Below are 72,089 nucleotides of genomic sequence, written 5' to 3'. Positions count from 1 at the left end.
GAATACAGATCAGATCTCAATCAAATTTAAATGGCACAACATGACAAGCCCAGCTCTCGATTAAAAACACGAGAGAAGAAAGAAGAACATCAAAATCTGTACATCCAGTAAAAATTTATCAGGTTTAATACAAGGTAGGTCAAGGAAAAGTCAATGAATATTTATATGCATGATTAGATATGTCTATCCGTAATTATACATATTTACTTGACTATTATTGAATTGAATCAAAAAGTATTTGTCAGATCTCAATTAAATTTGAACAAAACCACATGACTAGCGCCTCTTTTCAATTAAAAAAAAAACATAAAAATCTGTGCACCCAATAACAGGTTCTGAGGTAACACTCATAAAAAAAATAAAGTCGACTTGATAACCTCCTCCTGTTTGAAGTTGGTTAAATATGAAATATGTCTTAGACAATTAAAACAAAATAAATAGACTATATTTAACACACAGCATTTCAATATTATTTTGTTTATTTTTAGTAATAATAATTTTTCTTATCAAGTTGGTAAGAAATAAATCAAGCGACTAATTTTTGTTTAGTATAAATAGATACCGACGACCGATATACCGACGAACGCGTTGGGGTAACGGTTGCAGCACTGGTTTGTGGCTGTTGTGCTGACGGTTGCGGGTACGACCCCGCACATGACAAACATTTGTGTTGGCCACACAGATGCTTGCCGTGGTCTGGGTGTTTGTGCAGTCATTGTGGGTCTCCCTAAGTGTCTCGGAGAGCACGTTAAGCCATCGGGCCCGGTTTTTATCATGTACACCTAATAGCAATCGTTACCCATAGTAGGAAATATATCCGCCAACTCATATTGGAGCAGCGTGGTCAAAGTCAAGGTCTGGTACTTCTCCTACATGGAAATAAAGTTTAGATTTTATTCTATACACTTTATTTTTGTGTATATTTATAATATTGGGTTCTAACTTCATAGTTTTTTTGTAGGTTCATGTAATTCGCATGGCACTAAATTTTTTGTTCTAAATTAAATAGGGAAGAAAGGGTAACTTATGTTTTTCTGTTGTTAAAAAAGATAAAACTCTTTACTAAGGCTGAAATATTATTTGTTCCCTAAACGCCAAAATTAATTAGTAATGGAACACGTAACTAATACCGTGTTATGGTTGCCGGCAAATAACCCAAAGTTTGCTCCATAAATAATCCCCTTCATCATTATTCAGACTCGATACACAAGTTTCCCTTGAGCAATGACGAAAACACATGTGAAAATTATAAATTAGTTCTTTATATATAATACAGTAAAGTTTTCTATGAAGAAGAAACTCAATTTAGATTATCTACCCTATATACGACAATATATAGAGAATAATACAATGTTACTTATACTGTTACGAATCACTTAAAATAAATGTAAAGAATATATTTAAATGAATGTAATGCTCACAACTTATAAGCAAAAACAAATACTACCATATAGTATACATATAGTATAAAAGATGCTCCTTCTCAATTAATTTTAAAACATTTTTTTTTGTGTGTGACATTATATGTGTATGAAAGAGTAGATAACGTGAACCGACTGGTATGAACTTAACGCAAGTTAATGTCAGTTCAAGAGTAATAAAATCTGAACATCGTACTATCCTCATGTGATTAATTTCCTCGGCGATCCGCTTGGACACTTGATGGACGTCGCTTGCTTTACGATAGAATTTTCCGCTCACATACTACACATATAATGGTATTATAATTGTTTATTTTTAAGGTTAATTTTTTATGATAAAATTAAGAAAGAATTTTTTGAAGTAAAACTCCTTTACGCACGCTTGACTTGGGGAATAAGCTGGTGAATGCGTGACGAGAGCGTTACGAAAAGTGTGGTCGGGCAAGGTGAACGAAGCAAGAGAGAGAGGTGCGAGCACACATTTTCTTACTCTTTTTCTTTCATCATAGCCAGTTAGGTTTCGTAAATCTAAGACACAGTAAAGTGAAGGCCTATTGCTAAAGTAGTTTTACTTAAGTCGTGTGGTGTAAAGTACACTCGTTTTTTTCCCTTAACGCTACATATTTTTATACATTTATATATATAATATGTATACAATATGAAAATATGTATTTTTGCTCATATAATAACAATAACAAATGAAAAAAAGAGTAATGATAATACAATAAAATTAATGTTAACATAAATGCTTTATTATATGTGTCGTTAGCAAATCGTAAGATTGATTATTTCATGGGGCATTTTACTAAATGGTAGAATAGAATAGAATAGAAGAAACAGAAACATTTCAGATTCAGAAAGATCAAAACAGATTACTTTTGTTACTATCATTATTATAAACTACAGCATTATTCCACTATGAAAATTATCAACTAACAGTCTTTTTTTTTAATACATGGGTATCGGTAAGAAGAGAAATCGCCACCTGCTAAGTGGTATTAGTACACCGTCCTCTTATATACAAATTATATACCGTATTACCTACTTCAAATAGAAAATAACATAGTAATGAAGTAAGTATTGAAAGTAGTGTTCTGAACGCATGAGTCTTAAGCATAACCAATGATGTAACTCAGAGCATAATCAAGTACTAACGCCTCAGAATTAACTCACCAACCCACATGTTTGCATAGATTCCAAGTTACTCACTATGTAACATTATACCTACAAATACCTATTGATCTTCAACTACCTATACACATATACCAACAATTATAGTACATAAAATAATTTTTAACAAAAAAAAAACCGACTTCAAACAGGAATCTTAAAAGTAAAAAATAAATTTACTTAGTACAAAGTAATTCGTATTTTGATTTAGTTAATCAGAAATGATTAAATAAATATTTTATAATTTTGAAGTCGGCGCCAAGTAAATACTACAACAACCTAACAACAATAACAAATACAAACAACACACACACAACAAACAAGTACAAAAAATATTATTAGATACGTCAAAATGTGATATGTGTTTTCTTGACACCGGCTCAGTTTGATTCGTGAGCGATTATTAAATGAATCCGAAGAAGCCAGTGCTCATCGGCTCAGTTTGGTTTGTGAGCGATTATTAAATGAATCCGAAGAAGCCCGTGCTCATCGACTCAATTTAATTCATGATCGATTATCAAATGAATCCGAAGAAGCCCGTGCTCATCGGCTCAGTTTGATTCGTGGGCGATTATCAAATGAATCCGAAGAAGCCCGTGCTCATCGGCTCAGTTTGATTCGTGAGCGATTATCAAATGAATCCGAAGAAGCCCGTGCTCATCGGCTCAGTTTGATTCGTGAGCGATTATCAAATAAATCCGAAGCAGCCCGTGCTCATCGGCTCAGTTTGATTTATGAGCGACTGTCAAATGAATCTGCTATACAGCAATCTCAACGGTTAAGTTACTTACGTGATCGTTCCACACAGAGGGTACTTAATGAAACTTCAGAAGAAAGGGCCAGTCGATTGACCGTTCTAAGACAAGTATCACGTCGCTTAAGAAATACTCGTATATTGGGAGTTGAACAATTTCGAGTAGCGGTTAATATTTTTGCAGATATACCATATGCTGTATGTAATAAACTGCTTTATCCACAAGAGCGTATTAATTTACAGACGGCAGTATACAGTTCTATCTTACCTGTAGAATTAATAACAGGTGATAGGATAAATACGCGTTCTCGATGCTCGACGAATGCTATAAAAAAACTAAAAATCCCATCTCAAGCCTATTGGAATAATATGGTTGTTACTAATGTGCCACATGAATTAGCTGATTTAACCGAAAGTGAAAAAAGATTTCTTTGCAGAGTGGTGCCATTTATTAAAATAATGAAACTACAGAACCGATTTAGCCAAAATTGGTGTAAAGGTCAAGTAGTCTTATTTGCCAAAGATATCGTAGAGTTAGCCGAACAACTACCACTTCACCCAAAACAGGCTGGACTAATACTTATTGTAGAAAGTCTAGAAAACGTTCAACGTTCCAAAGAATTTGTGGTTGATATTGATAAATTAAAAATTGCAGTAAATTGGTTAATGTCTAATAATGTTCTTTATAGGGACGTTCGACCTTATTTTAGTGATGCAATTCATATGTCGGAATTAATACAGGTAGAAGGTGACCTACCCGATCATGAAGAAGGAACTGAGGTAATAAAGAGAATAATTGGATCTATTGAACGTTTTAAGCTTTTAAATTTTCATGACACGAGCATTTTGCACGGTTCATATCATCAAGGTAATGCAAGATTCAGTTTCGAATCTAAAGGCAGACAATGTACTGCTATTGCAACAGTTTCTTGTATGGCTTTTCATTTAATTGATCCCAATACATTGTGTCAGCTACAGAATTTTTCCATCTGTAACTTATAATAGACAACAGGTAAACATTAGCGGTGATAAGCAACCTATTTATAACGGTCATTTAATAAATGGCGATAGTGTGAATTCTTTCCCTAATTTAAAGAATGCTCTTGATAGATTTTTTACTGAATATTCGTATGTTTTGATAACCGCTAACCTCACAACAGTAGCCGTGCATTGCAAACGCCAATTATAATATGTTACTTTTTTTTGTTTGATTCTCATGCACGTAGCGCAAAAGGTTTTAAGGCACCATTGCACGGAGCAGCTTTTTGTATGAGATTCAAAAATATTGATGATTTATATAACGTTTTGCGAAGGAATTTGACAGTCAAAAAGACTTCTAATCAATACACACTGAATCATTGACATCACTTATAATAACATCAGTGCCATTTAATGATAATCAACATCACACTAATACAGATAATAACGTACCCATATCAAGCTCTGAAATCAAGATCAATGAACATGCATTACAACGAGCACGTGAATCTACAGTGATAATAGAGACTACCAGTATGCTTTGCAGTGTTGAGGAAATAGTGCCCGCGTTAGAAAATGTTGTTGATTTAAATAACGCAGATTCAGTAACCGAATTGAAATTAGCGGAAATTAAAAGGAAAACGCCGCTGAATTTGGAACGAGAGCGTCGACTCGAAGAGCTGGCCTAGTATTTTCTTTTTCCAGATGGTAAAAATGGACTTAATGAGAAAAGAGATATACCTATTACCCTATTAGATTATTTTCAGAGCCGAATAATGACTAATGACAGACGATTCCATAGAAACGATTATTTATTTAATGCTTTATCTGTTGTTGAGAATTATCGAGCAAAGGCTAGCATTTCTGTCTCATGTAGAATGCGCCAAACTCAGGGAGAATAAACTCCACAAAACCTTGTTGATAATATTAACCTGACAATAAAAAACATATGAGGTTCAGCATCATACTGGAGACAATGTTATTCGGAACTTATAGCGATGGTAAGAACTTTAGGGCCTCCTTCGTGGTTTTTAACGTTCTCATGCAATGATTTACATTGGCCCGATATGATTAAAGTGTTACTCATTGCAGATAATCAAGACATTAATGGAATTGACGAACTTACATTTGAAATGAAACTAAATTTAGTTCAAAAATATCCAATAGCCAGACAATTTTCAGTACGCATAAACGCGCTGATGAAGTACATCAGAGAGTTGCTTGGGAGGCAAAGTTGTGTATTACTGGAACAGAATTGAATTTCAATCGAGTCACTCGGTCGTTCAACCAAATCGAGTTAGTCCACATCTCCTCATATTGGTATGGTGTGAGGGCCTTCCTGACTTTTCCACTTCAGAAGGCCCTGCGGTTATTGATAGAGTAATTTCTTGTTCCTTAAATCCTGAGTCTTACATTGAAAGCATTGGTAGATAACGTACAAATTCATAAGCACACTAGCACTTGTTATAAGAATTGCAATAACCAATCCTGTCGATTTGGTTTTCCTAGGGCACCAAGTGATAATACTGTTTGTTTAGGACCCGATGAAGCGCTAGCCAATAATGAGCGATTTTGAACCATAGACGAACGGTGGAAGAAGGTATGGTTAATAATTAAAATGCAGGTTTGTTGGAACTATGGGAAGGTTGCACACCTTGTGGCAATGTTACTGCAGTTTCTTATTACGTCGCTAAATACGTTAGCAAATGTGAACCACACGGTAGTGGCGATCTAATACGTGAAAGTAATACCAGAGCAAAGAGGTAAGGGGGCACAGTATGGCATCAATTATCCACAGTGGCTATGGCAATTTTGTCACAACGCCTGGTTAGCGCCCCTGAATGTGCTTATAGGTTATGCCATTTACCTCTTAAGATGAGTTCCAGAAGACTGTGTTTGTTAACAGTTGCAAACCAAATGAAAGATTTAGGCTTTTACGAGTTGAAGGCAATGAGTCATCAATTTATAACAACATTTTTGACCGCTACGTACAGTGACCCGATGATCTCGAAAACCTGAGCCTGGCTGAATTTGCTGTACGTTTTGAAACAGTTTCACATCCAGCAAGTTGAGAGAAACGCATAATGAGCCCCTACGTTTTATTAAATTAAGAGACAATACTCGAATGCGCATACGGAATAAGAACGAAGTTCTTCGCACTAGATATTACACTTAACCTAAATAGTGATAAAGAAAGTTATTACTATAGCTTACTTGTATGTCATCTACCGTTTCGAGAGGAATCTAGCCTCTTACTGGATAATGAAACTGCAGAGTCTTGCTTTTTGAGACGGCAGACTGAATTACGACCTTTGCAAGCTAATGTTAATCCTGAAGAATTTGCTCACGCCGAGCAAATAATACAACAAGCATTAGCTCAAGCAACTGCATTAAATGTTGCCAGACAAACGCTTGCCACTGATAATGAAGGGCTACTTGTGCAGATGAAGAAGTTATTATTAACGTAAATGACAATTGCGATGATAATGGTAAAAGACTAATGATGCCTAATGATTTATTCATCAATACTATACGTGGATTTAATATTCAACAACAAAATTTGTTCCAAAAGGTTTCTGATGCAGTCGAAGCCGATTTAAATGGCCCCAAAGATCAATTGCTGCTTTTTATAATGGGAGGTCCCGGCAGCGGCAAGTCATACTTGTTAAAATTACTTGTAGAACACATCGCACGTTGTTACGGCCTAACGGTTGACGCTCTGCTTAAACCCAAATTTGTGGAAGTAGCATCTTTAACAGGGGTCGCTGCCCGACAAATATTTGGTAAGACTCTGCATTCCGTATTTTTACTACCTATTGAGAAAGACAACACCATGTCCTATAAACGTTTTACTGGAAATAAAATCGAGCAAGAAAGACGTAGATGGCGTCATATCAATTGGCTCATAATTGATGAAATTTCAATGGTGTCGTATGAAAACTTGCGCATCATACATTTGCGTTTACAGGAATACAAAAACAATAATATATTATTTGGCGGAGTCAACTTACTATTGTTTGGCGATATAATTCAACTGTCCCCGGTCAAGGGAAACTAGTGCTTTTTGCAGCCATCGTGGTTTGCAGCCGAAATTAATTTGTGGCATCAGTTTGCGTATTGCGAACTAACAATAAACATGCGCCAACAAAATGATTCCGAATTCATCGACTTGCTAAATAGCTTGCGAGTCGGTGAATTGACTACGAGTCAACTTGAATTGCTATGTGAACGACGCAGAATACCTTTGACAGGGGACGTTGCTGACGGAGTTGCTGTGCGAATCTCCCCAACCGTTAAACAAGTTGACGACTATAATGATTAATTGACAGAAAAAAATTCAAAAATACATAAAGTTTATACCATAATTACTTTAGACGAGTCTCGTGAGGTCGCCACTTATGGAAAGACGCCACCGCCGAACGTAATACCGAGCGATGTAAATAACTTTAGAGGTTTATTATCAATGCTAAAGTTAGCTGAAGAATCTCGCGTTATGCTAAGACTAAATATATCGGTTTCAGATGGCCTTGTAAACGGAGCAATGGGTATAGTTAAAAAATTCAAATGGCCTGCTCTTCGGAGAGAACAAATTGAAAAAAGGGAATTACCGGAATGTATCTTAGTTAAATTTGATGATGATACGATTTGTAGTAGAATTAAAGATGAAAATGGCTGGGTATCGATTACTCGTACTGTTGCAACATTTCAGGCAACAAAAGGATACGGAGATGTCGAGCGCCGAATGTTACTTTTGATTTTGTGTATGTTGTTCTGAGTCGTGTTAAAACCTTGAAAGGAATAGCTTTATCTGACTTAGATTCAAACAAATTATTGAGTAGGACACACGATGAAAGAGCATTGCTAGAGATGACGCGATTACGTAACTTAAATTCAGTGTTAAATTGACGCATCAGCATGTCTAGTAGGTAGTAAGTATTCCCATGTAAAACTTCAATCTTTTTTTGATTAGGTATTATTTTTGTACGAACAGAACATTTCGGCATATTGAACAATATGAAGTAAGCCCAATAAAATGTAACGCTTCAGCCTGCAATATCCTACTTCTGGGGATAGGCCTCTTTTTCGATGTAAGAGAAGGATTAGAGCTTAATCCACCCTACTGCTCTACTGTGGTTTGGCGGATATATTCCAGACTATAATAAATAATTTTTGCTTCACACTCAACGGCCCCAAGTAGAATTTTCACCTGTGTCGGGGGTCCGGAAACATACACAATACACAAGCACAAATATCCAGATCATGACAAACATCTATATGGTCAATACAAATTTCTGTCGTGCGCGGGGATTGAACCCGCGACCACCAGCGCAACAGCCAGTGCTGTGACCGCTGCGCTAATGCGTCGTCATACTATGAGTAAAGTTCGCTATCAGGTGTACGTAACAACAACCGGGACTGACAGCCTAGCGTGTTCTTCGAGGCTAGGTGGGGAGAACCACAAGGATTAACAACTAGACTGAAAATAAATATTTGTATAAACATAAATATCCACTCCGAGCGGGAATTGAACCCGCGACCGTCGGTGTTTACGCGCCACCGGCACATGCACCATTATATCAAAGCGGTCGTCTAACAACAAAAGGTAACTGCTGTAAATTGTTGAGAAATTCCCTCGAGTGCTTATGGGCTCCATCATCAAACCTGGTCCTGCGACACAGATGACCTAACAGCAGGTAATTTCTTTAAATCGTTGAAGAGTTCCCTCGACTATCTTTCGTCTCCATCATCAGACTGTAATGGCACTTATAACTCATACAGCTGCAAAGTTCTCATCAATAGAAACGAATTAAGTTCAAAAAGCAGGTAATTGCTATAAATTGTTGAAGAATTCCCTCGATTTTCCACGATCTTTCTTCTCCATCATCAGATCGACTCCAGCCGGCCTAGCATGCATACAACGAGATATCTCTTGACGAGAGAGAGAGATAATATCTACATCGAGTATTTTCTCGATTACCCTAACATGCGCACTACGAGACACAAAATTCTCTTCCGAAGACTTCGCCTTGTCGAGTAGAGAAACATTATCAACCATAATCACAACTGAATATCATTCTTATTTCTTATGTCGTAAAGTTGAATTTACAAGGTTATTGACCAATCGTGCCAAACCGGGATGAGCCAAAGTTTGTATAATTTCAAACGAGTGACACATGTTTTATTTAACAATGTTCTCGGCCTTTTGGCTTTTTTTAAATTTTTTAAATTTTTTTGAATTTTTAAATTTTTTTGAATTTTTGAATTTTTTTTTTTTTGATTATTGATTTTACTTTTATTCTATTTAATTTTATTTTTAGTTATTGATTTTTTAATATAATTTTGTTTTGTTTTTTATTCTGAATGTTGTCTTGTCTTGTTGTACTAACCCAATATGGACTTATACTTTGGTCTGAAATAAAGTATTATTATTATTTAGAATAAGAAGCAACAGGGCGCAAATACGTTTTTTGTGTCATTATATGGCACACTTCACTCGACTTTTCGCATTTCCCGCTCTTCATATACCGAAATTATATAATTATAATAGGGAAACGCCATGGTATACAAAAAATAGGCACCCGGTTTTATTTATTTTTTATTTATCGTCTTTCTCGTCGATAATATTGAAGACGAGAAGTTTCTCTTCCTAAAACGACAAAATTCGACAAAATTACGATGTCATGTTAGCTTCCGTAGAGATAAATATCACAGATCACTAAAATTTAATGATTATCTCTTCTTGACGTAACGAGAAGAGTATCGCGTGCACGCATGTTAGCTACTGTAGACATACGAGATAATACGAGAAAAGGGGTAGACAAAATTTTGTCGTGGCGCGCATGCTAGGCCTGCAGACCTTTATTAAATAGTAGTACTTTGTAAAACTTAATGAAAACATGATTAAATTTACTAGTCACTTCTACGATTTTTGAAGGTTTCCCTCGATTTTCGTGAGATCCCATCATCAGATCCTAGTTTATTTATCATGGTACCACCCTAGGAATATACGCTTTCCAACAAAAAAAGAATCATCGAAATCGGTTCATAAACGAGGAAGTTATCCCCGAACATACATAAAAATATATATACGGTCAAATTGAGTAACCTCCTCCTTTTTTGAAGTCGGTTAAAAATCATTTTAAAATACTGTAATTTATAAGAAAGTTAGCAACACGAATATAGGTATACATCCCGCTAGTGGTATAATGCCTGTATGATATTCAGCGCTGCATATTTTTTACGATCGAACTAAAATGCTCAAAAGCCTTTTTCCCATATATTTCTCCCTTACTGTTCAACTTCTTATTTCAGTGATTTTCCATTATATGTCAAGTAAGTACACACTACGGTTATAAAGATAAACCATCTCTGAACATATATCACAGGTATCGTCATTCTAAGCATGCCTTATTTTGAAAACGTTTTTAAAGGCACATCTATTACTTAATCTATATTTTAAAAAATTTGATATCAAAAATAGCTTAGATTTAAAAATAAGATTTTTAGTATATATAACGATATTTTAAGCGATGATAGCAAACAAGTACCTCAATAGTCCTAATCCATGTTATTTTTTTCAGGGTTTATTAGGCTGAGTCAGGCACGTTCAGCTTTTCCCGCCCTTTTTTGGTAAGGTAAAATTGTAAAGATTGGGGTCACATAATCACAGGATTTCACCTAATTATATTGCGAATACTATTGCGTTACCTATGCAACATATCACAATTTAAATGATATATTAAATACTGTTTACTGCAAAGTAAATATTCAAAATTATATTTAAATATCTTCGTTAACAAAAAATGTTCATACACTAATTGCATTTAAGTTACAACTTGTTAAATATGTAATCGATAACCAGTCTCATTTTTTCTAAATGAATATTTTGAGTTGATGATCCTAAAATTCGTTGTTTGTAATTGCTTTATTATTAATAATTCTTATAACTAGTGCTATACAGACTGACTTATTGTATTTTTCGAAAATGTAGTATTGTTCTAAAGTAAGTGACTTTGTATTGTCTTATTTAGAATTGTCTCATCTATCTATACTTGGGGTGTGATCTACAATCGATACCGAAGCCAAAAATATAGTTTTTAGAATTTCTGTCTGTTTGTCTGTATGTATGTCCGGGATAAACTCAAAAATTACTGCACGGATTTACTTCAAATTTGGCCCGAATATTATTAAGAAGTCGGGTCAACATATAGGCAACATATTATCACGCTATCACCTACGGGGAACGAGCAGTGAACCTTTATTTCTTCAACGAATTCTGTAACAACGTGTAATCTAACGACGCATATTTGAATGTTGTTGTTATTATGTTAATAACCATGTCATAAGCTAGCTTCTCACTATAAATAAAGACATTCTGTAGTATATTTAGTATCAGCGTTGCACCCGTGCGAAGCCTGGGCGGGTCGCTAGTTTAGAATAATTTTCTTTAAATTTACATATTGTTTGAACCTAGTGCTTTGTGTTGGACCTAGTGCTAGTGAATAAAGTCTCCAAGAGAGTCAGCAGCAGGGCTATTCTCTAAATAACAATTTCGATATCGAGCTTCACCTGAGTGACAACGCTCACTTCGAAAGCGAACTCACCTCACCTTGGTTTGGAATTCTGTAAACATTCCGTACGCACAAGCGATGTGAAGTGAGTGTCGAATCGAAGAGCGGCAATTTAGAGCTGTGTTTATTTTATCGATATTCTTTTCTTATGACGCTATTTTGGAATATGTGCATGAAGTCAAGTGTCGAATCAAGTCTCGAATTGTGATGTGTGAAGCGATAAATCGCCCTACAGAATACCGAATTCATACTATTAAATGTCAACGTTCTCACGCAACAGGGTTCGACTCGTCGCCGCACTCACAAGTGTGACGCTACGGGACTGTCGAGTTTTAATGAATACGAATTTGATATCTCACCGCGGATTCCGCTGTCGAGACACGAAAATGTTCTTACAGAATAGCACTACAGGTCTTTCTCTCCAAACCCTTCGAACCCTAACACGTAACAATAACAATACAATGTTTACAATTGATTAAATATTATTATGTTATATTGACCACAGTACACTAATAAAGCATAATAACAGACAGAATAGCAATATTTAAATTCGTTTGATATGTAAATTTGCGCAGAAACACACAAAACTTTAATATTATATTGAAGTTGAGGAATAAAAATAAAAATGTTTATTTTCTAAATTAAATAACACAAAGAGTAAATGTAATAATTTAAAGTATTCATATTTAAAATATTTATCCATATAATCATAAATAAAATAGTAGTAGAAGCAGGAATGCATGTAAAACCTATTGTCGAAAAACTAGAATTATAAAATTTATGTGTATAAAAAAATATTAATTTCGTATTTATATCTGTACAAAAAAATATTAATTTCGTATTTATAGTCAATATATACTAAAGATTAAAATAGTACTGTACTACTTCAAATATTACTACAGTAGAAAACTCCAAGTAAAAATAATTACGGCAAATAAAACTGCGAGAAAATACTAGATATAAAAATATTTGACTACTACTAAATCCAACTTTTACATTTTCGAAGTACTTTGTAATGATACAAAGTTCTTGCTATCATTTTCAAAGCCTAGTTTATGGCTTTTCATCTACGTATGAAATGAAAGTGTGGGGAGGATTTAAGTATTGTAATACCGTAAACATGGGAGCACTGAAATTGAAAACTGAATCGGAACTGGAGCCTACTATATATAGGTATATATATATATATATATATATATATATATATATATATATATATATATATATATGAAAACAGAAACGCGAAAACAAATCTTTATATATATATTTCTTGTGTGCGTGTGTATGTCATTGAACTCCTCCTAGACGGCTGGACCGATTTCGATGAAATTTTTTGTGTGAGTTCAAGGGGATTCGAGGATGGTTTAGATTCACAATTTGGTCCACTGGAAAATGTTTATTTAACTAATTTTAGTAGTTGTTAATTTTGGAATGGATGTTACATTGGATCCTGTGGACTGCGCTACCATCGCTGCATCAAATATTAAATATTATTATATTTTAATTTCAGTTTGTCCCGACAGTTAGTGCTGCGATCAAATTGAGAAAAATATTTGAAATTTTGTGTTATGGCAAAACAACGTTTGCGGGGTCAGCTAGTTAATTTATAAAAGACTAAGAAATGCGATTATTTCATTTTTTATTTAAGTTATATTGGTTACCTTTATTGCAGTCATAGCAACATAATTAATACAGATAATAAATAAACTCGAAAATTAATATGTAAATGCTCACATGGATTCGACGTTCCCCACTCTCCAGTAAAAATTGCTTCAAAGTCAGCCGTTCTCAGTCATCTTAAGTATTGTATTGCTGAATTTTTCACGTGCTTCTAATAGTCACCGTAAGTAGTCATTTTTTCTTTAACTCGTCGAAATGTTAATATGACATCACCACAATTTTTTTTAGGATATTCTATAGGAGTTCTATGCCTATCAAGAGGAGATTTCAAATAATATCCGCAAATAAAGTCTGTTGTTAATAGTTCATACTATTGACAAGAATGGCTTAAAACAAGTCTGGTTCTAAAAAAAGTGACCAAAATTGAACTCTTTTAGGTGATGAAAATATTAACTAACGACTAAGTTGATTTAGATAATGCTTAGATCTTAGTCTGCTTGACAAAAGTTGTTAATAAATGTTAAATAAATTAAGGATTATCATTGTGCCCTTCATCACTAAGCCACACAATAGTTTCTAAAATGTAGAGACGGCGGCTTTGTACCGCGCTCGTGTTGCGGGGAATCAGGTTTTCCAACTATTTAAGTTATTTAGGGTTTGCTGAGTTGTAAATCTTAATCGTCGGAAAGTTGGAGCAATGACTCGTGAAGAGGATTCGGGGACCGCTCGTAAATCTTGGTTACTAAAACTACATAAATAGTATTATAGAAAAGTTTACATTAATTACAAACATGGGCGCCTAAAATTTTGATAATTATTACTATAAGTAATTACGTAGTTTCAATTTTTTGTAAAATATTTTGAAAGATATATTATTAATACGAATTAATACTTCGTCTTACGATAACTAACATGTAACCATTACTCTTTCGAAATTAAAAAAACGTGCCAAAGCTTAGGTTAAAAATATTACTTCAACGAAGTTTTGTTTATCGTTTCTTTTAAAATATGTATATAGATGAAATATTTTATAATACTGACTGCTTTAACAAACCTTTGTAACTTTTTATTTGTCTTATCAAGTAACCGAAAACATAAATATATTAATTCAATCTATTCGAAAGCGCAAAGTTACAAATTTTGGCCTAAAATTGTTTACTCTCAACAACTGTGTAATATAAACCGTAAAAGTTGACAAATTTAATTACAGCCTTCGCAGTAACGGAGAAGTCACTCGAAAGTTTGCCGTTTTAATTAGTTAAGCCTACAAATACTAGGATGACACACCTAGTTGCGTCTGCGGCAGCAGAGTCAACGAAGTAGCTAATTAAATTTAGGTACCCTTTTACTTAAATTAACAAATATAACGCTGCCACTGTAGATTTTATTTAGAAAAATGTTACAAATGTATATATAATTTTAGCTTTTTTTTTGACGGTAGAAAAAAAGTGTATGTGTACATATGTACGCACGTAAGAAATTATACTTCATTGGCTAGCTTACTTCACGTTGCTAACTTCGTCGTTCACTAGCTAACTTCAGGATATAGGATTTTTCGGGACGATGTGCGAGCGCATCGTAAACATTTACTCTCATAATGTTTCCCTAACGCATCAAAAGAGGTATAACTTCAAAAATCTTATTATGAATCTAAATAAATTTCTATTTACAGATAAACAGGCATTGTATACGTATTTTGTTCAGACTCAACCGCTTCTACTAAAATTTGTATCCTGTGTCGAGGTACCAAAAACGCATACAGCACACAAACCAGATCACGAGAAATACCTGTAGCGCATCAGCTAACTGCTTAGACCAACACGTCTTAAAAGTAAAAAAATAAATCAAAATATAGAAGCTAAATAACTTAATCATCTCCTATCAAGTGAAAGTTTGAAATTTCGTACAGAGAAGCTCCTAATACACTTACAATCAGCCATAACGCCCCTCGTATATTCTAGCTCCGTCCTCATACATTGTAGTCTTGTATAAAAAATGTCGAAACAGCACTGTCGGGAACTAAGTTAAGCAGTTCACGTGCTGCAAACAAACTGAGCGGTAGCGGCAGATCAAATAAACGCTGGTCTCACGAATCCATGAGCGTATAGAATAGCAATGAATTAACATGGTTTATTTGGATACAGCTGTGTAAACGGTACAAATCTGTTAATCAATAGTTTTATTTACTGTAAGAAAACAGACACCTGATTGTGGTCACATTTGCTGAGATACATTGACTTCGTATAGCCCTAGTCTTCAATTGCTTATTAGCTACTAGACGTAAAACGAAGTTGTGAGACTCCACATTTTTGTTGTTAATAAGTATTAGTACATTGGTAACTAGCGACCCGCCCCGGCTTGCATAATGTCTTTATTTATAGTGTCAAGCTAGCTTATGACATGCTTATTAACATAATAACAACAACATTTAAATATGCGTCGTTAGATTACACGTTCTTACAGAATGCGTTGAAGAAATAAAGGTTCACTGCTCGTTCCCCGTAGGTGATAGTGTGATAATATGTAGCCTATATGTTGACCTGACTTCTTAATAATATTCGTGCCAAATTTGAAGTAAATCCATGAGGTACTTTTTGAGTTTATCCCTGACATACACACAGATAAACAGACAAACAGACAAAAATTCTAAAAACTATATTTTTGGCTTCGGTATCGATTGTAAATCACACCCCAAGTATTCTTTAAAAAAAATATTCAATGTACAGTTTTGACTTTCCTACCATTTTATTATATATATTATAGAATATTATAGATAAGCTATTTGTATAGATCGTCAATTGGTTCATAAACATATAACTAATTTTTACCTCCAATACAATTTTTACCTTTACTACCATACTGCATGATTCACATTGAATTGCAGTGCGTGCTGCACTGACTAAACCACTGCAAATCGAAACTTTTCATAAATAATCATCATAATCATTTCAGCCTAATACAGTCCACTGTTGGCCATAGGCCTTCACAAGTTCGCGCCAAAAATGGAGTGAACTCATGTGTTTTGCCCATAGTCACCACGCAGGGCGGGCGCGTTGGTGACCGCAGGATTGCCTTTGTCGCACCGAAGACGCTGCTGCCCGTCTTCGGCCTGTGTATTTCAAACCCAACAGTTAGATGGTTATTCCGCCATCGGTCGGCTTTTTAAGTTCAAAGGTGATAGTGGAACTGTGTTATCCCTTAGTCGCCTCTTACGACACCCACAGGAAGAGAGGGGGTGGCTATATTCTTAATTCCGTAACCACACAGCATAAATAATATTAAACATAAAATAAATTAGTGCATATTTTCATTAGGCGTATTTCTCATTTTCTTCATACGAAGCCGATTTAGGTACTTAGTCTTAAAATTGAACTTAAATTTTATTAAATGAAATATTCACGAATGAATGAATGATTTTAATGCTTTGTGATATTCAAATCAACCGTATTCAAGACTAGATTAATTAACAATAATATAATTCTAAACATAAATAAAGCAACCTTAGTATTGAACAAGCAACTACAACAGGAGAAAACTTCAACACACCGCACCACACACTGCCTACAAAATCCAAGTAACAAATCATAAGATAGGTTGCGTGCCAGCTCTATTAACAATGAATCAATAGCGCGATAAAAGAAAGCTGTGCAGGTGCCAAGGGTCGCGCGATATTGAGACATAACTCTCTCAAGCCGCATGATCAGCTACCTACAACATTAGTTTGCCAGTGCGTGGATTTATATTTATAACTAGCTGACCAGGCAAATGTTTTGACAAACACTCGTACATTATTTCTAGTGAATATTTTGGTTGTTAACAGTTTTTGCACCTAGCAGTATATAATAGACCTTACGACTTATTTTCATACATAATATTTCATAAAAATCCATCGACCCGTTTTGGGAAAATGCGACCACAAACACTGAGGCTCGAGGTTTTCATATATTAGATTTATTGAATAGATGCTGTTATTTATTAACTTAGGAAAACACGAACTCGCCAATCAAGTCCGAAATTGTGTTCCTTCAAAACTTAGATAAACTATATATATCTTATTTCTATTCAGCATTAAATCTTTGTAGCGTAGAATATTAATAAATTTAAGGAATACATTGTTTGGAAAGGAAACAATTTGTAGAGCAAATTTATTTTAATTGACTAATATTGTTTTAAGAAACTCGCGAACTTCATATTCCTTGTTTTGTTCATTTTAGATAAAAATAAAAATTTCAGTTTTATAAGAACTTCGTATATTTTTTTTTTCTTGCTTTAAATTTTATGACATTTTTTTTTTGTAAATGTTACAAATGTGTAAAAAAATCTGAGCATTCTTTAGTGATCGCTTACTAACGAAGAGCAATTCGCTTTTATTTATACGGACGACGTACATGAACTAGTTATTAAAATTCTTGCGTACGTTGTTATTTGCATTTAGTCTGATTATTTCAAAGATGTTCTTGTAGATTCATTATCAATGTTGGCTTTCATAGAAACTTAAGTATTTCATTTTGTATTCATTGCATATAACAGATTAAAACAGTCATCTGCCGTGAAATTTTTTTTAAAATGAAAATATGTTAACATGCTATGTTAAAATCCTATTTTATTTTTGTGACTTTTATCCAAACAGATAAATTCTAAGAAAAAATTTAAAAAGCATAAAATGCTTGTTCTATAAATATATTAAACATAAAATAACTATATATGCAAGCGCATTTAATTTTGTTTTATGATTTAAATATATTTTTTTAAACTGATCTCAAACATACGTTTACCACTTTTAAGTCCTCGTTAAAATATTGAAACTATTGCGTTTAAAGTTAACATTTGTATAAAGAGATGCGGCAGCGAGCAAATATTTCTTTTCAAATATGACCTCATAACACGTTTTTCGTATAAAACCGTACCTACTATTTTACATAGGCACTATTCACTATTACGGCAAGCTTTGAACCACATCTTATTTCGATGGTCGTATGATTTATGATCTCAATTACAGAGGATCCCGCTGAGAAACTCTCGTTTTACAAGGAATTTTCTTATAAGGCGCGAAGAATTCTGAAGTAGAATCTTAATATCAACTGAATAAGTGAATAACAAAGCCTATGGTATAACAGTTCCTTCATTTTTCTATTGTAAGCGCTTCAGAAATAAGAAGTTTTTAATACAAGAAGAAGAATAACGTGTTTAATTTATTTTTTGTTATGTTTTATGTCCACGATTTATGAGTCGATTTTTAAGGTTATTTTAAGTAAATTATGTATTTCTAGAATATAATAGAAATATCTTTATTGTGGAATTAGGTTTTTTCTTTACAGATATTTGGCACAAAATATAAAATTAGCAGTAATAGTCAAATTCCATTGTACTGCATTATATATCCTATACAATTCCATCTAAGTATATTCCTTAAATTGTCATCTGAATTATTTGCCAAATTGTATTAAGCTTGGCAACTGGTTCACTGCCTGCGATGACTGATCCCTGAAAGCCGCGGTCAGAACTCATGAATCGATACCGACGACGGTGGATTCAAATCCGGGCTTGGACTACATACCGAGTTGAAGAGTTTTGAACAGAATTCAACAATTCGATTGGGATTAATTCAGCCATAGTTTGTACTTAACAGTTGAAAAGATTGTACTAGTTGAGTGTTACTAGTTTGAATATAATATTTAGTCGTCATTATTTAATTCATTATTGAGTTTCATTGTTTTTAATTAGTTAGTTGGTGGCCAGTAGGGCTCAGTCGATTATGAGACTGTCACATAAAATTCAGAAGATATGAAGGAGAATAACATAAATGTTCAGTATTAGAAGATTAACTATTGGCTCATAAATACACGTCTCATACAAACACAACACCAACAACAACGCACAGATTACGACAATCATCTCTACGGCATATACCTACAAACACTAATCAAGAACGGGAATGAGTCAGATACCGCTAGGGCTACAGCGAGTTGCTGTGGTCCTGATAATAGCTGACTGAAATCAATAGGAAAGGTACGCACTTAGCTGAAAAAATAGCCGGATCGATCCAACCATTTTTCGAGCTTAGCGATTAACAACACATTCCCGACAAATTTTTAGTTATATTATATGTTAAAGATTATATTTGTTATACTTAAAATATATAATTTAATGAAATAAAGTAATTCTAACATAAGGTGCCATATTTGAAAAGAACATTTGCTAGTACCTGAAAATTTTAAGTTAGACTAAATCTCAAACAGCAAGTAGTCCTTTGAGAATCTAAACTTTGTAAAACGTTTGCCTTAGTTTACTAAGTCGACTCAATAAAACTTGGACTGAGAAAAGAAAATCTAGGATTTGCGAATATACTGTTTATTCTTATTGCACAAACACTAAAAAGGTTTTGATATATATTATACGTAAAAATAAATTAGCAGTTACTTTATCATGACTGATGATGTATATGAGACTTATCATAAAATTGTAAATAAATAAGCGTGAATAATAAAGCGTTCATAAACAAATACAATATAAATTCCATAACATTTTTATTAGGATTTCGTAAAATCAACAAAAGACAATTAAAATTTTTAAAATCGTTATTATTGAGTACATTCCTTGTAAAATTGACTGCAATTTCTTGATGAACCACTTTTAACGCATAAACAAAATTTCATTTCAAGTTTCACAAAAGCTTATTAAGAAAAAGTCATAGTTTACTTAAAAAGACGCAAAATAATTAACACAGTGCGGCGAGACTGCATTAAAACGATTTCGAGTACATAAATCAGTAAGTTCATTTTCCATGAAAACAAGGCACCATTACGTAGGGTGTCATACTCAACGTCTAACTTCGAATATCTTTTAAGTAATATTAAAGTCCATATTTCAATGCTTTCAGAACTTACGTGAACGAGACCAAAGTTAAATTGCTTCATTATGCACGACGTAATGTATGGTTGACTTACGTAAACGTGTGTTACATAAAAGCGATTGTCAATGTAAACAAAACAGCCGCCAACGGTGATGGAAAATTTTACAAAATATCTTTGAAGTGGAAAAAGAAATAAACGTCGTTTACGAAATTTCGTTTAAGCCTTTTTCATAAAGGGAAATGTTATAGAAGCAGTTTGCATAACTTTTTTAATCGCGCTTCCACTGAAGTATCGCAGACTCAACACACCACAATAAGTACCTATAACGCGAACGGGGGACCGTTTCTATTCACCCGATGTTTTAGGAGCCAAAAGGCAAAGCGAAAAGTTTCTATTGTTATACTAAAGATCTCTTATTGTGCCGCAGTATTTTACGCTCGTAAGAAAGCGAAAATTCGTACATATTTACCAACTTCTCACCCCTTTGACGGCGTATTTTCAGTCCAATTGAAATTTAGTCGCCGTAATGAAAAGGTAAAGGACCAATAAGTAGCTCAATGAAATTGCATTATCGCTTAGAAGCACTCCCAAGGAGAGGGTAGACGCAATAAATTGAATTACGGGTCCCACAACCTCCGTCAGTCTATAAAAAAATCGCCTTTGAGTCATCCCGCGGACATTACTTTGGAGAGATAATCGAAATTCCTCGTCTGAGAATTTTCACAAGAATAGAATTTTTTAAATCCGGTCGTATGTTATAAACAGCTTTCTTCCATTTCATCTTTGTGTTCTAAAATACAAATTAATTGGTTGTGATTAAAAATGAGCTTTTGAAAACGGTGTCAAACAATTTAAGTTTATCAATCATAAAATATTATTTTAACTATTTAATTTCTTTTACGTATTATGACAATTGACCGCAGCTATGATAATCCTATTATTAAATCACTGATTTTGATTTGTCTTGACGAACTCAGCTTGCCCCCTGCAACAACGCTCTATTTATTCTTAAGCTGTGTATCTATTGGACATGGTTGTAGGCTTATTCTTATAACATGTGATGTATGCATACTACTCTTCGTTGATGATTCAATAAAAAAAGCGTGTGTGTGCAATTCACACACGGCAGAAGTGAAACTTCTGAAAAGTCGTAGGAAAGTAGGTCGTTGCGATTTGTTCTATCGACGATGATCACATCGAGGAAAACGTCGTAAGCGTCATGCAAAACGCGTCAGTTACCCGTTTTGAGCAGTAATATATTCTCTCTTATACATTTATGTTTGTTTCTTTATCGTGACTTATTTTCGTTTCATCGAACTTCAAATCAAAACGACTCTTGAGAGCTTCCCATTTATATGTGCGCATTTTCTTTTCATCGAGTTTCAAATCACAACGATTCTCAAGAAGTTTCACTTCAAAAACTTCATTTCATAATTACAACCCAGACAAATCGTTATATGCTTAATTGATAATTAATTACTACAATATGCTTATCAGGCTGCGGTCGGGAGAACCGCACCGCCCGTGCAATCACCGACTATTGTTACTGCGAGAATCTACTTGGTAATGGGTATCTATCCGTATTCATTACAGCTGTGTCTAAAGTATAAATATAGCCACTGTTTCCGTTACTTAGGTATATTATTATCTAAAGAAGAAATTTGTTTTCTATTTTTTATTAATACACTGAAACTGTTGAATCTATATATAATTGAATGCTTTTGTTTTACTTACACATTTTCGTGCTGTGTTGTAACAGCAGCAAAGAATATAACCACCCTCTCTCTTCCCGTGGGTGTCGAAAGAGGTGACTAAGGGATAACACAGTTCTACTAACACCTGCCTTTCATCTCCGCCTTCTCACGACGAAGACTGGTTTGAAAATATCAAGCAAAAAAAACTGTGCTATGCCTCAACTTCTCTTCCAACGGATTCGCGATTTGAGTGCAATCGATGTGGCAAGAAATGCCGGGCCGCAATAGGGCTCTATAGCCATCAACGACGATGTGGGATCCTACCAACACACTAGCGCTGCAACAATCATCTGCAACAGATGCTGTGGCCAATATACCTATATACTAACACCTGCTGGCTTTGAAATACTCAAGCCTGCCTAGCGTTGTGACTATGGGCAACACACATAAGGTCACGCCATTTTTGGCGCGACCTTCTGGAGGCCTGCATCCAGCAGTGGACGACGGTATGTTTAAGTGATAATGATGATGATGATGATGATTTTTGTTCAAATACGAACAATTCCTTTTTTTTTAATTTTACGTATATATAGGTACTTATACATATAATGTAATAATTTTTTTCATTTTATTTTCACTATTTACGTAATCTGCTTATACACGAGCAACGTGTCAAACTAATTAGAAATATATTTACACATTTACTTACGTATTTATTTAAAACTATTACGTTTTTAATACTTTCTTATATTTGTATATCTCAAAGGTTTCCAACCAAATTTGTCTACGAAAATTTCATTATATGCAAAATCGGAGCTGCATTTTCTTTACAAAGGCACATGCAGGTCTTGTACGTATAGCTAGAAATATTTTAGTTGTATGAATATTTTAAATTTACTTGATAAAATAGAAGGTAAAATTTGAGGAATTTTTTTTTGTCACATTTTGAATAATATTGCATTATAAAAAACCTCGTATAAGTATATGTACCTAAATGCTTGACAAGAGATTCTAAGTTTCTTGTATTCATTTTATATTTTATCCTTCTATTTTTAACCAACTTTAAAAAAAGAGAAAGTTATCAATTCAAGTATATTTTTCGTGTGTTTTGTGCTTACTGATTTTGATGATTCTTTTTTTTTAAATCAAAGCGAATATTACTCATGCGTTCTAAAAGCAGACAAACTCAAATAATGGTATTTGTTCGCAAACGAAAAAAGACCGAATTCAATTTATATGGACCAGTAAATTAATAAAACACACATTGTTTGGGATAACTCCAAAAATACCTGCTTTTCCGATCTTGATCAAATTTAAATGGGATCACAAAGTACTAGATTTCGATTTTAAAAAAATTCATCTAAATCTGTGCATCAAGTCATCAAAGTCATGAGGTAAAATACATAAAAATACCACAATCGAATTAGTAACATCCTTTTTTTATGTTACAAAATGCATTGTAAACCCAAAATCCTCCTCTAATGTATTTACATGATATGTGTGCGTACCAAAATTATGTATTTTGCAACTTATTATAAACTATTAAAATATAAGCATATCTACTTAAACGCTCTTTTTACGTGATTTATGTTTAAGCATTGAAAATTTTAGACAGCGAGCGGACACGATAAGAAAAAGTAAAATTAATTAAAAATTTCACCGTTGTCGGAATAAAATATACGTTCAAAGGTTCTTTTCAGTTTCATGAATCATTTAAAATCTCCCTTAGTATTTATCTTCACGCCCCATTAAACTATGGTTGAGCTGTCTAATTAAATCCCCTTAGGGCTTAGCGACGCGTTGTCGACGATTTTTGTACAAAATATTATTAGGGAAAACGTACAGTGGGTTTTTTTAATTGTTTTTATGTTTATTTTTTCTCTTGTAACTATTCCACCACTATAACTCGAATATGTTTAAAAGCATCATTTAGAACTAAATAAATCAAAATCCTTAGCATACAAACACGATTTTCTGTTCCTAAGGGAAGCAGATTAATGCTCGTGTTATAGGTACCAGGCGACTGATATAGCTACATCTTTGTTTTGATAAATATTGGTATAAATAATGCATACATAAATACATATATTGCACCCAGACTCGGGGTGGGAATCGGCAACCCCCCGAGCAGAAAGCAAGGTCACTACAAACGATGCCAAATTAATAAGTATATCTTGTAAATAATGTATAAATAACAGCGACTAATTGTCGACCAAACCGTAACCCTAAATAGTATTAATTCTGATGTTCGAAGCCCGATTACTCGATATAATGAAACGAATCGTTCAAAATCCATTGTTCCACACGCACATTCTGAGTGAGGCTGCTTTTAATTGAAACAAGGTTGTTTCGCCAGTGGGTCCATTAATGAAAACACGATGAACCTTTATCACATATCACTGAACGAGGTAATACGATAAAAATAAATATATAATTCCAAAATATTAACTCTTGGAATCAATTAAAAATACAAAACATGAAAAAATATGTATTGTTAATATAATTAATTGAACAGAAAAAGATTTATATCATTAATTGTGTTATTGGCAACATTCGAAGTCACAGTTATACCAACTGATAAACAAAAAAAATCTAAATTTGTATTTTTTTTTAAATTCTGTGAACGGCAAGCTTTATCTAAGGCATACGCTAAGACAAAAAAATTATCGGAGTGGGAGCGCGCAGATGCATCTGAACGCCTTCTGAATAATTACCGCGCCTCGAGGCTGCCTCCAAGCGAATAAAGCATGGTGCACGAGATTTTCATGCTTAATAGAAATACGAGAATCACGCCTCGGGTATGAGAAAATAAATAAAATATTATTAGTTTTATAAGACATAATTAAGTTTTACTTCATTTTGAAAGTATATCAAGAGTCATATTTCAATAAATTTAACTTTGTATCGCAATAAAAATTGTAATATTTTAATTTTAAATTTTAAACAAACCACTAAATTTCAATGCCCTATTCTCTGTAATCGGTTAGAGAAGAATAATTAAACATTCATTCGTCAGTCAGAATATATAATTATTTAGTTGACATAAAACAGTATTAATTGTTAACGAAAAATAAATAATAGGTATTACTAAACTTTATGTCTTAAAACAACCAAAGTAGTATTTATTCCTTATGATATGTGATGAGTACAAAATATAGGTTAATGTCTGTTCTTTGACGTTATTTTCGTTTTATGTATAAGCATTTCAACAAATTTTAACATGATGTTCATAGCGGTTTTTTTTTTTATAAGGTCATATTAAATCAGTACTTAGTACGTACAGCCTTATATTATTCGAAACATACATGAAATTTTTCTTCCAACAATAGAGAACGCATTCTTAACATTTCCATTAAAGCAAATGAAATTCTACGTACATTTTTTATGATTGTTTCATATTATTGTCTTGTTACCTAATGTTCATATATTTTATTACAGCAGTACACACCAGTATTATACTAAGTAATACTACAGTAAATATTAATCGATATTTAAACAGACCTATATATAGTAATACTTCTTGTTAATAGGCGTCAGGTTCGCAAAACTTCAGTATAACTAGTCTGGCCATAAATACTATTACATAAAAACTTTTCTTTTTTCAACTTTTTAATTATTTTGAAATTGAAACACGTATATTATTTTAAAAACTTATTTCGATTTTGCGCCATTTCACATATATTTTTTCGAGTTCATGATCAAATTACTTGTACTGACTTTATAAGAGTTGAAGACTGGCGCTCATCTAGCTCCGACCTGAACCCTTTATAGACTTCAAATTATGATCAGTTTTAGAGGACATGGCCTGCTCTAAACGACACGGTAACATTGAGTCTCTTAAAAAATCTTTGGAGCAAGCAGTGGCGAAATTTCCCTTGGAAACAGTACGTAAATCCATAGATTCGTGGCCAACCAGATTAAAGACCTGTATAAAATCTAAAGGTGGCCATTTCGAATAGAATGTTTTTTTATTTTTTGCTGAGACGTTAATAAATTTGTGGGTATGAATTTTAATAATATTACATTACTTTATTTTTAAAAAATGCATTTTCATTTGTAACAGAACTTATGGCTAGACTAATTATAAGACAGTAAAAATCTCGTCACAAAAACAAACTTAATTCAAAATCAAATTTAAGTTGAAGTAAATTGATTAAAATCTTGCTAAGACAATGTGACAGAATGACAATTATATTTAAATTATCGCAAGTAAAATTTGACAGCTAAAATTTCAGTTAACGGAACAATGCCGGCAACTGCATTGACCTTAGACTTTAATGCTACAGATTTTCAACGATCCAATAAAGGTATCATAATTTTAAATACAAAGTATATAATTACTATTAGAAAATCTACATTCTTCCATCAGAAATTTAATTGTACAAAAATTTAATAAGTATAATCTGTATATGTAGAAGAATTCGTTTGCTTATGGAGAATAGTTGAATTCAAAAGGTACGTCCTTCTCTACATAAAAAAAAGAAAAGAAATATAGAGATTTTTTTTCCTTATAAAAGAGTTAAAAGCAAAAAAATATGCTACGACCTACGGAGCAGAACAACAAACGCGCCTAAAACCACGCAGACTTTTTTGTGTAATATCTGTGCTGCTAGAATTGTAATTTAATTTCCTTAAACAAATGTTTATATTCTTCCAAAGTTTACTTTTCGAAAGAAAAATGAAAATTCGGAGATATACGTACGTACGTACTTATATCGATAACTTAATACATAAATTATATGTAATACAATGTAATATAATGTTTATACCACACAAACAATTCAAAGCCTTCTTGTTCTTAACAAGAATGAATTAACCAACTCCTAAAAGTCTGGAAGGGTAGAACGGAACTCACGACATGTCCAAGTTAGGGAATAGTAAAATAAGTTAGGCTCATGTCAAACAGGGATATGCACTTAGCCGGGGGGCTCGCTCAACTGCAACTAATCTAATGCAAAATCTGTCTGTATTGACTTTACAATTGTTCAGGCATGTAAAAACTATCCAATCTTGCTAAAGTATGATTAAACAACAGAAAACAAAATAAATTATAATAATAATATTCGACAAACTAACAAAATTTTAGTAATTGTTTTTAAAATGTTGTTCTTTGTCTGATACATTAATATTATTACTAGCTCTCCGTCTGCGGCTTTGTCCGCTATGACTTTCGTTTTTGCTATACAGTTTTCTTATTAAAATACAGTTATATCAGTCAGTAATAATGTAGTTTTATATTAATAAAATATTTTTTTAAATATTGCTCTAACTTTTAAGTTTATCACTTACAAAGAAATAAAAAATATAATGTTTCCTTTTTGTACTATTAGTGTAAATGTAGACTAGTTAGTACCTTATGCTAAGCTTAAACAAATAATAATTTTATGTATTTTAGTATAGCTTAGATAAAAATATAAATGTAAATGTTAAACAAATAACAAAATAGTTATAAATACAAGGATACATAATATCCATTAGTACATGTCGCAGCCGAAGGCGTTGCGGTCAACGACAAGCTTCACGCATCAAGCTGTAAACGCGATTAACGACCACCTACATTAACCATCCATCTATATTGCTCTGTAAATATGTTTTACGTGTATCCATTTTAGCTGACTATCCAAAAAGAGACAAGTAATGCAATATAACCCTGATATTATATATGTATATTTTTCTGACTATTGATGTTAATAAATACAGAAATCATCTAAAAAGCTAAATAGCAACAATAGTTTGAAATATATTGACAGCCATAATAGTTTTTATAAAAAAAAAAACAAGCCTCTCTCTTTCGCTTAAGATTCAGGTTGTCCATCTACCGAGTTATCTTATCTAAATAACAGTTAATATATTTTTTTTTTTTTTTTTTTTACTTGCAAATTAACTCAAAATGCCCATGCCTTTTATTAAACATGCATGCATTACATACCACAGGCGATTTTTCAGTACAACTACAAATCGACAGTCCTGTGACTAGTAAAACTAGGCCGTGGGCCGACGCTGATGGTTTTTTTCCCCTTACAAATACTCTTTGATCACTCATCATTCATTCATTCATAGCTTCTGAACATTTTATTATTATTCTTATCTATGTCTATATTTACACTATTTGCTAGTTATCATATATGTACACTTATGTTCTACTTACAATACGAGTATACACTTAACCTATGTTAATTAGTAAGGGATGTTTTAAATATATTTATTTATATATAGTTATTATTAATATTGATCTATTTATTATTTATTTGTTTCTGTTTTTTACTTACATTCCACTACATTAAATACACCTATATAATTATATATCTATGTAGGATGTGTAACTTTAAAGACGAATGTGTGAAAGGGAATGTAAGAGTGAGTATGCATGATGTAAAGAATGATTGACATTGACAGACGAACGTGTGACAGAGAGTGTGGGTGTGGCGCTAAGAGAGTAAAGACGGCAAGACGTGTGTAATTCCATTTCTCTGTGTATTCGATTAAACCAGTATTTTAACGACTGTGGATTTTTTGATTTTATCCCACAAATTTTGGGGGCTCGTCCGGGATTTGAACCCGGGACCTCTCGCACCCCAAGCGAAAATCATACCCCTAGACCAAGAGGCCAAAAAAGAAAATGATTGAGCTAATTGACAAAGATTATTATATCAAAAATTTAGCACAAAAAATAGAATACTTTATTGTTACGTGTGTTCCGTGTCTGTTGGCCAGCAGGAAAGAAGGGAAGGCAGAAGGATTTCTGAATCCTATTGAGAAGGAAGAAACAGCCTTACATACCTTGCATTTAGATCATATCGGCCCAATGACAACGACTAAGAAGCAGTACAATTATATCCTAATAGTAGTTGATGCGTTCACTAAATTTACTTGGCTTTTCCCTTGTAAGAGCACAACAAGCAAAGAGACTTTAAAAAAGCTACAAATACATCAGCAGTGCTTTGGAAATCCAACACGAATTATAACTGATAGAGGAACAGCATTCACGAGTTTGGAGTTTGAGAACTATTGTACGGAGGACAAAATAAAACACATTCTAATAACAACTGGTATCCCGAGGAGTAATGGACAGGTTGAGAGAGTAAACCGTGTTGTAATGTCCGTTCTTACTAAACTATGTATAGACGACCCTACCCAGTGGTATAGACATGTGAGCAAAGTTCAGCGGGCACTGAATAGCACATTTCAAAGGAGTATTAACACAAGTCCTTTTGAGTTATTAATTGGAACGAAAATGCGGCAGAGAGAGGACATTGAAATTCATAAGTTGCTGGAGCAAGAACATAGAAATATTTTTGTTGACAGTAGAGATGAACTGAGAATGCAAGCTAAAAAACAAATACTCAAAGTCCAGGAAGAAAATCGGCAATATTTTAATAATAAGCGAAAGGAAAGTCGGAAATATAGAGAAGGCGATATGGTGGCTATAAAGAGAACACAATTTGGTGTAGGTATGAAGCTTAAACCCAGGTATCTAGGACCCTATAGAGTGGATAAAGTCAAGGGTAAAGATAGGTATGATGTTGTGAAGTATAATGGCAATAGTGAAGGACCCATAAAGACATCTAGCGCTGCAGACTGTATGAAACCATGGCCAGATGACCTCGGAGAGGACTATGATACTACTGACCAGGAAAGTTTGTAGTCAAGTCAGTACTGTTTTTTATTTTTTATCTTGTTCCCATTTTATTTTACGATCATGTTGCGGGTTAGTGGTGAGGGAAAACTGCTGCTACGCTAGGTTATTTTCTTTGTATTGTTTTTAACCTATATTGTTATAATTTATTGTATTGTTATGTTAGTTTTAAGTTATTATGTAGAATGTGTGCAGCCTGAGGCCAGTCTCACAGTCAGGAATGGCCGATTGTAGGATGTGTAACTTTAAAGACGAATGCGTGAAAGGGAATGTAAGAGTGAGTATGCATGATGTAAAGAATGATTGACATTGACAGACGAACGTGTGACAGAGAGTGTGGGTGTAACGCTAAGAGAGTAAAGACGGCAAGACGTGTGTAATTCCATTTCTCTGTGTATTCGATTAAACCAGTATTTTTTGATTTTATCCCACATCTATATCTGCTTTATTTTTATATCAAACGCCGCACTGTGTCACTAATTCATAGACCTGCCCCCAGCATCTTGAGCAGAGCCCTTGCCAGCGACATATCACACTTGAAGATGGTTCTTTTTAGATTGTGCTCCAAGATGGTTTTCGTCGAGGCACCCAGCGCTCGGCTAACGAACCTGCCGATTGCGTCATCATCGTCGTCAGTGTAGTAGACAACAGGTGTTAGTGTCTTGTCAACGCTACTACCGCATGAGGCACATTGTCGTGGATTTGTAGCCTCTTGGTCTTTGTCTGGACGATGATGACCTCGCCGAAGCTTTGCCCTTGTGCTTCATGAATGGTTATGACGCGTGATCCCTCTCCAGTGCCGTATCCCTGGTCTATCAGGATTTTTTTCTCTTCCTGCGTATAGACCAAGTATAGGATGTCCTTTTGGTTTTGCTATTGCCGCGCCAGTAAATCCATTCATTCTGAGGGAGTAGATGATGGGATTTCATGAGTACATATTTACTATACCTCACAGATGGCATATACATACAACGTCAATGGGACTCCGGTGCAGGACAATTCACGTGAGATGTTGATTGTCAGATAAGGTCTACAGTACCTCATTTCGAACAGATTTTCTCTGTCTATATAAGGCAACTGGTTAACACCTCCGATGAGAATAACTTCGTTTGCCCCCGACAGCGGTTCCACAATTACTATAGCTCCAAAATGGTTCATAAGAGCTTCGTCCACCGCTAAACGGTTACGTTTCGTACCCTCTTTAAATCCATTTGTTAAAATGGAAGCCATAGTACGTACCCTAGACCTGATTTTGTCGCCAAAGAGGTGGGCTAGTTTCTCTTTAAGATCTTTGGTAGCTTCGACCGTCGTGGTAACTACTATTCCTATATTCTCATCGAAGTTTCTGACTATGTGTGTCGTTTTTTCGCACCAAGGTACCCTATTTATCCACTCCAACTTCGGCAATTGCTAGCCCACGAGGCCCGCGTCGACATCAAGATCCTCTGAACTGGATTTTGCCATCTCAAGCATCCTGTCATCCAGCATTACTCTTGCACTTGGCAATCACTAAAACCAGGTCCCTCACAGGTGTTAAAATTTTTGGTGACGTGTTTTCTCGCACCAAAGCCTCAACCGTGCCCACAAACCGCCTGTGCCGCTATATACTGCCATATATTTTCCTGACATGTGTCCTTTGATAATCTGGGACATGCCGTTATTATATATGGCTTTCTCTGCCTCATCGAGCAGCACCATAAGTAGATATAGTTTTATATATATAGTAGTTTTCGCTGCCTCACTGGTAGACCTGCGAGACCTTTTTGCATGTGGCCTAGTTGACTTCTCGATTAGCTTTTACTATGGCTAGGATTTCAACCAATGTGTTAACAGCATGATCTAGCGGGCTCGATGCCGGTCTCAGCATGGGTGGAATCACTTGTCCCTTATCGGACCTAGTTCGAAGAGTTTTTGGCTTAAACGGTTTTCCTGGGTGGTCAACCCTTAGAAACACCCTTACAGCCATAGCCTGCCGGTCCGTCGATGTTGAAGGTCGAGGCACACGGCGAGACGAATTAAACGTCATCTTTATTGGAGAGATCAACCTGTGGATGGTATTTTTCAGTGCCACCAAGCGGGTATCGAGAGTTTGCTTATTGCTATTGGTCATGGATGTGGAGGTGTGTGATCTCTGTGCCGCTAATTTCAGTTGTAGGCGCTCGGATTCACTCAGTGGCGGCTCACTGAGAACCGGCCTTATAACTGAGGACGATGGCTTGATCTCTGCTTTTAGGAAGCTCAGATCTTCCCCCCTGTCTTCGTATACGATAATCTCGTACCGTCCCCTTTAAAGAAAGCCGGTCCTCATAGCATGTATATCATCCATAGTATCACTCATGAAAAGGGCTACACCCCGCGTTCTTCGCGATTCGCCACGTTCTCCTCTTTCTCTAATTAGCTCTTCAAACGTGGCGTACAGGAAGGTGTGTTGAGACATTGTCGGTGTTTTTGCCCTCTCAAGAGGTCTCCGCAGCATTTTAGGGACAGTTCGCAGTGACCTCGCAATTGGAGTTTAGGGAATGCTGGATTGTGCAGCTGCTGCATATCAATACACTATTAAACTATAACAAAATAGTATGTATGCCTTTTAAACAAGACTAGAATTAACAAGACCACTAGTAACACAAAGTTACGCTAAAGGTGGAACGTAGAAGCTGGTTCAAGTTTCAGTATTTTATTACTACATAAGATGAGACATTAGCATAAAATATCGAAGTATATGCTGCACTCAGTAAATTGAAACCGAAGTTTTGTTGGTCATAAGATCTTCTAAGTTATGGGAATAAGTGCTCCGTGGAACTGAATTATTAATAAGTATTGATCACAAGGTATGCCTTAAAGTCTACTCATTCGATGTTATTATCTCCGTCATTTTAGGCAAAATTCCTCATTTTTTTATTTATGAAATTTAAAAATTCAGCCTTATTTTTAAATTATATTTAAATTTCAGTCATCAGTTAAAATATATAGCTTAAATTACTTCCTCAACTATTATTATTAGTAGTAGTGGAATCTTTATTTATAAATTTGATATGTAGGGAATTTAATTGCTTGTTGCATATATATATCACTATATTGCTTCGCAAATAAATAAATACTTATAAAAACTATGTTCTTTGAAGTCAACAAAAGTTTTCATAAATATTTCTATATGAAAATTATAAAGAAATTATGTACCTGCTTTTAAATTTTCTTAGATGATTAAAATCTCAATCAGATTTTCTTACTCTAATGACATTTATATATACACTAGCTGTGCCCGCGACTTCGTCCGCGTTGAATTTAACAAAATAGTTATTTTTCAGTTCGCAGAGTTATAAAATATAAAAATATTCTAAAATAAAATTAGCCTAAGTTACTCCTTATTACATTAGCTATCCGCCAGTGAAAGTCCCGTCAAGATCGGTCCAGCTTTTTGAGAGATTAACTGTAACAAATAGACAAACAGACAGACAGATAAAGATTGTAAAAAATATTATTTAGGTATATGTACCGTGTATACATACATATGCATTTAGTAAGAGCGTATATTTTAATATTACAAACAGACATCATCACTTCAGCCTATGGCAGTCCACTGCTGGACATAGGCCTCCCCAAGTTCGCGCCAGACATCCCAGTTTAGGTAGGTTTTTCTACAAACAGACACTCCAATTTTATTTATTTGTATAGATAGCTTTTGTAGCTATGGTATTAGCCCAGTATGGGTTTTTTACTTTTTTAATCGTGATATTTTTTCCAGCCTTTTAACTTACAGATTGTTTCGCACTGACGAGTTTCATTCATTATTGTGTTTGCTTGCAAACGAAAAAAACCGACTTCAATTACCCGGACTAGTAATACAACGTAGGGAGACAAAACAATAGTCAAATAAATGCGCATTTTTAGAGAGAACTCAGAAAGCACTGGTTAGATCTCGATTAAATTTTTAACAACATGACGAGGTGCTTATTTTTTTACCTTTTGATTAAAAAAAGAATCATCAAAATCGGTCTACCCATCGAGAAGTTATGAGGTAACACACAAATAATTGTGTTTGCTTGCAAACGAAAAAAAAACCGACTTCAATTACATCGACAAGTAATACAACGTAGATCGACGAAAAAATAGTCAAGCAACTACGCGTTATCAAAGATTACTCAAAAAGTAGTTATCAGATCTCGATAAAATTTATATATGACCACATGATAAACATCAGCTTTCGATTAAATTAAAAATTATCAAAATCGGTGCACCCAGTAAAAAGTTATTACGGATTTTCGAGAGTTTCCCTCGATTTCTCTGTGATCCCATCATCAGATAAAAAAATACAGTCGAATAGATTACCTCCTCCTTTTTTAACCGACTTCCAAAAAAGGAGGAAGTTCTCAATTCGACTGTATTTTTTTTTTTTATGTATGTTACATCAGAACTTTTGACCAGGTAGACCGATTTCGACAAATTTTGTTTTAATCGAAAGGTGGTGTGTGCCGATTGGTCCCATTTAAATTTATTTGGGATCTAACAACTACTTTTCGAATTATATCTAATAATGCGTTTTTACTTGACGCTTTTTTCGTCGACCTACGTTGTATTATACCACATAACTTTCTACTGGGTCTACCGATTTTAATAATTCTTTTTTTGTTGGAAAGGAGATATCCCTAGTTTAGTACCATGATAAGGAAACCAGGATCTGATGATGGGATCCCAGAGAAATCGAGGGAAACTCTTGAAAATCCGCAATAACTTTTTACTGGGTGTATCGATTTTGATAATTTTTACTTTAATCGAAAGCTGATGTTTATCATGTGGTCACATATAAATTTTATCGAGATTTGATAACTACTTTTTGATTAATCTTTGATAACGCGTATTTATTTGACATTATTTTCGTCACCTTGCGTTGTATTATACCTCATAACTTTTTACTGGGTGCACCGATTTTGACGTTTCTTATATAAATTAAAAGCTACTATTCGTCACGTGGTCTCATTCAAATTTAATTGAGATTTGATTAGTAATTTGTGAGTTATATCTAATATTGCGTATTTACTTGACGGTTTTTTCGTCACCCTACGTTGTATTATACGTTATATCTTTTTACTGGGTACACTGATTTTGATCTTTTTTGTATAAATCAAAAGCTAATACTTGTCATGTCGTCCGTTTTAAATATGATTGAGATATAATGAGCAATTTTTGAGTAATCTTTGATGACACGTATTTACATGACGATGTTAAGACGACTGTGGTCATGTTCAATACTTTGCCACAACGCCATCTATCAAAATGTATTGAAATTACTTCGTTCACTATCGATCAAATTACAATATTCCACTAGAGTAGAGAGTAGCAGTTTATTCGTTATAAATATATTTGAGCTTTTAATTTTTGAGTTATCGCTAATACTGGGTATTTACTTGGCTATTTTACGTCGACCAACGTTATATTAACCTCATTACTATTTTACTGGGTGGACCGATATCGATGATTCTTTTTTTAATCGATAGGTGGTGCTTGTCATGTGGTCCCATTTAAATATAATTGAGATTTGACTCGAACTTTTTGAGCTATATCTGATATGGCGTATTTACTTGACTGTTTTTGGAGTTTTCTCCTTAAGAATCGAATTTCATTTAAGGCCCCGGAATGAAAAAATTGAACAGTAAAATCTACTGAACGAATGACCTTGTTAGAGATGGCGTTCAGACGTTTTCTAATAACGCAATTAGGTTCCGATAGATGGCGTTATTGGATTCATTTATATATTTCTTAGACTAGTAAGCCTTTTTGTGCCTATTTAGACAGTTGATCTGAAGGGGTAAAATCCAGTCGTGCATCGGAGCTGTGTGAAAACATGAACATTACATATTTTTAATAAAAAAGACATAAACCATAATTCAATATAAATCCGCTTCAACTAAAAAACCCGCCGTAATAAGCGATGTCAGCGCTTCGCGCGAATCGACGACGGGCCTTTTATGAAATTTCTGCCTACAATCGCTAACAAAATGTTAGAAATAACAGTAGAACATTATATAATTCTACAATTTTATAATGTCGCGTTATATGGAATACGAACAAAGTATTACTATTTTTTCGTCGATCTACGTTGTATTACTCTGCGATGTAATTGAAGTCGGTTTTTTTTTCGTTTGCGAGCAAACACAATTATTGAAGGTTAACATAACCGTAACAAACCGTACTAAATAATAAAAAAAATAGTTTATTGCAATCTGTCATTAAAGATACTCTCAAGTACTAGTAGTTACTACATAGTAATTCTTAGAAAAACTTTTTGTTATCTATTTTTACACCTAATATTTTGACCACTTGATGGATTTGAAACCAAAAATTTGTAGAAATCGCTTGCTATTGGAACTTAGACTGCATTTCAATTAGGCGTAAATGTCTAACACATTTTTATAATAGAATAATTCAAGGAATTTGGAAAAAAAATTAAAGCTACACTATACGCTGTCAAGTTTGGACATTTCGAACATTTACCACAATACAATATGCATCTAACTTCATAATTTTGTTTGGAAATTGGTTAATATTTTCAGAAGTTAAAGCGAAATGTGATTTTTCATAAGTCCTAAAGTGCTTTATAGATTTCTATGGGGTACAAGTATTCCAATTTGTACATACAGAAAAATATAAAGATTTCGGACTTAAAAAAGTTCGATGAAAAATTCAATATTTTTTTTCCTATTACTTAAAATGCATGTATAGAATGTACTATTTTAATGTTAACAATTTCAATACATTAATCACGTCAACATTTTTAATTATTTTACAGCCCGAAGCCGTAACTTTAAATAAAGACTTTACTTAGAATAACTTTTATAAAGCCTCATAAACAATTTTTAGACGCATCTGTTCTTACAAAATGAAGGGAAACAAACACCATACTTCATAAAGAGGGTTCTTTTTGAGTACGGATTACGTTGGAATTTACTCTAAGTATAATATACCCCTGAATTTTCTGCATGGAAATGTTGCGTTCAAGTTTACAAAAAAGCAACAAGAATGAAAGTGTTTTATTTATTACTTTTACAGGATTTTGGTATAGAACTTGTCAAAAACTTTTATTTTATTTCATTTTTCAATAATTTTTTTTAGCCGTCTATCCTCGCTAATGGTGAATACCCGCAATAGAACCCAATGCTTACAAAATCATTTATATAATAATTGAATCAATTTTTAGTATGTTACAAAATGTTTTTAAATATAAAGTCGATTATAAATCTATAGAAATAAATAAAATTGGAGTGTCTGTTTATAATATTAAAATAACCACTTTTTGCTATATACACGGTACATATACCAAAATAGCATTTTTACAATTTTTGTCTGTCTGTCTGTTTTTTTCGGCTAATCTCTGAAACGGCTGGACCAATTTTGACGAGACTTTCACTGGCAAATAGCGGCGACTAGGAGATAATATAATAATCAAAAATTGTCAATTGCATCAAAACATATATTAAGCACGTCGTTCTTCCAATACTTTTAACCGAAATATGTATAACATGCAATGTAATAAAAATAAACGCCTTAAGACAATGCTACACGTACTCCTGTTCTATGGACAAGCATGCGAAACTGCTCCACCGAGAGTTGGAGAAAAAACATGCATATGTCAGAATATGTTACGAATCTTGTGGTTTTTTACACAGTATTACCTTCACTGCGAACCACGACTTAAATACTGATTTAACATTTTTTTTAACATTTGACAACTCAGTTTTACTATATTCTCTGTGTCACTTCAGCTAAAATGTAGTTACAATTTAAAACATTAAATAAGAGACAAAATCATAAATTGGTATAACGTTCAAGACTGAGCAAAAAGGCAGTTATCCAATAGAGTCGAAGACGACAACACATTATTGTTATAGTTATTACTGTTGTCTTCGTTTTATGTAATAACAACACTTTAGTTTCCCGGTTTGGCGAGGCAGATAAAATAAAGTGTTTTATTGACTTTTTGCCTACCATTTTTAACCGTTACTTTGTTAAATAAACAAAAGTTAATCATAAAAAATTATACTATAAATAAAAAAGTCGAAACATTGGTCAATTCTAATACTGAACTGAGTTATATCAGTTTTTTTTTACTGATTTATGTTGTTAATCATTCCAATAAGTACCATCGTCACGAAATATATCAACATTAAGTGAAATAACAGCCCTTTGGCGGCCATTCACAACACATTTTTGTCGTAGATTTTGATGACGCCATTACGCAGGGTAAACGGTCCGGTCGTTGTCCATCCTATGCTGTCGTTCGATTTAATTTAGCGCAGCCGGCGGTTACCCTAGCCCGGTTAATTTGGAAATAATTATTGCCTACTCTCCTCCCCTCGATGGCAAAAAATCGCCAAACACTGCAACGGCTCTTAATGCTTTCTTGATGGAAGGTATATCTATATTGTATTTTCATTTGCAAGAAAAGAAATACACATTTCTTATGTAATTCAGAAAGATTAATTCTGTACTGATATACAAAAATATAATAGCACATATATAAATATGTATTTATTAAATAAGAGTACTAGAACAAAAACTGTTGCAACATCGCTACATCACGGTGTCCAAAAGTCTTTTTTTTTTATTCATTGCATTTAGTGACTTTTTTAAATGGCAACATGCATCGTTCTTGCTTTTATTATGAAACTCGAAAACATGGACGTGTCGACTTTAACCAGAACCGTTTTCATCGATTTGTTTGAAGCCTATTCGATATAAACATTGCAGGCAAAGCCAAACAATATTCCGATATACCTACGCAGTGCGGAGATTGACTCTGCAGGCATTGTTTGTAGAGTTCACTCGCAATCACTCAAAAGTACTGTCAACTAGTGATGTTCTGGCAATGTTAATTATGTGTATCGTTAAAACTATCATTTATCCAACAATATTATATTTGATGTTTTAGAAACTATGTTATTCCAGGATCGTATTTAGATTTCTAATTTTGTAAGAATTATTAAAAGTAATTACAGGTTTTTTTAGGTTTTCATTCCAAACTAACATTCTCTTTTTGTTCCTCGTATTTTTTTTTGCGTCATAGAACAGAATTAAAGAAACTATCAAACAGACAGACCAATCAAAGTTAACAAATAGTTTATTTTAGGTATAATTATTGCTATAAACAGTATTATCCTTTCAATAAATATCCTTGATAATTTATTATTTTATTTAAATTTATATAAATATATCTACTGAGTGCGATGAATATATCTCGTATGTGTTAACAAACTCGTTTATGTATATAACACCTCGTTTATTCTGACTTTTATTACAATGATAACATTCAGCGAAGTCGACTACCGTTATTTTTATACAACCATTTCGATTTACCGCACAACAATAAACAGTTTAATACCGACAATGTTAATATTATCGATAAAACTTCCACATCACGTTTCCAACTACTGAGTACTGAGGGTGGTTTTAAGAACTAAAAGCACAGCGTACCTAGATAGGCGAGGCACAAAACCACAAAAGGCCTCCGCTACAATATACCAGTACAATAGAATAGGAGCATTGTTGCTTCGGTTTTAATAACGAAAGAATATCATAGCTTGGATTCAGGCTGTGCTATTTAAAATATTATATTCGTTTCCGTATTCAAATAAATCTCGTTCAATAGTTCTGTAGCCATTTCAATTGTTCTATTATTTTAAAAGGAAAAAAATATTATAAAATAACAACAATTCAAATATTCTTATTAAAATTGCTACATAATATATTGTTCAAGTATTCATTATGTGCCTTTTATTCGTCGGCTGTTGTATAAACGTACATTTATGACCCCTTTAAAACTTTTACAAAAACTAAACGTTAAAAGTGCTGAAAAAATAAAACTTTTAAACGTTCCACAAGGAGCAGCAAAAAAATTCGTTAAAGCAACTCTTGCTGACGTTGATTATTTGGCACTTTTAATTTATCATTTCCACACGAAATCGCTAAAACTTCCATATTAGAGGGACGGAAGACCTCTCCGAGTGTCTTTTGGGAAATTCTCGCTAAAGTTACGCATTAAATATTTTAATAAACTCGTATTAAAGCCGTAAAAAACACTTTGCGCTCCCGTTTTTTACTTGCGACACCCTACTGAGGATTTTACCGCAAATTTTGAGTACACGGCTTGGAAATACTCGGCGTAGGGTGCGACGGTGCTTTATAGGGCGTATTTCATTATTCATAATGCTTTGTTCTGAACTTTTGCCTCATGTTTTGGACATGTTTTGTTGTTCTAACGGGACATGTTCATAATTACAGTTATGTGTTGAAAAGTTGAAAGTGAGTGTGTTGAAGAAAAAATTTAATTAGGTTCATTTCTGTTGCCGCGCAAGGCAGTTTAGTATTAGTTTGATATGCTGTTTATATATTTTTATAGTATTATTAGATAGTAATATTAGATATTAGTTTGAATTACTGATAATATATTGTAGTATCTGTTATAGTGTTGTATCTGTAATTATTATCTATGTTAAAAACTATGGTTTACTCTATAAATTTATTGTCGATTGTATACTCTATAATCTATACCCTTTTTGGCCCCCTTCTTGCTACTTGTCACCTTGTAACGAAAAGACTCAAAACTAAATTGTACTTTAAAAGTCTATTGAGTTTTAATTTTATTAAGGCTCCATTATATATCAATACAATTTCTAGTTAGCATTTGAGTCCCATTCTTGCGTAAAATGACACACACTAAATGAATACACTAAAGGTATCCAAACAACTTTTTCTAAATAGTATTTTTGTACTAAAAATTATAATTTTAAGACGCAAGAAAAAATCTGAGTTATGTTTTTACAATAGTTTTATTGATAAAAGTGTAAAACAGCATAAAACAGTTAGTACCGTTTTATGTTGATCTAAACTTTTTATTGTCTCACTTCTAAAACCAACACATGTAACTTTTATTTTGTTTTTACAAACAGTTAAAAAAATTAATTTAGTTTCTTTGGCATCAATACAAAGCAAAGAAGAAAATACTAGAGACGGACAGATAATCATTCATAACATGAAAATTTCTAAAGTTATTACATTGTCAATGATATTATCATCACATTTCAACAGAAGCCTTACTTAAGAATCACAGAACCTAAAATTTAAATACACGTATATGCGCAAAAAATATAAACGCTTCAAATGCAAGGGTTTGTCTTAAGGGGATATTATTCCTTTATGATAATTCACATCGGGCGCATAATGTGATAGCGTGTCGAGACAATTTTCGGAGATTTTTATTCGAAAAACCTGCGTTTTGGGGGATTTTATACGAGACATAGGTATAAAATCCGTTTTAGGGCAATGCATGATATTGTTTTTGGTTACCATATAAATTCAGATCACAGCCCCAGATTGGAATTGACAAAGTCGTACCGACTAAGCTGTGGCGACTTTGCCAATATATATTATTTTTCCAACAATTAGGATTTTCTACCTCATGATTTATATAATGAGCTGAATTTTATAAGATGTGTGTATAAAAAACCATAATAATAATATACTTTATTACACATTTAAATAAAGAACAAAATTTACATTACAAGCAATTATAGTCACAAATTTTACAACTAGGCGATCTTATTGCTAAGAAGCAATCTGTTCCAGACGACCTGATAATAAGAGAGATATTGCTTTCCAGATAATATATGTATAATAGCTATGCCCGTGACTTCGTCCACATGGAATTTAACAAAACACAATTTGTTCAGTTCGCAGAGCTATAAAATAAATAAATTTCATAAATAAAAGTAGCCTAAGTTACTCCTTACTACATCAGCTATCTGCCAGTGAAAGTCCCGTCAGAATCGGTCCAATCGTTTTAGAGATTAGACGGAACAAAATACATATGCATTTAGTAAAAAGCGGTTATTTTAATACTACAAACAGACACTCCAGTTTTATTTATTTGTATAGATAAATAAGATTTGTTTTCAATTTATTGTTATTTTTGTATAAAGTATTTTTTTGTACAGTTAAATTAATATAACTAAGTACCTTAATTTAATCCTCATAACCACCAGTTATCTAACAGTGAAATCTTGTCTAAATCAATCGAAGATTTGAAAGCTATGCGTGCACGGGTTCGATTACATGATAAATTTTAATATAGCCTTTACGGGTATTTCTTGTCGTCTCGACGTTTATGAATGATAGTTAAAAAAAAAACTTTCGTGCTAGTGTTTTTTATCACATTATTTATATTATTTGAGTAAATATGTAGTTTTACACGAAATAAACGTTTGATTTTATTTTTAACAGACGTTAATACAACTGGTTTTCAGTTGCTTTTTATCAAAAATTACAACAAGACTACACAACCAGTACATACTTAAATATTTGCAAAGCATCTAAAAACAAATATTTAAATAAGGAAGTGTAACATTTGCCAACAGATAAAATATTCCATCTAAATTCACTTGGATATTAAATGATAGCAGTAAACTAGTCATTGTTGTGTGGAACAGCGTCAGACAGCGGCTGTCGACTGCGTAATAGGAACTATGATTTGTGAAACCGGTGCCTTTCATACAATTGATTCATGCCGGTTATTGACAAATTGTTTTAAATCCTGTATTGGCGCATAGGCGAAGTTGAGATCTCACAATAACGTATTAATTATTGTAAAGTAAATAATAATTACTATGCATAGTCAAGAAAAAAATATATGCCAAAAGGCGGTGTAACTACGACTACCTACCACGTTTATAATACTTTTAAAATTTAATATAGCTTTTTATATACTAAATATTAAAAGCTATAAAACAATTCATCATTATTATTAATAATATAATAATATAAAACAATTATTATATAATAATAAAAGTTAAAAAACAATTTTAAAATAATTTAAATTCCCTATGACATTGCAATACAGTAGTTATGTTAAGGGATGCAAGATGATGAAAGCTCTTCGAAATCAAGAGGCGTTCATAAACGCGTATAATTCAATTTGTTAGTCGACGTGCACCGCCGTTGTAATAATGTGATTCTACGTTGTACTAAGTTTAAATACATTTTAAGAACATACCTACTGATTAAACATTTATATTTCATATTGCTTTTACTTTAACGTATTATAAATAATTAGCTCCTATTTTCTTTATACCTTATAAGTAATAATTAAATGTGAAAATTTTAAACAGTAAAATAATGTATATAACTTATAGATAGATCTTATAATCTTATTAGAACTAGTGAAATGGTTACAATGAAACTTGAAAAACAGATAAATAGAATCAATACAATGCAAAAATTTATATGCACAACATCTAAAAATATAGGCTATCTGTCGAGCTTTTTAAATACATAGGTTTTGGAAAATAATAAGAAGGTAAAAACATAATAAGAAGCTAGTACGTACCGAAAGTAAGTATAATAATTATAGTCAAAACTTAATCAAATTTTATTTACCATATAAAGTACATCATTATTTCATGTATATAAAATTAGTTAGTTATGCAACAAAAGCGTACCTACAATAGGACCACATTAAGTTTAAAAAACGAATTCTAAGCATTCGTTACATCAAAAGATCACGTGAATATACCAAAGAGGTCTTATACTTCCCGTTCAAATTATTTCAAACTTACTGGCACTAAATATTAAAAAAAAAAACATACTTTTTTAAATATTCTAATATCGATTCGCATTAAACAGGTGATATTACTCATCTCTATGAGAAAGTATTTACTCACCTTGCAATATTCTCGTCGTCATAAATCTCGCAGAGCATTTCCTCTAAATCCGTTGAGAGTGTGTTCAGCAACTGAAAATAAGAAAAATATAAAAGTTCCATTCTCGATTTATTGAAACAACGTAGGTGTTTTAAATTTTATGGTAATAACCGATGGAATTGAGAGGACAGGAAGTATACTTCATAAAGGATTGTGCTCATTTGCATACTTTATTAAAAATAAAAAGTTCAAGTTGGCCTATGTGTTCAACTTTTCATATAATAGTCTAGATCTATAAGCATATGGTTAAATCAGTCAGTCACAGTCAGTAAGAATTTACTAAGATTTTTCTTGCACTGACTGAAATGAGTTAGTATTCTATGAGTTGAGTAGTCTTGTTAATATTTAAAATTCTGTAAAAAATTTCTTAAGTTAAGGCCTTCCATTCGTCACATAATACAATATTTCAATAATACTTTCACAGTGGTACCTAATAAAGTAATCATAACATTAGCCTCAAACACACATATTGTATTTAGAAAATTTTAAAAGTAATTAAGCGAAGCTAAGCGAGTCTGAATTGAAAACTTCACGGTAATTGTGCGTAATCCCCGTTATTTGAACGGGCAAGTTCGATTTTCTATTCACCCTCGAGCACATATTGGAATCTTACGGGAAATGAGTTAAACCTTGTTCACCACAGTCGCAGATTTAGCTATTTGCACTTGACACATGGCTGCAAACAACCCTGGACAAATATCTAGAATAATATTTTTTTTTTTATGTGGTCCACCTAATAGTAAGCTACGCAGATTGATGGCAAAAGAGGCGCGAATAAAATCCTTATAAATAAGTAGTTTTATTTATATTAAAAACTAATTCTTGGGATTATGGCACAGATAGTGTACAATAAGTTGTTAATAAGACTTATAATTTTAACTTTTTCTCATTTACTCTTTTTACATTTTACTGTTAAGCCTTTTAATTTAGATTGAAATTTAACTGTCCGCGAATTATAATTCCACAAAAAGATATACATATTTACAAGTTAAATTTATAACAACTAACAGATAAATCTAATATATAAAATTCTCGTGTCGCGGTGTTTGTAGTTAAACTCCTCCGATACGGCTTGACCGATTCTCACGAAATTTTGTGTGCATATTGGGTAGGTCTGAGAATCAAACAACATCTATTTTTCACCCCCCTTAATGTTAAGGGTAGTCCACCCCTAATTTTTTTTAATTTTTAGATAAATTATTTATTCTTTATTTTATTATGATTTGGCATTGAAAAATACATACAACCCTAAATTTTCACCTTTTTACCACCAACCCCTATTTAGAAACACAACGTTGGCCGAGTCAGCTAGTTATTATTTTATATGTAGTAATTATACAAACAAGAACAGAAAACTTTCAGATCATCGACCAAAGTATTTCAAACACGTTTACATTTACAAACAATTACGAAACTCACTTTGCATAGTACATTGCGTTGAAAAATGTAATGTTTTTAATCCTATCTTGACAAGTGTATCGCATGTCAAGTTAGTTATTTGCTTAGTTTGCAGACGAAGCCGGGGTGGCGGTTGTAAAAAGTTTTTCAAATAAAAATCTCCAAACCGCGCGGCCCATCGGCACCCCACGTGTTGTACCAACTTCGGCCTTTATTAGCACACCGCCCCTTGTACAGAACAAATTACCATAATTTTTCGGCTCATGTTGATACGTGTTACCAAATGAATAACGAGATCCGAGAAAATTTACTTTACAACTTGTAATATGATTAATTAATTATTCGTAGAAGTATTTCAATTTGTTTGAACGTCAAAAATATACTTTAATAAACTAAGAAATGTTTTATAAAAAATGGGAAGAAATATACAAACGAGTAAATAAAAAGAGTAAAGCTAGAAGAAATGACTATGTATAATATCAGATTATAATCATGAAAGCTATTCATGCTACGTTCTTTGCATTTTTACATTCATTGATTAGGTACATTCATTCGCTGAATGAAAAAGTAACATAAATAAATAACCTTTATTTTTAAATACTATATACTTACATTTTTAAATCTGGTATATTAAATAATATTTATTAATCTTCAATTTGAACAACTGACATGTTTTAAACGTAAGCAAATACATTTAACTAAAATTAATACATATTGCTTTCTAATGCTTACGCGAATTTCGCTCATTACAACTTTTTTCGGATTTTATCGCGGTTTATTAAGTTTTTTATATGTCTGACGTTTCGGATACTTTCCTCAGTCCTCAAAATTACAATTTAGATTACATAATTCAGATACTATGTACTATTTTTTCATGAATAAATTTAATACAATGAAATAATAAAAATACAAGTATTAATTTGATAGGACATTGTTTGATAAACTAATTGGGTCGTGAACTGAACTTTAATACAAATAGGTCAAGTTGAACGACCTTTTTCAGATCAAAACTATGTATGTCGGTTTACTCTTAAATATGCAATTTGATTTGTGTGACAGTTATTCACCAATCATCGTATGAAAAACAAGTACTCTTATCTATTTTTTCTGTGCAAATACAATAAAAAGACATATAAAACTTTACACATTGGTGCAGATTTTGTATTGTTATTATTTCAGATTTCAGACGCCGCGTTGGCGCAACGGTCTCAGTCATGGATTGTGCCTGTTGCGCTGGCGCTTGCGGGTTCGATCCCCGCACATGACAAACATTTGTATTGGCCATACAGGTGTTTGCCATGGTCTGGGTGTTTGTGCAGTCCTTGTGGGTCTTCCCACCGTGCCTCGGAGAGCACGTTAAGCCGTCGGTCCCGATTGTTTTCATCTACGCCTGATAGCGATCGTTACTCATAGTAAGGAATATATCCGCCAACCCGCATTGGAGCAGCGTGGTAGATTAAGCTCTGATCCTTCCCCAACTTAGGGAATGAGGCATATGCCCAGTAGTGAGATATTACAGGCTGAAGCGCATTATTTCAGAAAATTAAAAATTGATTCTTAATAGAGTATATGAATGTATTGATTGACCCCATCGACATGCAACGCATTTACTGTATCTGTCTATCTATACAAACTTAACACACGATACGTCTATTATTTTCTTTACTAGGTCAACGACCACCCTGTTTGTGTACATGGCGTTGCTAAGAAACTGACAATAATCATCGCAACTCATTCCCATTGTCGTTCTACTATTACGGCTACAACTGCTTTATCAATAACAGTATTCATTGTAATGAATAAAAATCTTGAGAAACTTTGTACAATAATCCAAATTGAAATTCTTTAAAACCCTTTTAAATATATTAAATAACTAGCTGCTGCCCGCGACGTCGTCCGCGTGAACGCTATACAGCGCCAAAAATACCTACGATTATACTTTTTAAAATAACATTCATTTACCCGTTTCTTCTTTACATTTCATATCTACAGAAAAATCTCCTAGATAACGCTGCTTTAAAATTGTCTTGTCTACTTATATCCATTTAATTATGTTTATCGGCTTAGTTACTTATATTGCGTGATTTTTGTAGTGTGAAGCTAGCTTAATATAGCATGGTTATTAACATAATAACAACAACATTCAAATATGCGTCGTTAGATTACACGTTGTTACAGAATGCGTTGAGGAAATAAGGGTTCACTGCTCGTTCCCGGTAGGTGATAGCATAATAATATATCTAAGATTTTATTTTTGTGTTACCCACATTAGGAATTCTAAACATTTTTGAATATCATATCAAAAATTGACCGCTCCAGCGGGGTTCGAACCCGCGTCTCCGACTTACCGTGTCGGCGCTCTAGCCAATTAAGCTATATCTATATATGTATCGTTCCATAGCTTAATTGGCTAGAGCGCCGACACGGTAAGTCGGAGACGCGGGTTCGAACCCCGCTGGAGCGGTCAATTTTTGATATGATATTCAAAAATGTTTAGCATAATAATATGTAGCCTATATGTTGACCCGACTTCTTAATAATATTTCGTGCCAAATTTGAAGTAAATCCACGCGGTACTTTTTGAGTTTATCCCGGACATACATACAGACAAACAGACAAAAATTCTAAAAACTATATTTTTGGCTTCGGTATCGATTGTAGATCACATCCCAAGTATTCCTTTTAAAAATATTCAATGTACAGTTTTGACTTTCCTACCATTTTATTATATGTATAGATAGTATTTCGAAAGTATGAAACTGAAACTAGCAGCTAGCAGCTAGTAGCCAAAATTAAATGACACTGAAACTAGAAGCCACGCTTTATATCTCTTAAAAAAGCAACAGATTAAGTTGTAACTGTACAGAAATTAGTGACTTTATATCATCTCACTATGAAAAAGATCTGAAGGGTAAATTCCACCCCTTCTATTTTTTTATATTTAAAAACCCAAACAAGGAGGTTAATTCGATATAAAAGCTAAAAATCTATGACTTTAAGCAGAAATAAGGTTAAAATTTAAATCACAGGTCGTTTAGAATATTAAAAAAAATTTGAAAAAAGGTAAAAAAATAAATAATCCACTTTGATTATTTTTTTAATATTGCAATTTCCCTAAAGAGGGAAATAAATTGTATTTATGAAAGTAATCATATCTCTGCTCGTGGACACTAAATTTTGTTGTAATTTCGCAGAAACATTTCTATAGCTGTCTAGAAACGATGATAAAAATTTCAAAAGGGATACTCAACCCCTTCTATTTTTTTCTCTAGTTACAACAAAATTTAATGTCCACGAGCAGAGATATAGACATTTGAATGGTATATAGGCGTTGTCTTAGAGAAAAAAAAAATAGAAGGGGTTGAGTATCCCTTTTGAAATTTTTATCGTCGTTTTTAGACAGTAATAGAAAGGTTTCTGCGAAGTAACAACAAAATGTAGTGTCCACGAGCAGAGATATAGACATTTGAAGAAGTAGTATATAGGCATTGTCTTAGAGAAAAAAAAATAAAAAAAAAATAGAAGGGGTTGAGTATCCCTTTTGAAATTTTTGTCATCGTTTTTAGACAGTAATAGAAATGTTCCTACGAAGTTACAACAAAATGTAGTGTCCACGAGCAGAGATATAGACATTTGAAGAAGTAGTATATAGGCATTGTCTTAGAGAAAATAAAAAAAAATAGAAGGGGTTGAGTATCCCTTCCACCTCCTATGGGGGTCACAGAGCCGAGTTATGCGGAAAGCGAAGTGCCTCCTGTTACCGAGGCAGAGTTGGATGCAGCTATTGCGAGGCTGAAATCGAAGCGTACTGCTCCGGGCCCAGACGGCCTGCCGGGAAAAGTGCTGGTCCTCGCGATGAGTCACATGGGTTGCATGACGCGGGCTCTGTTCTCCAAATGCCTGGAGCAGGGCCGATTCCCACAGATATGGAAAACGGGCAGACTCGTTTTACTCAAGAAGGATGGACGGCCGGCGGAACGGCCCTCAGCCTATCGCCCGATTGTGCTCCTTGACGAAATCAGTAAGGTGTTCGAGCGCGTGCTAGCAGCCCGCCTCATTCAGTCGATGGACCCAGGATTGCACGAGGCACAGTACGGATTTCGTCGAGGAAGGTCGACCATCGCCGCTATCGCTCGCTTGAGGGACCTCGTCGAGACGGCGGTTTCTCGAGGAAGAGTGTTGTGGGCCGTATCGTTGGACGTCTCAAATGCATTCAACTCTTTGCCTTGGGAGACAGTGAAGGCCGCGCTGAGATACCACGGCATTCCGCGGTACCTTCAACTGCTTATTGCCGACTACTTTGTGGGAAGGGCCGTTGAATTCGCGACCAGCGGCGGATGGGCGAGGCGGTCGATGTCTTGCGGTGTTCCACAGGGTTCGGTTCTCGGACCGCTCCTGTGGAACATTGGTTATGACTGGGTGCTTCGCGGTGCTACGTTGCCGGGAGTGTCAGTCACTTGTTACGCAGATGACACTCTGATAACTGTTCATGCTGACGATAATCGCGAGGCGGGCCGCCTTGCCACGGCCGGTGTGGCTCAAGTAGTGACCAGAATCCGGGCGCATATATAGGCTATATATAGGCATTGTCTTAGAGAAAATAAAAAAAATAGAAGGGGTTGAGTATCCCTTTTGAAATTTTTACTGTCGTTTCTCGACAGTAATAGAAACGTTTCTACGAAGTTACAAGAAAATGTAGTGTCCAAGAGCAGAGATATAGACATTTGAAGAAATAGTATATAGAAGAATAGAAGGGGTTCAGTATCCCTTTTGAAATTTTTATCATCGTTTCTAGATAGTAATAGAAAGATTTCTGCGAAGTTACAACAAAATGTAGTGTCCACAAGCAGAGATATAGACATTTGAAGAAGTTAGTATATAGGCCTTTTCTTAGAGAAAAAAAAAATAAAAAATAAAATAGAAGGGGTTGAGTATCTCTTTTGAAATTTTTATTGCCGTTTCTAGATAGTAATAGAAAGATTTCTGCGAAGTTACAACAAAATTTAGTGTCCACGAGCAGAGATATAGACATTTGAAGAAGTTAGTATATAGGCATTTTTTTAGAGAAAAAAAAATAAAAAAAAATAGAAGGTGTTAAGTATCCCTTTTGAAATTTTTATCATCGTTTTTAGATAGTAATAGACAGGTTTCTGCGAAGTTACAATAAAATATAGTGTCCACGAGCAGAGATATAGACATTTGAAGAAGTAGTATATAGGCATTGTCTTAGAGAAAAAAAAATAAAAAAAAATAGAAGGGGTTGAGTATCCCTTTTGAAATTTTTGTCATCGTTTCTAGACAGTAATAGAAATGTTTCTACGAAGTTACAACAAAATGTAGTGTCCACGAGCAGAGATATAGACATTTGAAGAAGTAGTATATATGCATTGTCTTAGAGAAAAAAAAATAAAAAAAAATAGAAGGGATTGAGTATCCCTTTTGAAATTTTCATCATCGTTTTTAGATAGTAATAGAAAGGTTTCTGCGAAGTTACAACAAAATGTAGTGTCCACGAGCAGAGATATAGAGATTTGAAGAAGAGTATATAGGCATTGTCTTAGAGAAAAAAAAATAAAAAAAAATAGAAGGGTTTGAGTATCACTTTTGAAATTTTTATCATTGTTTCTAGATAGTAATAGAAAGATTTCTGCGAAGTTACAACAAAATGTAGTCCACGAGCAGAGATATAGACATTTGAAGAAGTTAGTATAGGCCTTTTCTAAGAGAAAAAAATAAAAAAAAATAGAAGGGGTTGAGTATCCCTTTTGAAATTTTTACCATCGTTTCTAGGTGGTAAAAGAAAGGTTTCTGCGAAGTTACAACAAAATTTAGTGTCCACGAGCAGAGATATAGACATTTGAAGAAATGGTACATAGTCATTGTCTTAGAGAAAAAATAAATAAATAATTGTGGCGCCACGGTTCGCTTAAACCGAAATTAAAAAGTATCATATCGAAAATTTCGCTCGAGCGGGTGTATCGTTCCATAGCTTAATTGGCTAGAGCGCCGACACGGTACGTCGGAGACGCGGGTTCGAACCCCGCTGGAGCGGTCAATTTTTGATATGATATTCAAAATGTTTAGAATTCCTAATGTGGGTAACACAAAAATAAAATCTTAGATATTAAAAAAAAAATAGCACGGTGTCGTCTCCTGTCAAAGATTTTCATTGTAATATGAAACTTTGAATAGTTACGGGTTTCTGTAAAGAGCTCACTATAGACGGCGCCACGGTTCGCTTAAACCGAAATTAAAAAGTATCATATCGAAAATTTCGCTCGAGCGGGTGTATCGTTCCATAGCTTAATTGGCTAGAGCGCCGACACGGTACGTCGGAGACGCGGGTTCGAACCCCGCTGGAGCGGTCAATTTTTGATATGATATTCAAAATGTTTAGAATTCCTAATGTGGGTAACACAAAAATAAAATCTTAAATAATTGTGTTTGCTCGCAAACGAAAAAAAAAACCGACTTCAATTACATCGACAAGTAATACAACGTAGCTCAACGAAAAAATAGTCAAGCAACTACGCGTTACCAAAGATTACTCAAAAAGTAGTTATTAGATCTCGATAAAATTTATATGTGACCACATGATAAACATATCAGCTTTCGATTAAATTAAAAATTATCAAAATCGGTACACCCAGTAAAAAGTTATTGCGGATTTTCGAGAGTTCCCCTCGATTTCTCTGGGATCCCATCATCAAATCCTGGTTTTCTTATCATAGTACCAAACTAGGGATATCTCCTTTCCAACAAAAAAAGAATTATCAAAATCGGTACATCCAGTAGAAAGTTATGCGGTATAATACAACGTAGGTCGACGAAAAAAGCGTCAAGTAAAAACGCATTATTAGATATAACTCGAAAAGTAGTTGTTAGATCTCAATTAAATTTAAATGGGACCAATTGGCACACACCACCTTTCGATTAAAACAAAATTTGTCGAAATCGGTCTACCCGGTCAAAAGTTCTGATGTAACATACATAAAAAAAAATGCAGTCGAATTGAGAACCTCCTCCTTTTTTGGAAGTCGGTTAAAAAAAATAGAAGGGGTTGAGTATCCGCTTTGAAAATTTTCTTATCTCTTCTTGATAGTAAAGAAAAGGTTTCTGCAAAGTTACAACAAAATGCAGTGTCTATGAGCCGAGATATGATAACTTTAACAAATTTTATTTAATCGTCTGCTTAGAAAAAAACCCAAATTAAAAAAAATTAAAGTAAATTTTTTTTTTTCTAATTCTTCTTGTTATTATAAATTACCTTTGTTTTCAAATTTTGACCCTATTTCATGCTTAGTTACATTAATTTTTTAGCTTTTATATCAAATTAACCTACTTTTTTGGTTTTTAAATTAAAAAAAAAATAGAAGGGGTGATATTTACCCTTTGGATTTTTTTCCATAGTTAGATGAACAAACGATACTGATTTGTGTAAAGTTACAACTCAATAGTACTGCGGTCACCAACCCGCCTGCCCAGCGTGGTGACTATGGGCAAAACACATGAGTTCACGTTATTTTTGACGTAAACTTGTGGAGGCCTATGTCCAGCAGTGGACTGTATAGGCAGTAATGATGACAACTCAATCTGTTATTTAGAAGCAGAGATATAAAGAGTGGCTGCTAGTTTCAGCGTCATTCGAAAGTATGTCGTTGATATCGTATGATGTTAGATAGTATGTCGAAGAGCAGGGTTTAATCTGTCACGCTGCTCCACTGCAAGTTGACAATTTTGTTTTTCAAAATTTGTTGGTTTTTTAAGCATTCATAGTATATATTTATATAAATTTTCCGTCTGCAATTAAACTCATTCACTACCATATGGTATTGCACTCTACTAGACTAGCTCGTTGGCGCAGTTTGTAGTGGCCCTGCTTTCTGCTTCGCGGGTTGCGGGTTCGATTCTCACCTGAGTCTGGGTGTGATATTGTATTTATATATTTATATATGTAATATTTGTATGCATATTTTTGAAAAAAGTATTTTGCTGTATCAGCCGGCTGTTACCTATAATACAAGCATTAAGTTGTTTATCTTAGGAAAAGACGACCATATGTGTATGTTATAAGATATTATATTATAAGAAGATAAGATTCACGTGCTGGCTGGTTGGCATGGCTGTGTACAAAATTTGCATACAGCCATAATTATAAACTTTGGATTAAAAGAATTTTATTACACTAATACTTGAGTACTACACTACATAACTCTTTCGACGCCTACTATTCTAGCTTCTTCACTTCTCAAATGGACTTTTTTTTTTTTTTTTATGACAAATAGGCAGGCATTTGACCACAATCTCACCTGATGTTAAGTGACGATGCGGTCGAAGGTGGAGCATGCCTGCCTAATAACAGCCTATTCACTCTGGCCTTGAAGGCACCCAGATTGTATCGTTCGGGAAACACAGACGCGGGCAACGAGTTCCATTCCTTAGCTGTGCGCATCAGAAAAGTAGAGCCAAAGCGTTTTGTGCGCGTAAGTGGCATATCGACGATATAAGGATGGAACGATCGACCGCGCCTAGTGTCCCGATGGCGGAAGGTTGTTGGGGGAATTAGATCGTGTAATTCCTTCGCACACTCACCGAAATATATTTTGTAGAACACCGACAAACGAGCTACCCTACGCCGATGATCGAGACTCTGCAACTTGGTGTCTGTCAGAGTAGGGTCACCTATGAGTCTCTTAGCTCGTTTTTCCACCGAGTCCAAAGTTGCCAGTTGGTATTTGGCGGATCCATCCCAAAGATGGCAGCAATACTCCATACAAGACCGAACTTGTGCTTGGTATAGTTGAAGCAGCTGTTCTGGAGTGAAGTATCGCCTGACCTTAGAGAGAATGCCTAGTTTTTTTGCTGCAGTTTTTGCTTTGGACTCGATGTGTTGCCCAAAGTTCAGGTTGGACGATAGCTCTACACCGAGGAGCTGTAGGGAGTCGGTAATTTCCACAGAAACATCCCGGAAAGTCGGAGCCAGGTGTAAAGGGCTCCGTTTAGAGGAGAACACACACGCCTGTGTTTTTGTAGCGTTGAACGTGACCAGATTGGCATCGCCCCATTCGGAGACTGCCTGGAGGGCGACGTTCAAGCGGCTGACCATATCCTCTCGACAAGACTGGATAACATCCTTACTAGCCCTTGCACTCGAAAAGTATCTGTCCGTCACTGTGCAGTCGTCAGCGTACCCAAAGGTACCGGGGACGAGCAGATCGTTAATATGCAGCAGGAAGAGGGTAGCGGACAAGACTGATCCCTGAGGAACACCAGCGTCGATAGCCTTTTGGTCCGACGAGTACCCGTCAAGGACAACTTGTATTGAACGTTCGCTCAGGAAGTCAGAAATCCAAGTGCAAAGGCCAGGTGGAATGCCATATGAAGGAAGCTTGCTTATAAGGCTCGCGTGCCAAACCCTGTCAAAGGCCTTCGAGATATCGAGAGACACGGCAAGTGCTTCGCCGTGTTTGTCAATGGCCTCACTCCAAATATGTGTGGCATACACTAGAAGGTCCCCAGTCGAACGGTGCTGGCGGAAACCGTACTGCCGGTCGCTGAGGAGATCGTTACCTTCCAAGTGGGCCAAGAGTTTGTTGTTTAGTTCACGTTCCATAGTCTTACAGAGTATGGATGTGACCGAGATGGGACGGTAATTGACAGGGTCTGCACGACTACCTTTTTTGGGCACAGGCTGCACGTTGGCAAGCTTCCAAGACTTCGGCTCTTTGCCAGTCTTAAGTGACAGGCGGTACAGGCGTGTAAGAGGTGGAGACAACTCAGGGGCACAGGTACGCAGGACTATCGCTGGTATACCATCCGGTCCGCTGGCCTTGTTTACGTCTAGAGTTTGCAGGATTTTAAGGATCTCCTTTTGGCGTATGCGTACTTCTGCCATAATGCAGTCAGCACGAGTTGAGATTGGTGGTGCTTTTCCTGCAACAACCAGACGCGAGTTCTCAGCAAAAAGAGATGCAAACAAATCCGCTTTCTCCTTTGCAGAATGGGCCAGTGATCCATCAGTCCTCAGCAATGGTGGAAGTGACGGCCGACAAAAGTTAGATTCAACGGCTTTTGCCAGGGACCAAAACGCTTTGCTCCCAGAAGGGTAAGAAGCTAGTTTGGCCCCAATGCGGCTGATATGGTTGAATCTAGTCCTGCGTAACGTCCTTTTACATGCCTTGGCGGCTCGGTTAAAAGCTTTCTTCAAATTCCGAGAATTTGGAGACTTGCGCGCTCGAGCTTCAGCCCATGCAGTGTATGCCGACCGCTTTTTGGCTTCTGCACGATAGCATTCCGCATCAAACCATGGGCGAGCTTTTTCATTCGTCGCTACGTCAGAGTATGGTATAAAATATTCCATACCCTGACGTATTACCGCGGTAATGGCTTCAGCGCAGCTCGACGGATCATCAGAAGAAAAGCATACCTCTCGCCAAGGATAGGACGAGAAAAAGTGACGCATCTCATCCCAATCCGCTGCCTTATATCGCCACACCCGTCTTGGGCCACATGGGGATTCTTCGGGTGGGGAACAGACGGATATTGATTTTACCAGACAGTGGTCAGAAGTACCCAGTGGTGCAGAAACTATTATTGAGTACCTGTCTGGATCAGTTGTTAAAAATAGGTCTAAGCAGTTGGCGGTATGAGAGTCTACGTCTGGTACCCTGGTAGCACAATTTACAAGCTGGGTGAGGTCCAGCGTCAAGGCTAGTTTACGCACTTCTCTCCCAGCATGGTCGGTCACCTGGTATGGGTACAGCCACTCCTGGTGGTGGGCGTTGAAGTCCCCCAGGATGACTAACTGTGCCGAAGGGTAACGCTCTCGAGCCTTATCCGCCGTTAGGGTAAGATGGTCACATAACTGAGTTGTCTCCACGGCTCCACTGTGCGAACGGTAGACACAGGCATACAGGATTTTCTCCTGTCCTGTGTCCACCAGAACCCATAGGATGGAGTAACTGGATGTCTCAAGGTGCTTAAGACGCTTGATGCAAATGTCATCACGGACGTACACACAGACTCCGGCACGAGGTATGAACCTGTGCTCCAGAGAATACCCGGGGTAGCTGAGGTACGCCGTGTCAGCCGGACATCTGATCTGCGTCTCAGTGAGGAACAGCAGCTGCGGTTTTTCTGTTTCTAGGTGGTGGTGGACAGATTCGAGATTGGAGTGCAGACCTCGGATGTTAGAGAGGTGCACTTTCAGTGGGAGGACGTGCAGCCGCTGTGTATACCTTTTTTTATTTTTGTGTGCTTTCATGTGGAGTGAATAGGTGCTGGGGAATGCGAACTGGACGAGGCGGCATCCTACCTACCAGGTGTCAGACTCTACACCGCCGCACGTAGGGAGACTGACGCGGAGACTGCGGGGACGCCCGAGCCCCCCCAGAATGGCTACCTGGTCCTCCCTTCCGGTCGCCAACCGGCAAGGTAGAACATTCTGGGATTTTTCGTCAGGTGGCGGGGCAGCCTTTCACAGGTGGCTTTCCTGCTACTTGGGCCCCCAACTTCCTACGGTCGGCCAGCGGCGGCACCGTGCCTCGGATCCCGCTACCCTCCGAAGCCAGGCACCCGATGCGGCAGTGATGAGCAGACAGAATCGGTCACATAGAGTGCCACAACTACCCAAACACATCCCCCAAATGGCTGCTCTGGGACCCGCCCCGGAACACGGCAATTGCCGTTTGGCGGCGCGACTTTACCCAGAGGGTGGTAATTAAGCCACGGCCGAAGCCTACCACCTCAAGAATTTTGTCGGCTCTTACGACAGGCCTTCTTGCCGGGCCGTAGGAAATTGTATTCTACTGCCCGTCCCTACACGGGGAGAAATTAGACAATTATCATTTTTCAAACGCAATTTTATACGTAAAAAAAAACCGATATAATACACCCTTAAGAGCTCATAAAAAGCATAGAAGTTGAAAGTGAGCTTCAAAAATCGCATAAAGCTAACGAGGTACGTCTAATTGTTTGGAAGTGTCTCGTAATGTCTGCAGGGACCGTTGCTCAACTTATTATTTCTTTTCATCGTTTAATGTTATGAGACGATATTTTATTATGTAAAGTAAATGGAAAATATTTAGATTTATACATTTTAAACTGTGATAATACATACGCTTCAGCCTGTAATATCCCACTACTAGGCATAGGCCTCTTTCCCTATGTAGGAGAAGGATCAGAGCTTAATCCACCACGCTGCTCCAATGCGGGTTGGCGGATATATTTCTTACTATGAGTAACGATCGCAGGTGTACATGATAACAACCGGGACCGACGGCTTAACGTGGTCTCCGAGTCCGAGAGTAACGTGTGATAATACATAAAACATGATAATTTTAGTTCTACAAAATCTGAGTTGTAGTTTCAAATATTAAGAGAAGCTATATAAAAACATAACATATAAATACCTTGACGCAACATCAACATCTACTTTTAAACAATAGGTAGACATGATAAGGATCTCATAGATATAGTCGTAATAGTAGTGTTTAAGTAGTGTACCTATGTGGGTATCATTTGACAACTTTATAATTGTACTGCAACATTAATGCAATCTTTTATCAAACTAATAAAAGCGTCTTCTCAAATTTAGGATATACTGCTATATGTAAATTCCGACATTAAACTGCACGTCCCTCGAGGCTTGAGCGACACCCGCGCGTTTATGAATAATGCCTTTCCTTACCGCCACGACAAAGTATCATTTTTCCACATCTAAGTATTTAACTACACTCGTACTTGTATGTATTCAGCCCTAATCTTATAAAGTGATTCGATATAAAATTATACGATATAGACCTTTTAAAGTTATTGGTTTATTCGACTGTAAAGTGAGTACTTGAGGAAAATAAAAATACTTCAAAAAGCGACTGTTTTCTTGAAGCGTTTGACTGTGAGTCTTTTGGTACGGCGTCGTTTACCGGTAGTGTGTTTTTATCATTTTTATTATGACCGACCGGCACGTACTTTATTTCAAAGATTTCTGTCCTCGACGTCTTTTTCGATAGCTTACATGCCTTCAGATTGAAATTAATCAGTTTCTTTATTGTTAGTTATTTAATTGATTAAAAATTAAATAATAATAAAAAAGAAATGTTGTTTTTACTTCAATTTTTAATTTTCATATTTTAAACTTTTTAATAAAGTGTATGGCATTATAAATAAAGAATTAAAAAAAAACATTTTAATATATTTTGTAAATTATTTATTTTTGTATTATTGTTGTAATTTCTGTTAGTAGTTCAAATAAATAAATAAATATGCTTTTGAAGTGAAACTTCTTAAAAATCATTGTGATTTGAAACCCGATAAAACGAAAATGCGTCACGATAAAGAAACAAACATAAATGTATAGGGGAGAATGAGATAGAAATATATTACAGCAGCGGCCTACGACCTTTTTCTCGAGACTGTGATTATCGTCGATAGAACACCGGCCTAGCTTCCTATGACTTTTACGAAGTACCACTTCTGCCGTGTGTGAACTACTCACACTCTATTTTTATATATATATATATATATTTTTTTGATATTTAATGAAACCCTATTCAGCCATTTTAATTTTTTCATTCTTTCTTCTTATTTTACCAACTGTTACAATGAATAATATGAATGAGTCAGGTTTTCATTTTGATTTTATGATTTTATTTATTCATTCTAAACTGACACAATCAACGTTATTATAATTTGTACAAAGTACTCACATCGGTCATTCTCCAATTCGGCGTTCTTTGCCTAATTACCATGACGTTTTTTATTTTTCACTGATTTGACTTAAACACATTAAAATATGAAACAAATCAAAAATACGAATTCAATAATTATTTTGGCATGTAACAGTTAATTGTGGTTTTCTAGATAATGAGACTTAAAAAATTTATGGGTATGGTAATTAGAAAATTTTTATATTTAATGTAACGGTAATTAGAAAATACGCTGTGTGGTTACGGCAGTAAGAATATAGCCACTCCCTCTCTTCCCGTGAGTATCGTAAGAGGCGACTAAGGGATTACACAGTTCCACTACCACCCTGGAACTTGAAAGTGCCGACCGATAGTGGGATAATCATCCAACTACTGGTTTTGAAATATACAGGCCGAAGACGGACAGCAGCGTCTTAGGTGCAACAAAGCCAGCCCTGCGGTCTCCAACCCGCCTGCCCAGCGTGGTGACTATGGGCAAGACAAGACAAGACACATGAGTTCACGCCACGTTTTTCTTGAAATATATTCTCTCTTGCCAGGACAAATGCGACTGATCTCATCTTGCTCAACAAAAATTTGGACGTCTTGTTTGGTTTTCTCTACAGTAGTCCCTATATTATTACTATGTAAATACTTTGGTTCTATTTCTTTATCATGACTTTGTTTTGGTTTTGGATGTGGCGTGTTTTATATTTCAGTCTTAATGCTTGCTTCCTGTACTTTTCTTTTGCTCTTCTTAGCTCTACTGTTTGGTCTCAAATATGACATTTCTTTATGTGTTTTCTATACATGCCTTCTAAATAACAATAAGAGTGAGATTTTTTTACGTATCGGTTTCTCGACAGTTATCTTTGAAGATGGTGAAGTTGGTGAAGTTGGTGTTGAACACAAGGAAGACGCTCGTTCCGTAATATTCACACTTATATCTTTATTTTCGGTCAAATGCTCATTATTGATTAATAATAAAATAACATACTTTCAGTAGAAGATGATGACAGAGCACTAGATGGACGCGGCGTTGATGTGGTTAAAGAAGGTTTAAAATTTGGTGCCTTTTTCAAGGGAACTAATTCTTTTTCAAAAGAAGTCGACTGCAGAAAAATTTCGTCTTGCTGATTATCTTCTTTTTTTGATTTGGGATTTTCGGGACAATTTTGTACTCTTTTAGTGCACTTTTTAGCGCAGCGAGTATGATAAATCATTGAGATGTGGTGTGATAAAGTTTCAAGAGGATCTGTTATATTGTTATCAAGCACCTCTATATCTAAGGTCACTTCTTCCTCGATTGTTTTCAATTTTCCCTTTTCCTTTTGTCTTTTATAGTAAGCTCTGAAATTTTCTCTACTTCTTTTTTGAGTTTTCTTCCGGCTTTTGGTGACATTTCGCAGATAGGCAGTATTTTTTTTTATTGTACCCTTCTTTCTCCTTTATTTTTTTTTGATTGCTAATACAAAAAGGGGCATTTTTAATTCGTTCTCGGCATTTTCGCGCGGCAAGTCTTCTATTTTCTTTAACTTCCTCTTTGGTCTTTTTAGGTTTATTTTATAAATTAAATAATTTGATGAATGGTCAGCATATAATATAGACATATTTACGGACAATAATAATAATAATCTACGAAAACCGCGGTAAACAAGTATTACTTTTTCATACAACGGTAATTATAAACATATGGTAATTAGTATACGGTAATTAGAAAACGATAAATTTTCATAAAAATGTTTAAAACCGACACAGTATACAAATTCTAGCTTATTATAACGTACGGAGGCCAAAGTACTGTCTCCATTTACATGATCAACTTGGGTCTATCTTAAAAATCTAGTATTAAAATAAGAACAACGGTAATTAGAAAAGTTTTTAACCAAGGCTACGGTAATTATATACTTACGTGCTTCATTGGCGGTACACTAACATGAGAGTCATACAACTGCTGATGGACCTCAGTACATACTGAGGAGACGCGATGCGTACGGTAGTGATGTGCCAAATACTTTTATTTAGGGATGTGCACTCGAGAACAGCACATGTTACGGTAATTAGAAGTTTCCATTGGACATACGATTACTTCATAATAATTATTTGTAGACTGGTTCTATTGAGATGATATTTTGTTATGCGATAGACGCTGCTTAATATCGTTTAAAACGTTTAATGGATCAAAGTAAATCTATATGCTATAAAAATTACAAGCAAGTTTTAAGATTAAGTTGGTGTGCGGACACGCCACGGTAATTAGAGAACAGAGGTTTTTTGAACATAAGTTAAATTAATTTAGTTTTAATTACTTAAAACAGAAGCCAATATTTTTTTTACAGCTAGGTACGGATGCTATCTTTAATATATAAAAAAGTGCATGATTGAATATGATGATATTACGGTTTAAACAAGCCCGGACACGAAAAATTTGCTAATCGGAGAATGGCCGACATTATCAAGTCCCTTTTAAAATATTGAAAGCTTAATTAATTTTATATCAAATACTATTCAATAAAACAATGCCTTGATAAAACATATCCTGTGCGACAATAATGAATGATATTTTTATTTATAACTATTACATTTTATTTATGCAATTTTGATTAAATATCTTCAATACAATACATTACTCTTTATTGTACACTATCAGAGAAAAAAATTTACACCGAAAAGAACCTACCTTCCTCAAGGAAAAAACCGAACCGAAAGTCGGATCTCATATTTTTAAAACGCGTTTCTCTTTTGTGTCTTCAAATATGTTTCTTTTGAGAGTTATTTAGTCCATGATATGTTACAGTCAATTAGGTAATATTTATTATGTTAAAATTCAAGTATCTCTTAATCAACCCAACCAAACCCATTACGGTTTAAAAAATGTTCTGGCAGACATCAATATCTAGATAAGACGGTTCCACTTCCATTATCACCAATTAATTACGAAACATTACAAAGAACTGAAGAGAATGAAATAATAATCCGTTGTTTAGTTCTAAGTTATTTTACATACACTGGAAAAAAAACCTAAGGGTTTTTCTTAGAAAATATCAAAGATTCACAAACAAGGTCATTACCACTATGGCGCAAGGAATAGGCGTCGTTGTCGCCTTGTCATTTCTAACAAATTACACCCTTTACTTAACGTTATTACAGCGCAAAAGTTATTACCGTTATTTGTCGAAATACATCGTACGGGACGCGATATTGCGATCGAGTTTGATTAGTTATATTAATTTGTGTACCTTACGATTTGTGGGATGAAATGGTTAGAGAGACAGATTCTTGATCGTTAGACGACTCGTTTTTCCGTGTGTACGTGTTTATGTGTGTACGTGATTATGTGTGTACTTGTCTAGTCCACAAGCATATGGTACTTACAATAAAAACGTATTTTTAAATTAACTTACATATTATGTTAAAACATTGTTTAGATATTTAATATTAACTTAATCTTAATTCTATTTATGTGACACAATAAATTTGGTTTTACTAGATACTTAACTTATACTATAACTTAATTATTATTGAATACAATCTTTAGAGATAGATAAACAATCGTGTTGAAGAATATACCAAACGTACAGTTAAGTAAAATGCATATCTACATAATTATTTATGAATAAAATGCTCATCAAATATTAATCTTTAAATTATTGTCCTCCTAACGGTAAGTCAACATTAAAAACATACTAAAATAATGTAATTTTTATAATAGTAATTTATATAATAATTACAAATATATGTGCATATAAGACACAGTCATGTGCACTGACTAAAATATCTACATTTATGCAACATTCATAACATCTCACACATACACACAAAGCGCCTAAACACATCAGTTCAATAATTACACGCAATCTTGTGTAATGCAACAGTAACTACTACATATGGTCTAGACTTATAAAAATTACCCATTACATAGGCTCTAAAACTTTCTGAGATTACTGAGCTCAACAAACCCCAGAATTCCAAAGACTCATGCGTAATATTTTATTTGGCCGAGTAATTTGATATTTTACAGTAGGTGCGTAATCAGCTACAGTTTGCGTGATGCTAAAAGATAGGTATAAATTACACGCATTACTTGCACGTATCTTGTAGGCAGGCAACGTCACCAAAATTAGCTAGCTTATACGCGTTATACGTGCGATAATTTTGCTAGTATATGAGATTTTTTTCTTGTAATAACGATTACCATGTTATGACATACCTATCTATCATTTCACAATCTATATAAATAAAAATGTATGTTACTGAGCTCATAACTCGAGAATGGCTCGACCAATTTGGCTATTTTTTTGTATGTTCCTTAAGGCCCGCTGAAGGTTTTAATACTAAAAAAAAGAAAATAAAAAAAATACTTTTTATTATTAACTTTTGACAGAACGAAGTCTGTCCGGGTAGCTAGTAATATATAATCAAAAGTTGTCTAAGTTTATAGCTCTTTAAGTCTATACGTCATAACATCGACCGCACCGATCAATCTCCTTCGTGTATTCTCCATTCTACGTGACATTGGCGAAATCATCTGTGCTCATTTGGCAATATTGAATGCCATTAATCAAGAAGAAGAAGAAGAAGTCTATACGTCATACTCATACATCAACCAATTATTTCTTTTTATTATTTCGATATTAAAAATGTTTTTAACAAAATACTAAAGAAGCTATCATCATATTCGAAATCTTATTAAAACTTGTTGAAAGTTAATTATTGCGCTGGCGAATACCACGTTACGCAACAAAATGAGTTAAAACTCCAGACAGGCAGGTACACAGGTAGGGAAGTAATAATTACATTTCATCCGAGCACAATTTTGATTCACTTGAAGACGTTATTCAAAGACATAATTTCGGAGGTGGAGTGAAAATGTAATGTTACTTTTTTATACACAGCTTTTAAGCCTACTTCTTTCTCTAATTATTTTTGTAAACATTATTTTTGTTATTGGTAAAAAATATTTTATTATTCTGGAATAAACTTATAAAAAGGGATTATAGATTTAGTACATATTAAATATCTATATTTTTGCTCATAAATTTTATAAAGGACCAATGGTATAACTAAACTTTTATATGGTTGTTGAATGTATATCATACTGATACGAGTACAACAATCTACACCTAACCCTTACCTTACTATTTACTATTCAAGTACGGTTTATAGGAAGTCCTTGTTAATTCATGAAATAAAACAACCGTGTCTTGAACAGAACCTAAAATAAGATATATGATTTATATACCAAAAATATATGTGAAAACAACCTTTAACAGACGTAGGTACGTGTTTAATTTATCGGTAGGACGCCCGGCGCCACTGTGTGGTTGCGGAAATTGAACAGCACCGCAACAACGTTATTAAATCCACAAACTAAAACTATATTTGTTATGGAAAAACTATCTTTTACCTGCACTTTAAAATTTATTCCATAAAATCTTGTCTGGACAAGGAAAAGTTATTTTTAGTAAGTATCTAATATTTTAACAGATATCTAATTTAGTTGTCAAGGATATTGTTATTTCAAATAGATTTTATATAATAACTTAAACTCAAATGTACTCTAAAGATCTCGATCAAATTTAAACGGGACCACATAACAAGCAACAAAATTTATTTAAAAAAAATCTAAATCCAGTCGAATCAAGAAAAAGAGTGGAATCGAGAACCTCTTTTTTTTTAAACTCGGTTAAAAAGTTACTAAAAATATTATTCCACCAATTCATTAATTTCAAATTAGGCATACCACAATACAAATTTGGAATAAGAATTAACCTATGCAAGAATATAATAAAGGGGCTTAAATCAAAACAATTGAACTAAGTGACATGGATTCATATCACGTCGGTCGAGTATCAAAATAACGCTAGTTAAAATTTCGGCCCTTGGGCTGTTTGTACTGAAAATTGCTCCCGTCGCTAATGGACAATTTTCATGACTGTAAGTCAAAGTTTTAATGATCATTTTACAAGTTCTCCGAAACGCTTTTAAGTTTGATATGATTGGATTTATGAGTGTCTTCGATGGTTGAAATTTTGAGTTTGCCTAATGGTACTTTTTTTGTTTCAAAATAAATCATGCAGTAAATTTATTTTATAAGGTTTATCTTTAAAAGGACAGTTCTAAGAATAAATAATAAATTTATAGTTATTATAACAAAGTCTTACAAAAATAAAGGTGAGATTTAAAGTAAAAATAACTCCTTTATAAACGATATTATTGGTAGGAGCAAAAATCATGTTGTGTTTTTCTGCTCACGTGTGTCATTAGGCGCTTGCTCGTGTCTTAGTGAAACGACACAAACTAAAAGTAAAACATCTATCGTATAGAACCTAAATAACCTTGTTATTATCCACACGCCAATCAATAAATCACATTAGCCTATCGCAGTCCACTACTGGACATAGGACTCCACAAGTTCGAGCCAAAAATGGCGTGAGCTCATGTGTGTTGCCCATAGTCACCACGCTGGGCAGGTGGGTTGGTGACCGCAGGGCTAGCTTTGTCGCACCTGCTGCCCGGTTTCGGCCTGTGTATTTCAAAGCCAGTAGTTGGATGGGTATCCCGCTATCAGTCGGCTTTTTAAGTTCCAAGGTGGTAGTGGAACTGTGTTATCCCTTAGTCGCCTCCTTACAACACCCACGGGAAGAGAGGAGGATGAGTATATTCTTTAATGCCGTAACCACACAGCACCTTTTAATTATAGAGAAATAGGAATTTTTATTAATGTAGATAGATACATAATGATAAACGTGACGACTCATAAGTGCATCAAAATTATAAATGGGAAACCGGATAAAACCGGGCGGTTACTCTAGTATTAAAATACAACAATGCCGTAGGTTTGTCCCTAAATTTCAGGCAAATTCATGTTGACCACAGAATACGTCTGTTAGCACCATAGGAAATGAAACTGTCAAACACACTCAAAACCCTTAAATAGTTAGTTACATATAAAAATTATGTATGTATGCAATAGTAAAATACGATTTATGAATAAAATTTTAGAAACTAAATCAGCCTGTAACCCACCTGCTTGACATCTTTCTCCGCGTAGGAGAAAAGAAATTTTGAAAAACTGGTCTTTAAAAAAGTTTAGGTAACAAAGTAGTGGTATCGTAATACTTAACTACTTGAAAAAATAATTTTGCGTGTGGCTGATGTATAAAGTTGTGTCATTGTCATAGGAACAACTACTAAAAAGAATTGTTTTTTATTTGAAGATGTTTAATTGAAAAAAATAGCTTTCTATTAATAAATGTGTTAATAACGAATATAACCCTTGCGCACTTATTGATAGTTTAATAATCTACATTTCGACAAAATAATTACTAGATAGGTACACAATTCTACGTTTCTGCTTAAATTTAATAAGTATTAAGTTTGAATTTACCTTCATATAGGAGCCGCCATTTTTTTCTTCACAATGTCGTCGTATTAATCTTTCACAAATATTTGTCATTTTTAACCTGAAAAAAATGATAAACATATTTTAGACTGTCAGCACAATTTATCTATACTAATGTTATGAAGAGGTAAAGTTTCTAACTTTGTTTGTTTGTAGGGGGTAATCTTCGCGAATACTGATCCGATCATAAAAATTATTTCAGTATCAGAAAGCTACACTATTTGGGAGTGATATAAGGCTATATTGTAAATCAAGTCTGAAAAATACGAGTGAGATGGAAACTTTATGTATATTTGCATCACAAAAATGATTAACGCCCAACGAAGTGGGCACGGGTCGGCTAGTATGAAATATGTAAATACGTAAAAATAGCCACTTTAAAATTTTGCGATCATGGGTGTAACTCTTTCACAACTACTAAACTGTTTTCAAAAATCTGATATGTACATAGCGGTGGTCTGATATGTCCAAAATGGTGGTACTCCTACTAACACAATAATTTAGGTATATCCTGAAATCCCAACTGAATCCGGTAAAATTGTGGGCATCAGCTTGTGTAAGTATAAAAGACAAAGCGATAACTTTAAACAATTCAATCACTATTCACGATCACGATTCAGTCTGTAACATCCCACTCAGGGATTGCAATCCTATTTACTTATATCTTGTAATTGTCTAATAATATTATTTCAATAAGCTACTATTTGTAGTTTGGGCTAAGCTTTAGACTAGGAAAAACCGAATTATGGGGTTTTTGGGGCTGGAGGGCGGAGGGTGTAGTGGAAACTATACAAGATAACACTGCCACACTTCGGAACCCCATGGTTATGGAGATATCCATGGTTAAAGTTTTAAGATTAGAGGAAGAATTTAAAGCTATTATAATACCTTTTGAGTCCTCCGCGTCTGACTTCACCTTAGCTCCGGCGCTATGGGGAGTGCAACCCATGCGCCGTTTTGCAATTTTATAAGTTATTTTCGAACAGGAGTACGTAAAAACGATCTTGAATCCAAGATCAACAAACGATACAACTTGCGATAACCATGCTTAGTTTCGTAGCTTTCAGATGTTATATTCACATTTCGCACTTGATATTAACATTTCAGACGTTATGTTATTGTTTTCACACGGTTTTTTAACAAAAGATACAACTGATGTTTAATGACTGAGATACAGATGCTTTAAAAAAAAAATGGCGCGCCACTTATCGTTGTTGTTGTTTTAAAATTTATCCCCAATAGGGAAAGGCAAAGGACTATAATCCATACAGCCTAGTCTGAATTTGTAAGTTTCGTTCTGATATATCAAAAGGCCGGAGCCAAGTCTGAAGTAACTTTATTGTTCTTCTGATTCGATGACTGGTAAAGTAAGGCCGAAGCCAAGTCTGTAATTCGCGCCACTTATCGTTTCGCTCCAAAGCAATGTAAGCATAAATTCATTGTTTTTGTTTAAATAACTGTAAAGGCAAAGGTCTAAGACCATACAGCCTTGGTTCATGTTATGTTTTTAATTAAATTTATTTTATTTTTATTTACTGTTATAAAATTACGTCGATAAACGGTGTAATTTTTAAATTAGATAGGTTAGGGTTTTTTTTTTGTAACAAAACTATGTCAATAAACAGTGTAATTTTTAAATTAGATAGGTTAGGGTTTTTTTAGTAACAAAACTATGTTAGAGTTTTTTTTTTGTAATGGAATTATGCCTATAAACGGCCCCTTTCTGAAGTCAGATAGATTATGGTAATTTTTTTTATTCATGTCATGTTTTTCACTTCATTATATATTTTTTTATCTATTTATTGTCATATAAAATGAACTAAAATATTGAATATTTTTCGTATATAACAGTAAATAAATAAAAATAAAATATATTTAAGTAAAAAACATAACACAAAACAAGGCTGTATGGTCTTAGAGAGAGTCTTTAAAGCTTTACCGTAGTTCGTATTCAGCAAGCCATTGTTTTGGTCAGTGCAGTTCAAAATTGTATCGGCCTTTAAAGTCCATACATTACATATATTTAATCTATTTTTACTTTTCAACAAATGAATTCCACACAGTTCAAATTAAACAAACATTTGCCCAGACCGTTGTGTATTTAAAAACCTGCACCTACGTATTCTTCGAAAGATAAAAAAAACTAGAAGCGTCTAATTGTCTTAATTCATTTATGCGATTGTCTTATTATGTATATTTTGAGAAAGATAATGTATATCACATTATAGATGAGTAACTGCAATTACATATCACTAGATGGCGTTCGTGGTCTTTTAAATCGCACTGACATTCATCCTAATGGTTAATAAATACAGTATGACATGCCATTCAGTAGACATACAGATGAACAAGCTATTTTTGGATAGTAATATTAGTAATACTTCAGTAACATATTGTGTTACTTAATATAATTATGATAACATTCTAGAAGATCCGATAACAATTTACAATATTTGAAGGAAAAATCCAGAAGTCAGTTACAACGCAAACAATTAATGTTATACTTATATATTACCTCTCTTATTGTAAAACTAAACCAGCGGTTCCTAACCTGTAGTCCGGGAATCCCGGGGAACTCAAAAGGTACCTCAGTTGAGTTCCGTCAAAATTATATTGGTAACTGAAGAAAATGGAAATACTCATAAGTTAAAACAATTAACTCAGATAAAATTTTATAACATTTTGTGCTGTCCACAACATATAGTTGAAAACGAACTTTGTGAATAATAAATTACTTAGACTATACTCCTAGAGAAACGAGATACGAGGAGTTCGTATGAAATTATTCGGAGAGGGAAAAAAGGTTAGGAAGCACTAATCTAAACTAACTCGGCAAAAAGCATATTTGATGACAAAAATAATTTTTGTTTTAAATATGTAATTTTGTTACCATTGAATATAAATATGTACAACTGACTATGCACACTTTTATACACTAGGTACAACTTTGACAATAACTTAAGGTTCACTGAAAGAAATGACATAATAGCAATAAGTCTGCCCACTGTAATACACAATTTGTAACTATCTTAAAACTATGTTTAATGTGTATCATGTAGTTGTAGTGTACTATAAAGTTTAAATAAATAAATAAGAACTATTTTATGAAAAAATCGTAATAAAAAGTATTTTAAAGTAACTGTAGCACCATCCAGTAACCGATATCGTTTATTTCTGTGAAGTAAACAGTGGTCCGGCGTCGACAAATTTAATTCCCGCGCATCCGGAATGTGTAATCCAAGAAGAGGAAACGAACTGTTGAGACGATAAATTATAACTTTATTTGTAATATATTTACACTGCAACAATAAAGTGCATACAAAAGCTTGTTCTTTACAAAATAGTACCGATAATTTCTTCTACAATTAATTAAGAAAAAATATACTTGTTCAGTTATCATAACTTTTTTTTAATTAAGTATATTTTTATAATTTTGTAGACCAAAAGTTATTCTTGGAGACTTTTACACTAATTAAAAGTAAATTTGATGAAATATAATTATGTGTTTATTTGTGTTATTTACTTGGCCAATATAAAATATTGTTTTTGTGTTAAAAAGCTTGTTGACCGATTAAGACATTATATAGAGTCATAAACGTATATCTAAACATATAGGAAACTATAAATAATAAATAAGGAAACAAATTAAAAGGATTTAATTTAAAAAAATATGTGTTTATCTGTATCACCCGCCCGTCACATGAAACACAGACGAAAACAGTCGGTGTGTTATATATTTATTTCCTTATCATAAAAGTAACTGAAGGTAAAAGTACCCACTTTTAAGGTAACACGCTAAACACAAAAAGGGGCGAGGAATTTATTTAAATCTATGCTTAAAATATGAAACATATCCATTAAGCCTGTCGCCTCCCCAACTCGAAACGTTTTAACAAATTGCCTATGAGCGCCGCTGTTTAAGCGTTCTAGTTATAAGTGCGCAATTTCCTGGTTCCCAAAAATAAGTGTCATTTCACAAAAAGGGTGGTCTGTTGCCAACCGTGCGTGAATTATGTAGTCCTGGTAACATTGCCCATTTGCATAGGGCTTTCGTAAGATCCTCTTACTATTATTTATTCGGGGGGTATTAGATATTATTTTGACACTTACTACATCATACAGCTTTGACTGTATATATTTTGATTACCCACATAATTACATTTTCTCGACCACAATACCCACATTGTTACTATATCTGTTTCATTTCGTTTTGGATCAAACAGTAAAACTCTTTATAAAAAACAACGAAATATTCGTTCGTAGATCACATAGGTGTGCTGAACGTGCCGATTCAGTTATAATAGACACAATGATCCCTTTTCGGTTTGCAAATTAAACAACTCGTGTTTTCGGAACTGCTAAAACTACGCTTTTATATTTTTCGTGGTACATTTTATTTTTTAATTAAAGTAGGAGGAAGTGTTGAAGTAGAGTCTCAGCGCTTTTTTAAAAGATTAACGTCTTTATAATCAATCTAACTCTGATTTTTCTTAATCGGAATAAATTTGTGACACAAGAAGTATGAAATGTGTGTTTTAAATTCAATATCAATCAATGTCATCAAATAATATTTCTTGGAAGAAAAACTAGCGATAAATAGATTATTGAGACCTGACTTAAGACATTGTGGGTTAATATAACATTAAATATAAATTTTCACTTATCCCTAAAGCATTGTAATTGTATAATAGAATAATAATTATCAAGAACCTTAACCACCAAGAACGTCTGTAATTAAGGGGACTTGAAAATAAATAAAATTTGGAGTCTTTGAGAATTTGATAACTCAATTGGACCTGAAACAGCTAGGCTAAACATAAAATTAATTAAGTAATTATTCAACACCTAAGTCCAAAGTAGAGGTAAATACAGAGACAACGACGTACGTATGTTCAAAACAGTTATTTTTAACATATTAAATAAAGTACCCCACGTTTTTCTTTCTTTGACTAATATGTATAGACATAGCGGAACTATAAAGGTTGGTTTGACGACGAAACCCTAAAAAGGTTGCCATAAACCTTACTTGCATAATTTGAGTCACAGTGTCATTTTATCGGCCACGTCATAACCATGCGAATATTCCAATGTGCGGATTATAGGATTGTTCGGGTATCGTTTTGTGTCCGCAATTTACTCGTATTTGATTCTGTTCACCGTCCTCATATGCAATACAGTTCATTGAGCGTTATATTAACAAAATTATTGTGCTTAAAGAACAACAATAAATTGGTGTTACATATTAAAGTAAGAAAATACAGTTTATCGTATATTGAAATGTTAATTTCTCTTCTCTCGTTGATTTTGGTTAGTGTTATCTTCTTATATATAAAAATGAATCGTAAAATGTGTTCGTAAGCGTATAACTCAAGAACAACTGGACCAATTTTACAAATTATTTTTATAAAATGTTCGTTGAAGTCCAAGGATGGTTTTTACGGCGAGAAAAATTCGAATAATTTCCGTGAAAACCCTAAAAACAGCCCTTTTCTTTTTTCCCTACAAACGTTTTGTACTAGAATGTAGAGTGAATTTGAACTTTATTGCTATTCAATAAAGTTTATGTTAAATAATATATTAGGGAGCATTTTACGTAAGTTATTAATGATTAAATTGATCTTATTCGTAGACCGCCTTTTAATTTAATTTACATACAGTAAAAATGGTATTAACTAGCTATTTCACATTACCTATTATATTGTTGCGGGGGCGTTAACAATGGACAATTCCTGTTTTTAAACTATCGACTCGAAATTTGGTACGAATCTCCTATAGTGTAGAAATGATCGATGAGCGAATTTTAGGATAACTCATGCCCAATAAGGATTACGGGGGTGGGCGTTAACAATGAAAATTTTAAATGTATGTAACTCCGAAACTACTGAACCAATTTTTATCAAATTTCGTAAGCATCTGTAATTTTGTCTGACTTGGAAGATATGGTAGTTTTGATCTCAAGTGGACTCGGTAGGTGGCGCTGCTATCTGTATGTAGCTCTGAAACTACTGAATCAATTTTTATCAAATTTTGTAAGCATCTGTAATTTTGTCTAACTTAGAAGATATGGTAGTTTTTATCTCAATTGGACCCGGTAGGTGGCGTTGCTATCGGTATGTAAGCTATCAAATTTGGTAGCTGTTTTCCGGGCAGGACAACAT

The 72,089-nt window shown here is 34.2% G+C and overlaps 1 protein-coding gene across 1 annotated transcript; it reads right to left on the bottom strand.

Annotated features, from left to right (window-relative positions):
* Positions 1–52,923: 52,923 nt before the first annotated feature.
* On the bottom strand, positions 52,924–56,104 carry LOC123660913. Its single transcript, XM_045595932.1, has 2 exons — positions 54,655–56,104; positions 52,924–53,000 (listed from the first exon to the last, which is right to left on the bottom strand). The coding sequence occupies exons 1-2, from the start codon at positions 56,102–56,104 to the stop codon at positions 52,924–52,926; spliced, it is 1,527 nt and encodes a 508-aa protein (XP_045451888.1).
* Positions 56,105–72,089: the final 15,985 nt, after the last annotated feature.

The sequence above is a fragment of the Melitaea cinxia genome, chromosome 16 (genome assembly GCF_905220565.1).
Source record: "Melitaea cinxia chromosome 16, ilMelCinx1.1, whole genome shotgun sequence".
Classification (NCBI taxonomy): Eukaryota; Metazoa; Arthropoda; class Insecta; order Lepidoptera; family Nymphalidae; genus Melitaea; species Melitaea cinxia.
This window is presented reverse-complemented; position numbering and strand designations above follow the sequence as displayed.

Coding starts and splice junctions, on each gene's coding strand:
- LOC123660913 (XM_045595932.1), bottom strand. CDS start 56,104: ATGAAAGCACACAAAAATAAAAAAAGGTATACACAGCGGCTGCACGTC. Junction 53,001..54,654: donor CAAGGCCAGCGGACCGGATG/GTATACCAGCGA, acceptor TTTAATCCAAAG/TTTATAATTATGGCTGTATG.